The 60,948-nt window shown below is 39.4% G+C and overlaps 2 protein-coding genes across 2 annotated transcripts; one reads left to right on the top strand and one right to left on the bottom strand.

Annotated features, from left to right (window-relative positions):
• Positions 1–20,624: 20,624 nt before the first annotated feature.
• gemin7 (gem (nuclear organelle) associated protein 7) lies at positions 20,625–24,091 on the bottom strand. Its single transcript, XM_036585664.1, has 2 exons — positions 24,045–24,091; positions 20,625–21,209 (listed from the first exon to the last, which is right to left on the bottom strand). The coding sequence occupies exons 1-2, from the start codon at positions 24,072–24,074 to the stop codon at positions 20,796–20,798; spliced, it is 444 nt and encodes a 147-aa protein (XP_036441557.1). The 5' UTR covers positions 24,075–24,091; the 3' UTR covers positions 20,625–20,795.
• A 10,042-nt stretch (positions 24,092–34,133) lies between these two features.
• On the top strand, positions 34,134–60,596 carry LOC118818142 (galaxin-like). The gene is made up of 13 exons (XM_036585292.1): positions 34,134–34,198; positions 34,280–34,324; positions 42,299–42,305; positions 43,707–43,837; positions 49,408–49,542; positions 51,268–51,471; positions 51,866–51,920; positions 55,965–56,032; positions 56,859–56,965; positions 57,135–57,359; positions 58,119–58,447; positions 58,608–58,664; positions 60,238–60,596. The coding sequence occupies exons 1-10, from the start codon at positions 34,174–34,176 to the stop codon at positions 57,324–57,326; spliced, it is 969 nt and encodes a 322-aa protein (XP_036441185.1). The 5' UTR covers positions 34,134–34,173; the 3' UTR covers positions 57,327–57,359; positions 58,119–58,447; positions 58,608–58,664; positions 60,238–60,596.
• Positions 60,597–60,948: the final 352 nt, after the last annotated feature.

Consider the following 60,948-nt stretch of genomic DNA (forward strand, 5'->3'; position numbering starts at 1 on the left):
TGATTCATAACTACATAGATACACTATACTGCCAAAAGTGTTCGCTCGTCTGCCGTCTGCCTTCACACGCATATGAACTTGAGTGACGTAGGGTTTAATATGATGTCGGCCCACCCTTTGCAGCTATAACAGCTTCACATACACTCCTAAGGTTTAGGAGTGTTTATGGGAATTTTTGACCATTCTTTCAGAAGCGCATTTGTGAGGTCAGACACTGATGTTGGACGAGAAGGCCTGGCTCGCAGTCTCTGCTCTAATTCATCCCAAATGTGTTGAGGTCAGGACTTCCACACCAAACTCACTCATCCATGTCTTTATGGACCTTGCTTTGTGCACTGGTGTGCAGTCATGTTAGAACAGGAAGGGGCCGTCCCCAAACTGTTCCCACAAAGTGGGGAGCAGGAAATTGTCCAAAATCTCTTGGTCTGCTGAAGCATTAAGAGTTCCTTTCACTGGAACTAAGGGGCCGAGCCCAACTCCTAAAAAACAACCCCACACCATAATCCCCCCTCCACCAAACTTTACACTTGGCACAATGCAGTCAGACAAGTACCGTTCTCCTGGCAACCGCCAAACCCAGACTCGTCCATCGGATTGTCAGACGGAGAAGCGTGATTGGTCACTCCAGAGAACACGTCTCCACTGCTCAGTCCAGTGGTGGTGCTTTACACCACTGCATTCCACGCTTTGCATTGCGCTTGGTGATGTAAGGCTTGGATGCAGCTGCTCGGCCATGGAAACCCATTCCATGAAGCTCTTTACGCTGTTCTTGAGTTAATCTAAAGGCCACATGAAGTTTGGAGGTCTGTAGCGATTGACTCTGCAGAAAGTTGGCGACCTCTGCGCACTATGCGCCTCAGCGTCCGCTGACCCCGCTCTGTCATTTTATGTGGCCGACCACTTCGTGGCTGAGTTGCTGTCGTTCCCATTCGCTTCCACTTTGTTATAACACCACTGACAGTTGACTGTGGAATATTGAGTAGTGAGGAAATTTCATGACTTGACTGCACAGGTGGCATTTTATCACAGTACCATGCTGGAATTCACTGAGCTCCTGAGAGCGACACATTCTTTCACTAATGTTTGTAGAAGCAGTCTGCAGGCCTAGGTGCTTGGTTTTACACACCTGTGGCCATGGCAGTGATTGGAACACCTGAATTCAATGATTTGGATGGGTAAGTGAATACTTTTGGCAATACAGTATATGTGTATTTGTGCGATCGCTGGTGTAGGTTTTCTATTGATTGCTGTCAAGTTACAACCACATATAAAGGCCACACCAGAACACCATCAGCATGTTTCCTCTTGTGAAATGTTATGTGTGTTGTTAAACTGTTAGTGTTAGCCTTTGTCTTTCCCTGTCTATGATAGGTCCTCCTCCTGGCTGGCCCTAAGAGTGGACTCTTCATGGGAAAGCTGTACAAATCACCCATCAAACTCTGGTCCATCTTTAGAAACTAAGCTGCAAAAATAGCCTATTTTGAATTCATTGTTTTTCTGGGGTCAAAACCAGTGCATTTACATATAACCACCTCTTCCACCCATTCATGCTTAAGTTATAAGGAGTGTTTCAACCTGGAATGCTTTTTGAATGAGCCACAATACAGGGCAGCCAATCAGAACAGAGCTCATTTACACATCAGGCTTAGAGGCTCAGTAACAAAACAATCATGCAAAAATGAATTATGGCGTTTTGGTACACAAACGCACACAAACGCTACGGACCTCAGGGAAAAAATGAAATATAAGAAAAATGCACAACACACCAACCACCAATATGGTAAGTATTTAATATGCCTCTTACACCACCATAGTTTAGCCACTCACTGCTCTACTCTTTCATCCATCCATACCTTCACTCCTCCCCTATCCCTCTGCTCAAATGGCCACCATTCATATTCTTCCTTCCTATCTACTCCTCTCGGGCTTCCCGGACTTCTCGACGGCTCCGTGAAGCACCCCTAAGCCAAGAGAAGACTTCTATTAATCATCAGACAGGACCTTCACAACTCCTCCCTCTCTCTTGCCTGGCTCCCGAGCACAGAGTGACTTGACAGTGTAGAGCAGACAATGTCAGGTTGGCCCCTTCTTAATTTGGGCTGGCGAACGGAAGCTAGCGGCCGCCCCGCGTCCCTCCACGGGCACGGACCGAAGCCGAATCGGATGATTCACCCCGCTTTGCGTGATGAAGGTTGATGACCCCAATTTGTGAGAGGCGGGAGAGAGAGGGGGCGGGTGCATCGACGTCAGCCGCTTGGCTAATGGGCAGATGTCCTTGTCCTGACACGAGTAAATCAAGCATTGTGAGAGGAGACGGAAAAGAACAGAGAGAGAGAGAGAGAGAGAGAGAGAGAGAATGGGCTGAGGAGGGGGAAAGAGACTGAGATGGAGACTAGAGTGTGAGTTGTGGTGAGGGTGGAGTGACTTAAATGATAAGCAATTAAGACTGTCTCCTGTCCCACCCAGCAAACACTCTCTTGTTTTTAGCTCAATTTCTTTGGCATGAGCATGATTTATGACAGTAGGGCTGATTTCAACTAAAAACAAACCAGTTTGTGATGTTGTGTGGCAATTATAAGCACTTAGAGGAAACGTTTGGTGAGAAATCAAATTTAGCAAAGCTTTCTAGCTACCCCAGATGTAGCTGACCAGTGAAGACATATTTGGAGTCTAAATTTTGCTTCTTTAGTTTAGCAGTGGAGCTATGAGGGTAATGCTGCTAACAAACACTGAAAGTCAATAGTCACCCAAATCTTTTCTGTAAATACATGCCCAAAACTCATCCCACTCAAACTGCATCCAGCTCTCGTGCAAACTTGTCAAGTCAAGTCAAGTCAAAGTTTATTTATATAGCACTTTTTACAACAGCTGTTGTCACAAAGCAGCTTTCCAGAAAAATCCAGGTCCGAGCCCCAATAAGCATCGCCAATGGCGACAGTGGCGAGGAAAAACTCCCTAAGAGCAAGAGGAAGAAACACTGAGAGGAACCAAGACTCAAAAGTGGAACCCATCCTCCTCTGGAACACACTGGATAGCAAACAGCATTAGAATAAAATATTAGAATACAGAATGGGAAAAACAGGTCGATGTGGTTTAGCACACAGTACAGATAACTGTGAACTATAAAAATAAACAAAACCTCACTGAGTCTCTTAACTCTTTGGAAGCTATTTTAGACAAGTGTTGTGCCAAATTCCAGCTTCCCCACAGAATGTAACTCCCCCATTGCCTGCATGATGTGCTGGCACACGGATGCGAGATTATCTTTACAATGTCTGCTGTTTCTATTTCTAAACATTGATCTTCATATTGAAAAATCGCTATTAACCCTCTGGGGTCGACAAACGTGCTGGTTCTTTGCAATAATACTGCGCAGAAATACGGTTCAAACTGTTTCTGAATCTGTAGAATCACCCCTTCCATTCCACCAAATCGAGAGATCATGTGAGACTCACATCCAGAGTTATGAGCCAATGAAGACAAGTTCAGATACATGCTATCTGCCTCTCACTGTGTGTAGCTGGTGGATTTGTCTGTCTGTCATCTGCCTCTCGCCTGTAATTGATGGATTGGTGTGTCTGTCTATATTTTGCATTAAACTGACCAATGGACACTCAGGAAATCACTAAGAACTGACCCATCACATCCAAAACACCTAATTTTTCATTCAGTAGGCTCGGATACAAACACGAGTGGTGTGTAAAAAGTTTGCGCCCGCTGAAGTTGCTGCCGCGGCTTTGGAAAATAGCGATGAGAATCGCATTTATTTACTAATTTATTCATACATTTCACTACATTTCTGAATGTAAGACTTTGGTAAATCAATTTCAAACACCAAAACAGTTCATCCACATGAGTAAACCTGCTTTTTCACAAGCGATATTAGGAAATTTCTAAAACTGGATTTCATTTTTTCAGCTTTAGGGCTAAATTATCTTTTTACTCCTGGTCAAAGCGCCTCATTATAGATATATATTATGTGACCATCCTGTTGTATGGAAGTGCCTTTAAAGGTGAATTTAAGAATACATGCAAAAATCTGGAAAATGCCTTCAGACCCCAGAGGGTTAACCGTTATACACAAAAGGCAACGTTACAAATCGCAAATCTTAATCTGTGGCATCCGTATGTGGATCCCTGGCATGTGATGTGCATGAACGTGAAGGGGAGGCAGAATTTGTCGAGTTCAGCTACACAGTGAAGTTTTATACATTTTTACGGCTCTCAGAAAGTCATACTGTGTACTAAACCACATCAGTAACAGTGCAAGACCTTTGTTAAGACCTGAATGTGGTTTGAACACATTGATGAAAGTTTTAAGGATGTTTTTACAGAAAGGATTTGGGTGACTACTGACTTCTAGCGTTAGCAACATTTGCATTGTAGCTCCCGTTTAAAAGTAAAGCAGCACAAACATTTTTTGGGCAGGTCTTTGCATCTGGAGTGAGTGGAAAATTGTTTCAATTTGATTTTCTCCAAACTATTTAAGATCGTCTTCTGTCCCACCGAAAAACAAGCACTATACAGGGAGAAGAGGGAAGGACGCAGGAGAGCAGGACACGGGCTGAGATGATAGGATTCACTTAATTTGTGTTTGTCTGTGTTTTTTGCTTCGAGACATTTTAGTCAATGACGACATGGCAAAGTAAACTCATCTCAGAGCAATCCGTCTCCTCCAGAAGACTCTCGCAATTTATCAGGCAGCCCTTGACACTGCACAGGGCTTGCATTAACTCTCTCATTCACTTTTATAGCAGCGCACAAACTCCGGTGGTATTTAATCCAACCACGTTTGCCGCAGTTGGCAGGCCATCCGTCCTAAACGTGGAGGGGAAAAAAACCCTCTGCCTTCTGTAACAAGTGCATTACGTTCCTGAGGTAATTTCATTCAAGGAAACTGGAATATCTTGGAAGGGCACACCACTGTGTTTTGATATAAAACCCCTCCAGCTATAGTCACCAGGCAAGAATGCTGTTTAACATCACAATGAAAATAAGTCTTGGCATGGTTGGCCAGGTTTTGGGACGTGGGCCCACAACAAATGGATTGAGTTCGAAAAGGAAACCGCTTGATAGATATTGCTTGTCTACTTCCTGTTTTTGTCCAATTAGGGCATTATTACAGAAAGATCTTAATGACCTTCATTGTCTGCCTGTCAGACCTGAACGTTCCTCAGACTCCTTCACAGAGGTCACGAAGATACAGAGCCGGAGTCCTGACTCAACTTTCCCTGTGCTTCATACTTGCCAACGACTAGAGCAAGGCTGCCCAAAGAAGAAATGGTCTAAAACCAAAGATCCCTGCTACCAGCATGTGTTGTGTCTTGGATACTGGTATGAGTGGATCAGACACAGCAGTGCTGCTGGAGTTTTTAAACACTGTGTCCACTCACTGTCCACTCTATTAGACACTCCTACCTTGTCAGTCCACCTTGTAGATGTAAAGTCAGAGACGATAGCTCATCTGCTGCTGCACAGTTTGTGTTGGTCATCTTCTAGTCCTTCGTCAGTGGTCACAGGACGCTGCCCACAGGACGGTGCTGACTGGATATTTTTGGTTGGTGGACTATTCTCAGTCCAGCAGTGACACTGAGGTGTTTAAAAACTCTAGCAGCACTGCTGTGTCTGATCCACTCAGACCAGCACAACACACACTAACACACCACCACCACATCAGTGTTACTGCAGTGCTGAGAATGACCCACCACCCTAATAGTACCTGCTCTGTGAGGGTCCATGGGGGTCCTGACCGCTGAAGAACAGGGTAAAAGGGGGCTAACAAAGTATGCAGAGAAACATAATGGTCATAATGTTATGCCTGATCGGTGTAGCAACTTATTAGATTCTTATTTTCCTTTCAAAATTGCATCTTTTTTTTTTAGCAAAATATGGTGTAAAGTTATAAATGAAACTTTTAAAATCTCAATCTGAATCTAAAGCCGCAGTCTCACTAGGCTTTTGCAGTTTCCTTATGAAATGGATGTGAACAAAGCTGGTCCAGAAGATTGATGATGGAAAAAAAAGTACTACTTTTGGTGGAGTTAGCAAGCTAGCTAACTCCCTAACCATAATCAGTAATCACTGCTAGAAAAAAACAGCACAGACCAGCACGGCTGGTCACCAGCAGAACTAGCATATGCTGTATTTTGAGCACTTGCATGCTGGTCAGCAGCAATGGGCATTGGTACGCCCATCACCAGTTAACAAGCTGGCTAACTTGCCTACCATAAACAGTAAAAACACAAAAGTGAACATAATAATATCATATAATCATATACTCGATACAGCATCATGCTGCACACTGATCTGTAGCAAAAAAATGAAGATAACTGGTGTGGTTGGTGGGGTGACTTGTGTGCAGCTTAAATTAGCCATGGAGCTAACATTGCAGCTAGTAAGCTGGTCAACTCACCTAAAACAAAAAGGCAAAACCACAAAGGTAAAGCAAATAATACAGTGTCACTTCCATTCTTTTATATCTTCATGGTCAGTGATTATAGTGAATGGGAAAACAATGTTTAAAGGGTTGTGCTAAGTTAGTGTTTCCTCTGTTTTGGAAGTTCAGTGCTCTGATGCTCTTCCAAAGCTGAACTCAACGCAGTATTTCGCATCTGAAATTTATTCATGAAATTACTCATTGTGGCAAATTCCACTGAAATGAATGAAATTTCACTCGCAAAAATTGGCTAGCGACCACAAGTGTGACTGGGCCTTGTCTTCTGTCTTTCTATATTAGCCATCAAAGTCAAAGTCAAGTCGAAGTGAACTTTTATTATCATTTAGACTTTACAACAAGTAGAGCACAGCTGAACGAGAAAGTATTAGTCTTGTCGCCCCCAAGACAAAAAACCCACAGACTATTAACATCCAACTTCTAAGTTTAATTTCCTTTCATGAAAGTTAAAAAAGTTTTTTTTTTTGAAGGACAGAAAACTTTAAATGGGCAGCACGGTGGCGCAGTGGGTAGCGCTGTCGCCTCACAGCGAGAATGGCCTGGGTTCGATTCCCGGGTGACCAGGGTCATTTCTGTGTGGAGTTTGCCTGTTCTCCCCGTGTCTGCGTGGGTTTCCTCCCACAGTCCAAAGACATGCAGATGAGCTAATTGGACACGATAAATTGCCCCTAGGTGTGAAAGTGTATGTCTGTTTGTCTGCCCTGTGATGGACTGGCGACCTGTCCAGGGTGTATCCTGCCTTCCGCCCAATGACAGCTGGGATAGGCTCCAGCACCCCACCGTGACCCAGAAGGATAAGTGGTTTAGATATGATGTATGTATGTAAAACTTTAAATAGTCATACAACCACAAACACACAGATTGTGCCATAAATCTCTTTGGGTCTGTTGTTGGGCCAACACTTGACCCACCGATGCTCCACTCACAAAGCCCCCATTTCATCACTACTATTGCTATGTTGAACAAGCTTTACAGAATGATAGTAAAATCCTTTTAAACTTAACAAGAGAATGAACAGTTCGGTTTCTCTTTTTTCTTGAGCTGGGAGTCCAAGAGAGCATAACGACCAGGCCTTTCTACCCATCTCTCAGCACAAGGATGGGCAACACGAGTGTCTGTTAGCCAGTGGTGGACAGTAATGAAGTAAATGTAATTTGTTGCTGTACTTAAGTAGTTTTTTGTGTATCTGTACTTTACTGAAGTTTTTCCATTTTGGGCGACTTTTTACTTTCACTCCACTACATTTCAAAGTCAAATATCTCACTTTTTACTCCACAACATTATGAGAAATCTGTCGCTCCTTTTGGTTTATGTGTGCATAAAACCGTAACGTCAAAACGAAAGAAGCATGAAGCAAAAACACCAATCAGGGCACAGCGCACACTTTGTTTTGAGCTTGTTTTGACCTGTTGGTCATACCGACCCAGTGCAGTCAGTGCAGCAGTGTAAAATATTGGGAGAGTCTATTCAACATAAATGATGAACTAACCTAACTTTGTGTAAATAGACCACAATATAGAAATATGTACACATATGCAGTCGTGACTGACGCGTCTTTTTATACAAACACTTTCATTTTATAGTAAATTTGTTTTGGCTAGTTTATGTTTATGAACAGAGACCTACAGATGCAGTTTAGTAAAGGAAACCTGAGATTAAAGCAAGTTTTTATTAAACTTAAACTTGTAACTAAGTTGAAAATAAATCTTAAACTGAAACTTTGCTTGTTTGTAAAACGTCATTTCAGAGCCACTCAGTTCTACCTGATGGAAACTGTTTGCCTTCAGTGTTTTGTGCTTATGATAATTTTAATAGACATCAGCGTCACTAATTAATGATATTCTATTAAAAGACTGGTTTACCAAGAGAGACACTGGAGTATTTTCACCTAAAATGAGTTAATGAAGCGAGTCTTGTTACAAAAATGATGATAGGACATTAAAATCATAATTAATCTTTTAGTACTTTTACCTTTGATACTTAAGTACATTTGAAGGCAAATACTTTTGTACTTTTACTCAAGTGGAGGTCTAAAGGGAGGAACTTCTACTTTTAATGGAGTAATATTTACCTTGGGTATCTCTACTTTAACTCAAGTACATGGTTTGTGTACTTCATCCAGCACTGCTGCTGGCTGACATAACACAATTAGCTCCTAGTGTTCTCCTTTTTTTGAATAAAAACATTTTTCTTTGTATTTAAAAGAGTTTGTATGTTAAGACAGGTTGTAGATTATATCATACATTTTCTATAAAGTTAAGAGACTTAACCATGTAACTTTCCACACACATACAAAATAGATATGAACTTGAAATTTATAACACACTGTAAATGATGGTATTTTGACAAAAAAACAAAAAGTTTAGCATTTCGCTAACACTTTCTATAAAGCCTGTATTCATAAACCATTACAAATGCGGCTTTGACGCTCTGTAATAAGGCTTTATAAGCATGTTAATAAACTCTTCATAATGCTTGGTAAGGCTCTATAATTAATTCTTTGTTGACATAAACATGTAGTAACACAAATGGCACTATTCATTCTAAGGCCCTTTAAATGGATAACGAGCTGTGCATAATTATGAGCGCCAGCAATATACAGTAACAATTACAAAAACATTGTCAACATAGAAAATGCCATCGCTGAGTGCTTTGTGTTTGATATTTTATCATATTCTTTGTTATAATTGAATTGTATAGCACTATAAACTGTATTTCTGTAGTGTGAGGTGCTTCACCATTGCTTCACCTGTTTTTCCCGTTTTGTATTCTAATATTTTATTCTAATGCTGTTTGCTCTCCAGTGTCGACCAGAGGAGGATGGGTTCCCCTTCTGAGTCTTGGTTCCTCTCAGTGTTTCTTCCTCTTGCTTTTAGGGAGTTTTTCCTTGCCACTGTCGCCATCAGTGACACTCATGGGGGCTCGGAGCCAGATTTTTCTGTAAAGCTGCTTTGTGACAACACCTGTCATAAAAACGCTATATAAATAAACTTTGACCTGACTTGAGCTTAAAAGGCATTATAATGGATGGTGACACTTAGAACATGCTTACAAGTAATCAAATAATTAATTATATCATTATTGCAGCCTTATGAGGCATTATTAAGGTACGTATGCTTACAAAGCTTTGTTACTAGGTTATAAAAAACTATAAACACATTTATAACTATTGATAATTAGGCTGAATTAGATGTTTCCCAATATTTCCTTTCGCCAAAGTCAAGCTTATCCTTCCTAGCAAAAGTAACTACAACAGTAGGCATTTGTGGGCGGATCAAGGACAGGCCAATTGATCTTACACTAAAAAGGATTTTCTAGCTGTGAATTTCCTCTGCCAGTGTAAACTGACTCAGGCCTAAGGTCAACCTGTGTTCTTAAAAACCGGCCTCTAAGGTGTTAATGGCTGCGTAAACCGCACTTTAACACAAACTTTAGCTTTATAATAAGGCCTTGTGTCCGTATTCCCTAACTTCAGAGCGTGCTAATGTCTGACACCACACCCCTCCCTGTCATTTCAGTACATCAAAGAGAAACTCCGAACTGACCAAACCCTTCACCTCCTTGTTCTGTTCCCATTGGCTGAGGCGTGGGAGAGTGAGAGAGCAAACATGTCCCCACCATTAGAGAGAGCTAAACCATGGCTTAGCCATCTCAGCCTCTCATTATCATCATCTTCCTGTGTTTAGTCCCCAAGGGGAACAGAGAATGAACCTCTGCTTTGATGTAGATAAACTGAGATATGGTGCATCTCATGCTAATTACAGTCTCTTCCTGCGTCCAGCTCTTCCGGTCTAGACAGACCCAGCAACCCACCCAATTTATGCCCCTTTGGTCTGATTTAGAATTTCTTTATATCTGTGTCAGACGGCACCACATATGCTATATGGACAAAAGTATTGGGACACCTACATATTATACCTACAGGACATTTTATGAATCCCATTCTAAATCCAGAGGCATTAATATGGAGTTGTTTCCCCTTTGCAGCTCTAACAGTTTCCACTCTTCTGGGAAGCTTTCTACAAGATGTTGGAGAGTATCTGTGGGAATTCGTGTACATTCAGTCAAAAGAGTATTTGTGAGGTCAGACAGTGATGTTGGATGAGAGGGTCTGGCTCACAATCTCCGTTCTAGTTCATCCCAAAGGTGTGTGATGGGGTTGAGGTCAGGGCTCTTTGAGGGCCAGTCAAGTTCTTCCACACCAAACTCACCCAGTCAGGCCTTTATGGAGCTGCTTTGTGCACTGGGGCTCAGTCATGCTGGAACAGGAAAGGTTCCTCCCCAAACTGTTCCCACAAAGTTGGAAGTGTACAACTGTCCAAAATGTCTTGGTGCTGAAGCATTAAGATTTCCCTTCACTGGAACTAAAGGTTCTAGACCAAACCCCTGAAAAACAACCCCATATCATCATCCCTCCTCCACCAAACTCTACAGCTGGCACAGTGCAGTCAGGCAGGTGACGTTCTCCTGGCATTCGCCAAACCCAGACTTGTCCATCAGACTGACAGATAGAGAAGCTGATTCATCACTCCAGAGTACACGTTTCCACTGCTCCAGAGTCCAGTGGCAGCACTTTACTCCACTCCATCTGATGTTTGGCATTGAGCTTGGTGATATAAGGCTTGCATGTAGCTGCTCGGCCATGGAAACCCAGTTTTTGTGCTGTTGATGCCAGAGGAGGTCTGAACTCTGCAGTTATTGATCAGCAGAGTGTTGGTGACTATTAGGCTCTATGCTCCTCAGCACTCAGTGACCCGCTCTGTAACTTTATGTGGTCTGACACTTCCTGGCTGAGTTGCTGTGGTTCCTAAATGGTTCCACTTTTCATTACTACTCACAGTTGATCGTGGAAAATCTAGGAGGGAAGAAATTTCGCAATCTCACTTGCTGCAATGGTGGCATCATTTTACAGCACCATGCTCAAATTCAGTGAGCTCTTTAGACCCATTCTTTCACTAATGTGTGTAAAGGCATGTCAGGCTGCATGGCTAGGTGCTTGATACTATACACCTGTGGCAATGAGACAGAATGAAACACCTGAATTCAGTGGTTAAGAGGTGTGTCCCAAAACTTTTGCCCATATAGAGTATATTGACATCTTCTAGGATTCAAAAGTTTGGAATCACTGTTTTTGATGCAAAAGGATTCTGTTTGTTCCAGGCCATAAAACCTTTTTTGGTGCTATACGTCCCTTTTTACCAAATTAGTTCAAACTGTGGTCCCACAGAGTAAAACAAATATTTAAACAAACAGATTTTACAATAACTATATTATGATTTATTTAAAGCCAATACATTAATAGAGATAGCAATAAGCTAAATATATAAAATCATCATTTACAGGGTACTTTCCATTGAAAGGTTCTGTCCCAAACGCTAAACCCCTAAATGTCACCTTGTAAAAACAATACTTAGTCAAGTCAAGTCAAAGTTTATCTATATAGCACTTTTTACAACAGGTGTTGTCACAAAGCAGCTAATAGAAAAGACCATCTGTGAAAATGCCTCTATTTTGGATTCCTTTATAATTTAAAAGAAGGATTTTCATTACAAATGATATGATCAGCATAATCTTTTGAATGAAAAGTTGAATTTTTGAAATTTTAACATGGATTTCAGAATTTCCTCTCAGGCTGGCAGTAGTCAAGTTGCAAAAGCCTTGAGCGTCACTGGAGGAGATAAGACTAAAAACATCTGACAAATGCCTTAACATGGCCTGTGTCACAAATTTGCTTAAATTTGATCAGTGACCTAGAGGGTCTTCTTCATTTTACTTGTCATAACTTTTCTTTTGTTTTCCATATTTCCAAATTCTGTTGCATATTTTCAAGTGTAAATGAAAAACATCCCTGTTTTCCAATGTGGTCTCAGACTTTGGACCCCACTGTAGAAGTTGGTTGAGCTTAATCTTGATGACCATAAGCAGAGAACACTCGAGACTTGAGAAATGTGGCCTGATGCCTGCAGTGTTTGGTTTGGAGAAGGTGGCTCCAACTCATGGCTCTGTTTACTGCTTTGTACCCATTGTGAGGGCTAGAGGCTGTCTGAGTCACCCTTGGCCCTGCTGCCCCCAGGTTTGTTTTACTTGCTTTTGGGGAATGTTGGAGCCGCTCCAACGATTGTGAAGACACACGAGTTAATGTGGCCCATGAAGCACTCAGGCTCTGGAAACCTATCAAACTCTGCAGAGAAAGAGGTCTTCATTGTTCATCTGCTCTAAACGTATGCAGAACCCAATCAGAGGCATCAGCCCAACCTATTACTAAACCTACCAGCCTCCTTAAATATCATATCATAGCTGGGCCTAAACTCATGTAGGTCCACTTTATGAAGTTGTTAAAGTTTCTTCAATTGTCACTTCTACCATGTGTAGGGACTTTTGTGCTTTGACATATTTGGCAGACAAGGTCTTCATCGAGAATGTGTCTGATTAAGAAATTACCTATTTAATGACTGTGTCTAATTAAGTAATGATCTGACGTAACGATGTAAGTAATGACGGCTATATTTTATCCGCTCTGTAGCTGATTTCTAGGTGTGCATGGCTGCCAGCATTGCCAAATACCTACCATAAATGTGTATCTGTGACATAATCTTCCAGGCGGCCAGAGCCATCATAACCCCATATGGAAGAAGAAAAAAATAGTAATGTGCAAAAGTCAGAGACCACCCTTCATTTATTCAATTTCCAGCGGCTACAAGTTATTCATTGTTCAGATAATTTTGAGGAGATGAGACCAAAGGTAATACACTTACATAAGGAATGGCAAGGGCAAAGGAAAATAAGGGAAAAAAACATAAGTTTCCAAAATTGATTAAAAAATGTAGAGAAAATGGGACGCAAGACCTGGTAGACCACCAAACCTGCCCCTATCAGATAAACAGAGCTTACAGCTTTCGTCTTTGAGAGAGAGAGGAGAAAATCAAGCTCCACTGTTCCTTCAGATCTGAAAACATCCACAGGTGTTTCTGTCCATCCTTCCACTGTGAGAAGACGACTCAACATTGTGCCGTGTGTAGCTGTCAGTTTGCACATTAAACAAAGAAGCTGCTGGTGTTCCCAGAACAATTGACTGTCCACCCCAGAGTCCAGATGTCAATTTTAGAATCTTCATTCTGTTATTTATTTATAACACAAAATGTTTCGGTAATGACGATTTTGGCTAATTTTGAGCATAACTCAAAGAATGCTAGCCCATACATGACTATCAGACAGTTTTGAACAGTTGTACACACATACAATCATAATATTTATCACTAAAAAACAAAAAAGTTTAAGTGCACAAAATCTTTCTTTGTTTCGGTAGTGACAGTCCACACTGATTTTCAGACTTTGGGACACATTTAGTTCAGATCAATGGGATCTAACTGCTCACCACATGGCCATGAGGGACAGGGATGCAGCCTCACTTCCTGCTCTAAAATGCAGGGGAATGGCTAAAATATTGTGAGAAAATGCAACCAACTTCTAAGACTGAACTTTGGAGGAGTAGAAAAATATCCCTGCAGATTTCTTTGAAAAATTGAAAGCATGCATCCAGAAAGTTGTAATAAAGGCAAAGAATGGGCAAACTAAATACTGAATATTTATACATCATTTAAAAATGCGACCTGCGTTTTGCAGAAATTATCTTCACTAAATTTTCACTGCATTAATATAAATTAAACTAGCTCAGGTTATCTGTGCTGGTTTTATCAGTCAGATGGGAAATAAAAACTGTTCATCAAGCTAAAATGCCAGTAACAATTAGTTGCGTCTCTATAGAGCCTTTCAGAACTCACTCAACCAGAAAACAGCCATCCGGTTTAAAGAAGTGATTCCCGAATTTCCTTTGAAACTGTAGGTAGTAAGTTTGCATTTGCTGTGTGTTTTGATCGCTGCCTCACTTTATCTAAGGTCAGTTTGTTTCAGGTATGGACACATCATGAAAGCCATTCTGTGTTTGTTTATCCCCTTAAAATCACAATCTTATTACATACTAATGCATGCTATTCAGTGACTACGGGGACTTCAATACAAACTGGCTGAGCTGTTCTTAGGTTACAGGACCCGCCGGTGGGCCCAGACCATTTAAGGGTTTAAGCTTATGTTTCCCCCTTTTCTTACAAAGTTAAGTTTTTTGTTAGAGGAGCTTTTACAGGGCATAAGTTATGAGATCAAAAAGCTTACACTGCATCACTCTGACTGCAGAATAACAAGGATGTACCGAATTCTATCAGCGAAACGAGAGCCTTTTGTCAGTTGCTGCCAATGGTCCAACCTGCGGAGCTGGTACAGACTGCATGCCTTGGCAGCAGCAGGCTGTGATTAAGTGCCTGTGGTGATGTATTTTTGTAAGTTATCACAGACATGTTCCTGCGCCTGGCAGGAAGAGAGAGAGGGCCACAAACAGGACGGACTGGAATGTGCTTCCTGTTGGCCAGTGGTGCTGGACAGGGCAGATTCCTTGTACCATCGTCCACTTATACACATACACACACACACAAGAATGTTTTTGCACTGGAAATCAGGCGGCTGCAGGCTAACAGTGCAGGAACTGAAATTAAATTAAATACAAAAACCTGAGAGAGAGAGAGAGAGAGAGAGAGAGAGAGAGAGAGAGAGAGAGAGAGAGAGAGGGGAGAGAGAAAGAGAAAGAGTGAGAGAGAGAGAAAGAGAGGGGGGGCGGGGAGAGAGAGAGTATCATTCTCATTATCATCAACTATGCTATTGTTATTATACTTTGGAAATTCTGGGTACATTATGCAGTACAGTCAATAAATAGAGCTGCACTACTGTTCAAAAGTTTGTCATATTAATATCTGATATTTAAAAATAAATTAAACAGTGTGTTTTGAAAGGTTATAAACTAAATAAAGAAATGTTATAAATAGACACCGAAACATAAAACAGTGTTTTTTAACATCTAATTTTGGGAACAAGCAGGTACGACATGGAATAAATTAACAAATAAAAACTTACCATATAGTTTCACTCTGTAGTTCTACAGTTACAGACTGTAGTCCATCTGTTTCTCTGCATACTTTGTTAGCCCCCTTTTACCCTGTTCTTTAGTGGTCAGGACCCCTATTGACCCTCACAGAGCAGGTACTATTTGGGAGGTGGATCATTCTCAGCACTGCAGTGACACTGATGGTGGTGGTGTGTTAATGTGTGTTGCACTGGTACAAGTGGATCAGACACAGCAGTGTTGATCCACCACCCAAATAGTACCTGCTCTGTGGGGGTCTTGTGGGGGTCCTGACCATTGAAGAACAGGGTAACAAAGTATGCAGAGAAACAGATGGACTACAGTCTGTAACTGTAGAACTACAAAGTGCACCTATACAGTAAGTGGAGCTGATAAAATGGACAATGAGCGTAGAAACAAGGAGGTGGTCATAATGTTATGCCTGATCTATATATATATATATATATATATTTAGCGCCTTTCTGAGTTTCAATGTTTCAGTTATTGTCATTACGAACAGGTGCATATCTCCATAGACAAACACTGGCAGTACGACGGGTCATACCGAAAAGCTCAGGGACTTTAAACCTGGGAGCAACAACTCATCCATGAAATGGTAGCATGTTAAAATCTTCTGCTGTATCACTTACTACAAAGTTCCAAACAGCCCCTGGAAGCAACATCAGCACAAGAATTTTGAGTCAGAGGAGCTTCACGGAATGGGTTTCCATGGCCGAACAGCTGCACACAATCAAACAGATCACTATGCAAAATGCCAAGCGTCTGCAGGTGTGGTGCAAAGCACACCACCGGACACTGGAAAGAGACATTTTAGACAATCATATGCTTCCAAAGTTGTGGGAGCAGTTTGGGGAAGAGCCTTTCCTGTTCCAGTATGACTGAGCCCCTGTGCACAAAGCAGCTTCATAAAGACACGGTTTTACCAGTTTGGTGTGGAGGAACTCAACCCCACTGAACGCCTCTGGGACGAATTGGAACGGAGATTGTGAGCCAGCCCCTCTCGTCCAACATCAGTGTCTGACCTCACAAATGCTCTTTTGACTGAATGGGCACAAATTCCGACAGACACACTCCAGCATCTTGTGCAAAGTCTTCCAAGAAGAGTGGAGGCTGTTATAGCCGCCAAAAAGTGTGTGAGTGTGTGTGGGGGGCAACTCCGTATTATTATGTTTTGGAATAGGATGTCCAAAAGATCATATCGTCAGATGTCCAGTAACATTTGGCCATATAGTGTGGGTGTATATATATATATATATACACACACAACTTTGTTTTTGTGATTTCTTTGGTCTATTCATCATAAAATGTATACACAATGTAAAAGACAACAGCTATTGTCAAATTGTCCAAAACTGAAAAATAAACAAAGAGATATGAGGCAACGAGTCCAGTCAAGAAATTTCCTCACTACTAAATATTCCACAGTCAACTGTCAGTGGTGTTATAACAAAGTGGAAGCAATTGGGAACGACAGCAACTCAGCCACGAAGTGGTCGGCCACGTAAAATGACAGAGCGGGGTCAGCGGATGCTGAGGCGCATAGTGCACAGAGGTCACCAACTTTCTGCAGAGTCAATCGCTACAGACCTCCGACTTCATGTGGCCTTCAGATCAGCTCAAGAACAGCGTAGAGAGCTTCATGGAATGGGTTTCCATGGCCGAGCAGCTGCATCCAAGCCTTACATCACCAAGCGCAATGCAAAGCGTTGAATGCAGTGGTGTAAAGCGCCACCACTGGACTGAGCAGTGGAGACATGTCCTCTGGAGTGACCAATCACGCTTCTCCGTCTGGCAATCCAATGGACGAGTCCGGGTTTGGCGGTTGCCAGGAGAACGGTACTTGTCTGACTGCATTGTGCCAAGTGTAAAGTTTGGTGGAGGGGGGATTATGGTGTGGGGCTGTTTTTCAGGAGTTGGGCTCGGCCCCTTAGTTCCAGTGAAAGGAACTCTTAATGCTTCAGCAGACCAAGAGATTTTGGACAATTTCCTGCTCCCCACTTTGTGGGAACAGTTTGGGGACGGCCCCTTCCTGTTCTAACATGACTGCACACCAGTGCACAAAGCAAGGTCCATAAAGACATGGATGAGCGAGTTTGGTGTGGAACAACTTGACTGGCCTGCAGAGTCCTGACCTCAACCCAATAGAACACATTTGGGATGAATTAGAGCGGAGACTGTGAGTCAGGTCTTTCCGTCCAACATCAGTGCAGTCCATACACAAATGCACTTCTGGAAGAATGGTCAAAAATTCCCATAAACACTCCTAAACCTTGTGGAAAGCCTTCCCAGAAGAGTTGAAGCTGTTATAGCTGCAAAGGGTGGGCCGACATCATTTTAAACCCTATGGGATGTCACTCAAGTTCATATGCGTGTGAAGGCAGACGAGCGAACACTTTTGGCAATATAGTGTACATATATATATATACATATATATACATATATATATACACACACACACACACATATACACCAGTTAAAATTTAAGCTAAAATATATGTGTATGTATGTATGGTATGTGTATATATCCATATTTATCTATGTATCTATATTTATGTATATCGCTGCTGTCAGAACAAAACCTCGAATCTCTATTTTGTCATTTTTCAGTTTCTGGCATACTTTGAATACGCCTGTTGCCCTGGACATTGTGTGTAAATGTCTTGATGAATAGACCAAAGGAAATGGCCCAGAATGACTTTTCAGTTTCGTGATACTGACAAATAACAAGGATTTTATCAATGATAATATGTGTTCTATAACAGTGGTATACGTACTGCATCTCTAGCAGAAATGCACAATGTAAAGTCCCCTTTAAGAGAATCCAGAAGAAAACAGTCCATCCAGAGCAAGCTGTGTCAGGTTTGTGATACGTTCTTTTAGAGTAACAGTACTCAAAACATGGAGTAATTAACTTTATTATTGTCAACCTGAAATCAAAAAAGACCTTTTCAACCTTATTAGTTGACGTTCTTGGTCACGTTAAGTATGATTCATCATGTCATTTTAAAGACAAAATTCCTGTTTTCCTATAACCTTTAATCAAAGTGTAGTGACTTTCACCTGCCTGGAAATCATCATACACCAGCAGGAGGGAAAAACAGTTTTAACCAAAATCATTTTACACCTCCACCTTCCTCGACCGCCACCTATTACTGAGCTAAAGTAAGAGCCTCCTTTATACTGCAATTCACCACACAGAAGAAAAACATTTCTGATTCACGTTGACTTTAGCGTAAACTTAAATATAAGGTGATTCAAAAAGATTCATCCGATTTCAAAGCGCCATATTTTTACAGCCGTGAGGCGCCTAGGAACCAATCACAATCCAATTGAAAGAGGGGGTCATAGAGTTTCTGTCAGTGAACCTCCAGCAGCTCAGAGCGTTCGTCGTTGGTACCAACAGCTCCAAAAAAAAAGGTCACCAGCATCACCAGATCTCACGCCGTGTGACATTTTTTTGTGGGGGGACGTTAGGGATTCTGTTTATGTGCCACTCCAACAACACTGGATGATCTCCGAAATCGCACTGAAAGAGCCGCGAGTGCAGCGACACTCGACATGCTCAGTCAAGTATGGGATGAGTTTGACTATGGCGTTGATGTTGTCTGTACAGCTGAAGGAGGTTCATACTGAGACCTTGTACAATTACATAAACTTTATGCTCATTTAAACCATTTACAGTTTACTGCATTGATCTGTGATGATTTACAAGTGAAATCAATCATTTTGAAATTGGATGAATCTTTTTGAATCACCCTGTATTATCCGATACTGGGATACCATGCATGTTTTTAGGGAGCAGAAAACACTGCAGCCGTCTGAATCTGGGCCTTGGCACGTTCCATCGCTTCGATCCGAGACCCCTCAACAAGTGGCTGTGCAAGTTGAGTTAAAAGACTAGTTGGGATACAGTGCATGACTTGGAATATGAAATTATCATTGTGCGTCCTTGTGGGCTTCCTGATTAGATCACGGAGAACCATGATGACGAAAGAGCACTGTGGATGACTCATCCTCTCACAAATGCTCTGGCAGGGTAATTGTGCTTGTACAACAAAGGCACAGCCCTCCAACTCTATCTAATGATATTCCAATAAAAAAGGACTTTGGTAAACAACCTCAAACCTTTTAAGATGATTGAATATCACCGATGCCCCCCCCCCGCCTCCACCAGCATTATCAATGTAGTCGCCGAAAGTATTATATAAGGGGAGCAATTGGGGCCTTCTGAATTGACTTGGTTTAGTGCTGCAGTATTTAGAAAAGAGAAACAACACTGTTATCCCTCTCTGACTTTTTTGGGGGGGGTAAAGCTTCAGAACATCTCAATGTGACTTTATGGTGAAGTACATAATGCAAGTCTTAATGATAAAGTAGGAAAAGACGTTTAACCGCAGGTTGTACAGCTTTGCTAATGACACTGTCTTTTCATAGCCTGGTAATGAAAAATGCATGAGCTCATAGAAATGAAAGGAGAAAAGTGACTCTCTCACATCATTGTATATAAAGCAAGTCCAAAAGAGAACCAATGCTGTACAAATGAACATTTAAAAGTCGCTTGGACCACCTGACAGGTGTCAATGCTAAACACAAACATATCACTGTTGTCAGAAGAAAACCTAGTATCTCCAAAAGGGTAACTTTACAGGAGAAGCAAAAACCCTACTTTACTTTTAATGTAAGTCAATGGAACCAGACTTTTTTCCAAGTCATTTTGGGCCGTTTCTTTTGGTCCATCCATCATAAATCTTTCATACAATGTAAGGGGTAACAGGTAATTTCAAACTATGTCAAAAACTGAAAAACCGACAACAGCAACACATTTCCATATGCTGTAGGTCAATCATATGACTGAGCATCTCAACACGCACAATGAAGAGCCAGAATCCACACAGTAATGCTCAGTACTGAAAACTTTAATCTCGACAAAAATGAAGTATCGACAGTCTCAACAAAAATGAAGTATTAATCCTTTTTTTCCAGGTTTTCTTTGAAAACAATTCTTAAGGCCCAAAACGAAACAGGCAACTGTCTTTAAAGAAGCACACGAGACAGTTTTGATGCTAAAAGTGGAAGTTGAATTTGGGTTTTCCCAGACAATTTTATCTGGCTTCCACCTTCAGGAATTTCCCTGTATTTTTCCTAACCATCTCAGTGGTAGCGCTCCAGACCAGTTACTATTAGGGGGTTTATAAAGAAACCTCACTCAAAAGTAAACCATAGTTCTGCCTCCCTCTTGTGGCGCATATATGAACTGCATGTTGAGTATTTTCACCCATCTCCTCAAATACATCAGATTTTGCCACCTCCTGTTCAATCAGGGGAATAAATAAATGTCTCTTTTATATAAGTTCACAACACCACCCAAATTCACAAGTGAAAAGAATATGAAATCATGTCCTGACACCTGAGCAGGGCCTCCTTCTGCACACCAAGAGGCGTCTGTAGATCAGAAACTTGAAAGTTCAGAACGTCTATGTCCGAAGCTCCGAACTTCGCTTGAACTTGAACCTTCTCGTACAGGTTGAACTGAACCTGCTTGTCCGTCATTGCTATAAGACTGCGTAGAAAACGCTCTCTAAGCTCTGAACGCAACTGTTGTTCCTCTTCGAGGTTTACAAAATCTGCTTCATTCCCTTTTGAAGCTGGAATTGTTGTAGGACACAGCGCGATGTAACGAGGGGAGTTTGGGTCAAATCCACGGCTGTTGGGCTCAGGTCCTCTGGGCAAGCGCAGAACACTCACTGGCGTTTTCATGTTATTCTCACAGCTTCGCTTCTGCAACTACATATGATTGTCAGAGTCAATAGCAGTGGGTCTTCAGTTAACAGTGACAGAGTAAAATCAATGGTCATTAATGCAGCAAAACAAGTACCACACGGTTTCAACTTTGATGGAACACAGTGTTTTTATCCTTTATCAGATACTAATTTATTTTATTTTTTCCAAAACAAAAATCTAGATCCTAATCATTTATCTGTCTCCCATTTTTGACTTTATATTTTACAAATTTTAAGTGGCGATGCACACATCAGCGCTCCGAAAGCATTTTAAAACAGACGTACCATCGTCCACTGCAGTAATTTTTATTGTCCTATATAATAAAGGTATTGTAACCTATACTAGAATCACTGCCTCGGCGAATTCGCCTCTAAAGCTCCTTTCCTAACACCATAAGACACAGAACAGCACACAGCTCAGTTCTAATTCTCAAACTTGGAGCAATAACACATTTGCTACAACCAAGCTGACGACGTAACATTACAGTATTACCTTAACATGACTTTCACTTCTCTCTCATTTCACTGTTAAATGGCTGGAATTCTGTATGAGAGTCTATGTAGTGACATTCCATATAAATAAAATGATGTGGGAACAAGATAATTAAGTCGTAGCCACGACTTAATAAGGTGTAGGAACAAAATAACCATGACTTAAGGTGTGGGAATGAGATAATTAGGCCTTGAACACAGATAAATAAGGCATGATCTTGTTCCCACTAAGTCATGGTCACGCATTAGGATCTTGTTCCCATGTGTTAATCCAGCGTGGCCATGCATTATTTTATTTATATGGGATGTTACCCCTCCATAGGAGTCTCTTCCTCATATCTGTAAATGTTTTTTTTGCTGACAAAACAAAGCTACACCAAATACACAAACACCTATAAAAACGTCATATTGCCCCCCATCTTTCCTGCTATTATATATATTTTAACTGTGATTGACTGATTTTCCACATGTGCACCCTACACGTTTATTTCCAGCTTAAATAACAGAAACGTCTCAATTTGGATAAGTAAAATCCGACCCTTTATTCCACTGTTGTTAGTTTTTTATTTGGATTTATGACTAGTTAGTAAAACTGTTAAACAAAACTAATTCTTGACTTTTCCACAGAAAACCAAGAGTCGACCCATTTTCTGGTTCTTCACTACTGGTTTTGAAATGAAAATCGAATAACCAAAACATACACGGACCCCGTGGTCCTGCTTCAACCCCTCTGGATGAACGTATGCGCCAAACACAGGTCCTCTAATAAAACGAACCCCACCAGGTCTTTCTGAGGGGCTCATGGCTGAAGGGAGTAAAGGGGGTCTCCTCTACAGAAACTCTTCAGAGAGGGGGTCAGCTCGCTATTAACCAGTTTATTATGCTGCTGTAAACGGACGATAGTTTAGAAACTCGTTTACACGACTTGTATGTTCATACGGAGGTCCTAAGGGGTCGTGGTAAAAAAAAGAAAAAAAAAAAGGTTAATGACATAGCGTTCCCTAGCAAAAAATATGCATTCCCTATAATATAATAATTCCCCAAAATATAATAATCAGACAGCGAGCAAACGTAGGACCAGAGGTGCCCAACGACATTGCCTACATCAGAGCTCTGTGTTTAGTATATTTAACGTTAAAAGCTGGTTTCCCAGTTTCTCCAGTCTGTGCTGAGTTTATTCAGCTGTTGTTCTCTGCAGTGTCTGTAAATGTAGCTTTTACTGTACGAGGACCCTCGACCTCAGTCTCTGTTTGAGTCACTAATAACAGAATCCTGTTTGATTCTGTGAAGCTACACTGTGTTTTTATATTTCAATCCAAGATCAACGTAAAATTCAACGAGCTGCTTCATGTCTGAGCTTAAGCAAAGCACAGCTTTTGCAAGCGAATGCAAAACATTTGCATCATAATGCAGAATATTTGCGAGGGAACGCAAAACATGAACTTTTCATTTTCGTTCATACGGAGCCCCTAAGGGGCCGTGGTAAAAAAAAAATAAAGGTAATGACACTGCGTTCCGTCGCAAATAAAATTCGTTCCCTTGCAAATGTTTTGCATTATGATGCAGCGGTTTGCATTCGCTTGCAAAAGCTGTGCTTTGCTTAAGCTCAGACATGAAGCAGCTCGTTGAATTTTACGTTGATCTTGGATTGAAATATAAAAACACAGTGTAGCTTCACAGAATCAAACAGGATTCTGTTATTAGTGACTCAAACAGAGACTGAGGTCGAGGGTCCTCGTACAGTAAAAGCTACAGAGAACAGCTGAATAAACTCAGCACAGACTGGCCAAACTGGGAAACCAGCTTTTAACGTTAAATATACTAAAAACAAAGCTCTGATGTAGGCAGTGTCGTTGGGCACCTCTGGTCCTACGTTTGCTTGCTGTCTGACGAGCATATATTTTGCGAGGGAACGCATTTTATTTGCGAGGGAACGCGATGTCATTAACTTTTCTTTTTTATCCACGGCCCCTTAGGGGCTCCGTAGCTCCGTCCGTTCATGTGGTTTGTAGTCGACGTAAATAAAACAAGGACAGTAACACTGCTGCTGTATTTTAATGGGCTCTCTAATAATAATGAGCACATACGACTAAAACGAGTAATAAACATCTCAAAAAACCGGCTCAGAAAATTCAAAGAGGAGAATCGACTGTAAACACATTAGCTTAGCTAACCAGCTAACCAGCCAACATGAACCTGCCTTTGCAGTTCTTTACGTGACGTATAGCCCGTATATACACAAACACACACATATAACATAAGCATTAAGCACTATTACTTCAGAAAGAGTGAATAAATATGAAGTTATGCGAATTGAAGCCCGTCTAGTTCAGTTTATACCGCTTACTTTATAAACAGCAGTTCGCGTTTCCCGCATCGGTGAGTGGAGAAAAGAAACAGGATATGACATCAGCCTTTGATGATAAAAGTCCTTATGGTCCGCCTTTTCTTTTAAACTCTGATATAATTATGATACGTTGAAGCTCTCGCTTTCTTTTTCACCAACAAATGTCAATGAGCTAATCACTACTATATTAACATGACTCTTCATATAAGTACTTTACTTAAACAAATTACATTACATTACATTTAAAAACTTAAAAAAATCTTTATTTAGCAAGAGATGGTTTGATCATGGGATTCTACTAGTTAGTAAACTGCCTAGCTAATACCAGAGAACTTGTAAAGAGGAGATTTATTGCTCTGCAATGTCTTCCAGGTTTCTCAAATGCTAGAGGGCGCTCCCGAGCGAGCCCAAAATGAATGGGTTGATAGGGAGCATTTGAGCAAAATCATAGTTTATAAATGCTGAAACATTTTCAATTTAGAATACATTCACATAACAGTATAAAACATTTTAACACTGCTGTTATATTTTAGGAGCTTTTAAATTTGAGTTATAGGAGTTTAAAATGGCGCCTCATGTACGTTCATAACGTCAGTGAGCGCGAACAGCCAATGAGCTGCTCCGCTTGCCAACCAATCAGCACTCAGCAGCAGTGATGCCAGCATCCTGCTGCCCAAAACCCGTTTGCTGTAGAATAAAGGAAACATACAGATGAGTTTTTTTTAGTGAAATCCATCCTTCTACTTGCTAAAATTAAAGGAAAGTTCTGGTTCAGTGATTAGAAACTATTTTAACTTTAACTTTTCGTTTTTAGCCATTGAGCTCCATTCACTCCCATTCATTGAGGACTCACTCGCGGGTGCCCTCTGCTGTTCAGCAGTCCTGTTTTTGATACAACAGGGGAAATAGGAAGTGGCCAGACTCCTCATAAACCGGCTCTGCTCATACTGCGGCTTGCTTTCTTTGATATGACTTTATAATACATATAAATTCTGTCACTCCAATAAATTATTCTTATATATATGATGTGATAACAAAAGGCACTGGACGCCTCCTATTATCTGCTCCTAATAGGAGTGAGGTCTGGGTAAGGGCTGTAATACCTTTCAGTCTGAATTAATGTTGATTGACCTTTAGTATGTGGAAACACTACTAAAAAATGTATAGCAGAAATACAGAAATCTCAGAATTGTCCTAGTGAACTGAAACCTTCCCACAATGTACCGTAAAAAACACTGACTGTTCACTATGATACAGAGTCACGTCTCCAGCTCGGCTATCAGAAGGTTTTGAAATGGAAGGTGAAAGCTGTATGTTATCTCCTGCCCCTTCACCTGGAAAAAAAGCCAACCAAAAAAGGCTTTTGTTCTAGCGAGAGTTTATCATTCATTATCAGTTTCTTACCAATGTAAATGTCCTGTTACTTAGCTAACCAGATGCAATTGTTCCTGAATTAACTTTACTTACAGGCTTTCGTGTTAATGTTCTCCACCACCTACACCATAACCATATGCTGTACTTCACAATGTTGCACTTTATTTATTCATTTTATGAACAAACCATGACATTAAAATAGGCTGACCTGCTAAGAGGCTATAGCTAATGTGTTAATTAGGCCCATTTGGAAATATTTTGTTACTGATTTTATGGAAAGGATGTTATATTCAGATGTTAGCTGGCGCTTGGCTTGGTGCTTGTGATGCTAATGGAATTAGCATTTATGCTAGTGGTGTTAATCGGCTGAAGAAACACTCAGTTTTATTGTTGTGACTGACAAGTGGCTGTATTTGGGTCTCAGGGTGAACAAAATGAGGGTGTTTGTGAAATGACTGGAATATTCATTCTAAAAATGACAGTACGGCTAAACACAGCATAGCAGATGAGCTCATTTTATAGTATTCAATGAAAAGCAACCTGGCTACTTTCAAAGTATTCCTCATCAGGCAGCGTATTCATAACTATTTCATGTGATAACTGTAATACATTTCTTTTTCAACACTTTAAAAAATATTTTGACCTAAAATATAAAAAAAATACATTGATGGTGGAAAAAATATACAGGGCATAAGGCAAAATAATTCACAAAGAAATGTAATTTGTTTAGATTTACACCTGTTTTACCATGATTTACATATAAAATCTCAGATGACAAATAGGTTCACTGGTGGTTTTTGAAAGTAAATAAAATTGCTATATTTGTGTTTGCAAAATTAGTCTGGGTTTGTTCAGTTTACAGCTGGGTGCTTGGCCCAGATCTGGCCCACACACCGTAAAGTGAGTAGAAATCACAAATGCGTCCCAAATCTGGCCCAACTACATTGTTGGTCCACAACACTTAAGCCGTCCTGCGTCTGGCCTGCATGCCTGACATCTGTCTTGTCGTCAACAAACACTCTCATATGAAAGCCAAAATCGGCCAAGAACTGTCCGCTTCCTGAGCAACACTGTGACCCCTGGTTCCTATCATGACCACAAATCACGGAATTGGTGAGGAACCAAACCCTCAGGACCAGAGTTTCCCACCCCTGCTTTAAGGCCTACAAGAAAAAAAGAAATGCATTCAATAAGCTGATTATTTATTATTTAGTTATTTTAGATATTGACCAAATACTGAAGTATAATAACATATACGCTCAGACTTTCAGCTTTAATTTGAGGGTGCACAAACATGCAGTAATAATATTTATAATATATATATATATATAAATATATATAAATCAAAACGTAGTAATAATAGAACAGTATATAAGAATAAAAAAGCTATTGAATTTTTAGTGATGAAAAATAAAAGTTGATACAACAATTCCATGATGCAAGTGATTTTACAAATGTAGGCTCTACACTAAAGACAACATTTTTGTATAATAAAATAATTTAAATTAATAAATTAATAAAAAAATAAACATGGCATTTTTTTTTCAAATTCTACTTAATGTAAATATGTTTTAAAATTGCCACAGTTAAGAAGCTATTGGCTTTGGCTGAATGGCAATTTAAGTAAAATTTCACCCAAAACATGTTTCATGTTTTACTGATCGTGGTGTGTTATAATAACAGAAAGGACTACACAGCTCTTCAGTTTGTATTGGTAAGATTTACAGTGAAATAGCTATGGAATATTGGTAAAAATGAATTAAATATGGGGAAAACACTTTAGAACCAAGTAGTGCTGTAGTATGTTGAACTAGAAAGAAGTCCTATATAACATTTGGTTTCACATTAGTAAGCCAAACAGTAAATAAGTTATAGATTTTTTTTGGATAAAAATGAATTTTAAATTCAACACACAATCTCATACGCTAAAGGCTGTAGTCATTTAAAAAATGAAAATCTGTATTACAATTAATTTTAAAATTACAGACTTAATAAAAAAAGAATATATTGAATTTTTGTGGGTGGAATGTTGATTAAAGCTAAACATAGCACTTTTTAAAAATCTTGGATTTAGCAATAATAGGACAGTCTTCAATGCATTTAGTTTCATAATTTTAGGCCCTACAGTACAGAAACTATTGAAGTATTTGTGTTTTGTGAATTAATTAAAATGAAACAATGCTTTATTAAAATTCTGTTTACTGTAGTTTATAGCAAAAATAGGATAGTCTTAAATGCGTCGGGTTTCATAATTTAACTTTAAAATAAATACATAAGCTATTTAAATTGTAGTTGCAAAATTAATTAAAATTGTAGTTAAAGAATGAATTCAAATTAAACAAAATGCCTTATTCAAATTCTGCTTGGTGTTGTTTGATGTAATAACACAACAGTGTTTGTGTCTGGAAAATTAATTCAAATGAAACACAATGCTTCATTCAAATTCTGCTTGCTGTAGTATGTTACAAAAATAGCATAGATTTTATTGTATTTGATTTCATCATTTTTTGCCCTACAGTATAGAAGCTATTGAATTATTTGTGTGTATTTTTAAATGCTTTATTTGAATTTCTGCTTGCTGTAGTATACTGGAAAGATTGTAAAGCATTTGGTTTCATAATACATAAGTAATTGAAGTTGTGTTTAGAAAATTAAAATTATGTTGCAAAAATTAGATTTTTTTGTGCATTTGGTTTCATAAATTCAGGCCCTACAGAACAGAGGGTGTTTAATTTTTAGTGGTTGGAAAAATAATTAAAATGAAACACAAAGCTTTATTCAAAATTCTGTCTGGAGAATTACGTAAAAATAAACAAAATGCTTTATTTAAATTTTGCTTGGTGTAGTATGTTTCAGTAATAGAACAGTCGTTAATGCATTTGTTTTCATCATTTTAGGCCCTCTGGTCTGACAGCACGCATAAGACCAACAGCATATTAGGCAGGTGGTCATAATATTTTGGCTCACTGAAACATACTCAAGTGTACAACAATGTCAATACTGTTTGACTTTCACTCAAGTATATCTTTGGCTCCATACTTTCACTTTTAACTCAGTAAGATTTAGACACAGTTCCCAGACCTTAACTTCAGTACAGCTTTTCTCAACTGTTCTCTGGTGTCTTTTTCAGCTTTATTGTGCACTCAAACTAGCTCTGAAGAGATTCCCTCATTTACCCTTCTAACACCCTGAAGACACTCTCGGGAAGGCCTTGCTTTGTAGCTGATAAGATTAATGAGATGATTTTAACAAAAGGTGGAAAGCTAAAAGCGCTGCATTTTTCAGCAATCACGTCACTAAAGACTGTCCCAGTTTTTTTTCAGTTGTGGACAAGAAATGCATTTTTCTTCCATTTGAATGACTCAGCTGGAGAAGCTTTCCAGACCTACAATCACCCAAAACTTTCACACGCAGCACAAATTGAGAAACCAGAAAAACAGCACAAATAGCTGCGAGTGGGCGAGTGGTGTTACGAAATATACATTTTAATGTAACACTGTTAACTGTAATCATCAATGTGCCCTAAAGACATCTCAAATGACTGTGACTAAGCACTGAAGAGGAGCCTTCGTATAGTAATGTTAGCAACATGTCTCCCACCCAGCTTCACTTTGGGACTGCAGAGCTGTTTTAGCACTTAGGAAAGAACCCACCCTGAAACAGCACCCAAACAGCTCAAAAACTCTAAAATACAAGTGGTAAAGTTTTGTGTTAGCCAAACATATCAATTATGATGCATCCAGCTTCCTCAGCTTTACAGACGTATATTCCATATATGAAGTGTTAAAGCCACATTTATACACATGAATAATATGTGATCATGACGTCATGCCATTAAATCATGACGTGATCATGACGTCATGCCATTAAATAGCACGTGATGATACATTTTCTGTGGTGATCTGTCCATATGATCATGTTTTTCACAAAATGACATGTCTATAAACCATGTGATTATTCACAAATGAAATTTCCCATATGCAAAGGAAATGCACACACCGATCAGGCATAACATTATGACCCTTATTTCTACGTTCATTGTCCATTTTATCAGCTCCACTTACTATATAGGTGCACTTTGTAGTTCTACAGTTACAGACTGTAGTCCATCTGTTTCTCTGATACTTTGTTAGCCCCCTTTTACCCTGTTCTTCAGTGGTCAGGACCCCCATGGACCCTCACAGAGCAGGTACTATTTGGGTGGTGGATCATTCTCAGCACTGCAGTAACACTGATGTGTTGGTGGTGTGTTGGTGGAGTGGAGTGTTACTTAATTATAGAAAATGTATGTTTTGGTAAAGACAATTCTTAATATTACACCTTGAGGGACAGGGATGCAGCCTCACGTCCTGCCCTAAAATGCAGGGGTGTGGCCAAAATAAGACTCAGACTATGGAATAAAACTCTTTGGGCCAGATTACTTAAATGCAGTAAAAAATTTACAGTGATGTTAAGTGCATATACCTTTACGATAACACATTTACTCATTCATAAATAATAATTACTGTGAGTTTTACTTCTCTTTTACATATGGCGGTAGTAATTCATAACACGACACAATCCCACAGAGAGTAATGGCTCACATTAACGACATAAATGTCACTTTTTATGGGAATCGCGCGCCTCTTATGAGCCTCGCCGCACAGGCACCTGCGTAGACACGCCTCCTGAGCTTCTCATGGCTGCTCGGTCGGTAGCAGGATGCTACAATCTTTTCTACACTATTTCCAAACAGTTTTGGTCACACATACAACAAATTACACATGCAAACACAAAGCTGATTAACCAATATGATCAAAAGACACAATTTGATCTGTTTGGACTGAACAGCATGACAAATGGCATCATGTTTAAAACAGCTTCTTCTTCCTGCATCAGGTTGCATGTTTGTCTAATCCCTCCTGCATGCGGAAAGCCGACTTTGCCTGTAATCCAAGTAAGTGAAGACTGATTTCACATGTTGAGATAATAAAAAAAACAGGACAATTAAAAAAGCTAAAACAGCACATGTGAAACTTCATGCTAGTAGAAATGATTACTTTAATTACAATAAATTGGAAGATTCATTCTCATTTCTTCCCGAAGGAGAAATAAAATCGTACATGCAAAAATATAATTCCCTTAATTATTAGATAAGTGGATTTTTTTTATAGCAACAACACCATTTTCTAAGAAACTATGAAAAAGTTAAACGCATCTTTTGCACACAAATGACTGTAATAACCCTTGTAATCAGTCTTCCCTTAAAATTTGCAGCTCTCTTTCTGAGAATGTTGGCTTTCTTTGTTTTTTGTTTCTTTTACCGTGTTTATTTAGTCAGCTTCGCTTGCCATGGGGTCTTTAATATGTATGACCTCAATTACATGTGGATTTTGATTGGCTTTTGCCTAGGACACCTGTGAAAATACCAGAGCGTTAAAAAGACACCGGCACATAAATCTTTGCCACAGTGACTTTTTAAAAAGTTTTTAAAAGAAGTTTTTTTACCGTTACTTTTTACTATCATCATCTCTAATTAATGTTTTGGGCCTGGATGTGGTTCGAGACACATTTTAGGCATGTATTGAAAGAAAAGATTTGGGTGACTATTGACTTCTATAATTAGCAACGTGAGCCTCATAGTTCCAATGTTAAACTAAAGAAGCAAAATGTGGGCACCAAAGACATCTTGGCTGATTGACCACATCCAGAGAAATGTAAATTTGATTATTTTCCCACCAAACCATTATATTACGGAAATATGTAATAGTTGTTGAAGACATCACAATTGTTACATTCATAGTATTTGATTATGTCATTAGGAACGCCACATCTCATTTTGGTATGGTCTGTCTCATCACTGTTGCTGCAGCTACAGCCCTGCAGGTGAAGAACAAGCAAAATAAACCTGAATGAACACAACAAAACATGAAAAGATATGTGTATATTTAGCATGCAGACTCCAGAAAATGGTACAAGGAGAAGATCAGCTAGATTGGTGGACTGAATCTGTGTAACCTGCACATCTCCAGAGTTCAGAACATTCCAGTGCGTGAGATTTCACAAAAACTAATAAATGTGGCTGCTGAAACTGCTAAAGCACTTATATAATATATACCTATTTTTGCGACCTGCTTCTGGTTGGTGCTGACTCTGAGGAGCTCGGGAGGCGTGGCCATGCGAGCGGCCACACGCAGAGACTCAGGTGTGCGCCCTCCTGAAAGAGGAGCTTAAAATATTGTTGTTATTGTTTGTTAAAGATGTGTATATGAGTTAATTATGCTATTTTGTGTCTGATGTCTGGGTTGTTTGTGTGTGTGTGTGTGTGTGTGTGTGTGTGTGTGTGTGTGTGTTGGGGGGGGTCACCATGAGGGTGAAGTGTATGGCTGATGGTGACCTCCCCCCCTGTGTTTGGTATTGCATATGTGCTTTTCTGCCCTGTTGTTTAATAAAGAGCACTTCTCCCAGCAGATTCATGGCCTCAATGTGTCTTACTCTATGCTGACACCACAGTGTACACAAAACTGGCTTCTTATTCCAAACCTGCCCTAAATGGTGCTGCAGTTACACTGAGGTGCCTTAAGCAGAGAATAAATTTTGAAAATGAAGCTGGCAAATGAGAAACCAACATCAGCTCAACTCTGTACATGCATCAGTTTACCTCAGTGAATGCATACTTACTCAAGAAATACAGGGTGATTCAAAAAGATTCATCCGATTTTAAAGCAGCACACTTTCACAACCGTGAGGCGCCTAGGAACCAATGACATCAATTAATCAATCAATGAATCAACCTTTATTTAATCTTGGAGAACACTGAGGGTGACCCTCATTTACAATGCTGCTGAGTTGATACAGAACAAGGGATTGATAATGTTAAGAAGATATCAAATAAATCAGGTAAGTATAAAAAAACGAAACCTTAATAATACAAATACATAAAAATACAATAAAAATATAAAACAATAATTAAAACATAGCTAAAATGTAAAAGATAATCAAATCAAAATAAAATAAAAGGAGAATAAGATCAAAAAGTAAACTAAACATTTATTAAAAAGACTAAATTAATAAAAAAATAATCATAATTAAAATAAGAACACGAATAGTAATAAATAAACACGCAAATAATTAATAAAATAATGAAAATAATGGCATTAATAGTACAAATATAAGTAAAACAGTGTGAGGCAGAGTTGCGGTGGTTAGAGAGTAAAAGTTTAAAATGACTGAATGACCCAGCCAGCTGAGCTGTAGTGTTTCCTGTGGTGAGGGTCCGGCTGTCCGTGTGGGAGCTGTGAGGGAATACCAGTTGTAAGAGGGGGTCATAGAATTTCTGACTGTCAGTCTGGCAGTGAACCTCCAACAGCTCAGAGCGTTCGTCGTTGGTACCATCAGTTCCAAGAAAAAGCTCACCAGCATCACCAGATCTCACGCCGTGTGACTGTTTTTGTGGGGGTACGTTAAGGATCCTGTTTATGTGCCACTCCAACAACACTGGATGATCTCTGAAATTGCACTGAAAGAGCCACGAGTGCAGCTACACCCGACATGCTCAGTCGAGTATGAGATGAATTTGACTATGGTGTTGATGTTGTCTGTACAGCTGGAGGAGGTTCACACTGAGACCTTGTACAACTACATAATAAACTTTATGCTCATTTAAACCATTTACAGTTTAGTGCATTGATCTGTAATGATTTACAAGAGAAATCAATCATTTTGAAATCAGATGAATCTTTTTGAATCACTCTTTACCTTAAACTTTCGCTTGGAAATGTTAAGTGGCACAGCAAAGCTATAATCGGCCACTGGAGCTGCTGGACTGATGAACGCTTCTCGCTGGCTGATCTAATGCTGCATCTCAAACCACACACTTCTATACTAATGAGTGCACTTCTAAATGATACTGTGCTATTTTTACACACTGTTTGGTGTTCTAGTATGCAGTTTGAGACGTGGTATTAGTAACACTGAAATCTGAGCCATTTAGATTTTGGCTTTTATCACTACACAACAAAAATAAATAAATGAAAGCAATACACTGAAATATATTGGTTAATGCATTTTTAAATGAGACAAATTGAGTGTTCAAAAAACAGTGTACTGCCTTTACTTCTGCATCAGTTATGGCTTTATCATGTCGTTACAAACCGCCGCTGCTGACCGAACTTCACGTGCGAGTGTGTGACATCATTGGAATACTATAAATACTTGAATGGTAAAACCAGATCAGATCTGTAGTATGGAATATACACACATATCCTGGCACAATCCAAATCCTTTAGTGCAAAAATGAAATCTCACAGCACTTTGGATTTTCCTTCTAGCTGACTTGTGAATTCCTGTAAATCCTGTAAATCAGAAACTTGCAGTGTAAAATTAGATTTACATAAAGGCCTCGCTAAGATGGTCCCATCTGCCTCCAGCTTACAGAAGAAGAAAAAGAAAGGACCAGCAGACTATTCAGTAGTCTATTCAGTAGTAGTCAGACTATTCAGACCTACTAATTCTCTATACAAATAGACAGCTTTCAGATATAAATACATGAACACTATGGCATAATTTTCACAGAAAATCTGATGACAGATGTATACACACACATGTGCTGTGGTTTCTCTACATCTAAAAATCCAACCCAAAGTGCCTAATATGTCTGTCTTGCAGTTGTCAAGGGGCGTGTTCAGTATTTAAAAGCGAATGTGGGAAGGTCTCCCTTTTGTATTAGTTTTTCGAGCTCTGTTCAAGGTGCTTCCCATTGTGAAAGTAGATAAGGATGCGCTGCTGCATTTTTTATTATGGTATGCAAACATAATGCCTTATCTAGACCAATGATTTCATCTTTTAATCTTGTTTTTAATCCTGGTTTCTCCTTATAACAGCTGGTGGAATTATCATGTGCTTTTGGACTTCTTTTTCTACACAAGGTAAGCAAGCATTTACAAAAATTTTAGATTTGAACTGCTTAGTCAGTCAGTCAGTTGATATAATTGCTACTGTCTGTGGTTTAGTATTGGCAGCTGTTTTTCATGTAATTCAGTCACGGATCCTCGTTCTCTTCACTACATGTGCCTTAGCACCATTTCCTGATTTTTCCTTTACACAGGCATTTGATCTTCTCTGGAGCAGTTTTAAATATAGTAAACAACGATTTAGGATCTGGTTGCTTTCCAAACCCACTTAATAGGGGAATCCCACCAAAATTCAGTCACTGAGATAAACAAAGAAGCCGTTCAGATTGTTTTGACGCGAAATCGTTCTCTGGTTCATATTTCAAAACAATGGCTGTAATGGGAACCGGGGGCTGCAACGTCTAGAGTGCAAATACGTGGTGAATAAGTACTATAAGTGCCTGGTAACCAGAGATCTTTCAATATTCAGCTAAACACAATTCAGAAGTGTTACCCACTTATTCCCATCACTCCAGGTTTTCTCACAACTGAAAAAACCTGTACACTAGTATGAACTGGCTTTCAGTATATATTTACTTTCACCAGAAAGTTCTTACCTTTGCAATTTTGCCAATTTTGCAACACTGCTTTTTACATGCATTTTTTGTTACAGATTACCTCGTTTAGATGACTTTATTATCTTTAAAAGGGAAATTGCATAGATTTTTTTATTTTTTACATTTCTGCATAATTAAATGGTTAAGCTGTAAATACAGTATTCAGATGTAGAATGCAACACTCTAGAGAAAAGTGCAGAACCAGAATTGTTCATAGTGGTGGTGATGGGAACCAGACATCCACCTCTAAAAGCTGCCTCATAGAAAGTTATTACATGTAATGGTTAGGAACACACTGCCTGGTTACACACTCTAATATTTCGTCGGACCACCTTTAGCTTTGATTACGGCACGGATTTGCTGTGGCATCGTTTCCACGAGCTTCTGCAATGTCACAACATTTATTTCTGTCCAGAGTTGCATTAATTCCTCCCCAAGATCTTGTATTGATGATGGGATATTTGGACCACTGTGCACAGTCTTCTCCAGCACATCCCAAAGATTCTCAATGGGGTTCAGGTCTGGACTGGTGGCCAATCCATGCGTGAAAATGATGTCTCATGCTCCCTGAACCACTTTTTCACAATTTGAGCCCGATGAATCCTGGCATTGTCATCTTGGAATATGCCCGTGCCATCAGGGAAGAAAAAATCCATTGATGGAATAACCTGGTCGTTCAGTATATTCAGGTAGTCAGCTGAACTCATTCTTTGGGCACGTAACGTTGCTGAACCTAGACCTGACCAACTGCAGCAACCCCAGATCATAGCACTGCCCCCACAGGCTTGTACGGTAGGCACTTCAGCCGCCTCTCTTCTTACCCTGATGCGCCCATCACTCTGGAACAGGGTAAATCTAGACTCATCAGACCCCATGACCTTCTTCCATTGCTCCAGAGTCCAATCTTTATGCTCCCTAGTAAACTGAAGCCGTTAGCCTTACTGATAAATGGTTTTCTTAAGGCTACACAGCTGTTTAGTCCCAATGCCTTGAGTTCCCTTTGCACTGTGCGTGTGGAAATGCTCTTACTTCCACTATTAAACATATCCCTGAGTTCTACTAGTGTTTTTCTACGATTTGATTTCACCAAACGTTTAAGTGATCGCCGATCACGATCATTCAAGATTTTTTTCCGACCACATTCCTTCCTCGAAGATGATGTTTCCCCACTGTCCCTCCACTTTTTAATAATGCGTTGGACAGTTCTTAACCTGATATTAGCACTAATCTCCTTAGATGTTTTCTCTGCTTGATGCATGCCAATAATTCGACCCTTCTGAAACAGATGAACATCGTTTCCACGACCACAGGATGTGTCTTTCGACATGGTTGTTTAACAAATGAGAAGCTACTCACTGCATCAGTTAGGGTTAAATAACTTGTTGCCAGCTGAAACATAATCACCCATGCAGTAATTATCCAATGGGAGGCTCTTACCTATTTGCTTAGTTAAATCTGGGTCATGACCTTTTTTTTGGCCAGGCAGTGCATATATAGTGACTCTTGCTTTTTATCACCACCAGCAGAAGTGGGTAGGTTTCCCACCAATGAACTGTTTTACATCAAACCACTGACCAACAGTGACTTTGTTATTCAGGGTCAAACCACAAAAATTTTGGAAAATTGGTAAAATTCCCCTTTAATGTGCCAATAGTCCAATCAAACTGCATTAACAACTGCCGCAACAAAAGTTGCATATTGTGAGACATCTGCATTTTTATTTTTAATACAATGCCTAATATTGGATCTAGCATTCAGTTTGTATTTAGTGGTGTATTTTTCCCCAACCCCCTTTTTTCCCTGCCCCCAACTTGCCACTTCCTTTAAGTGGGTTTAAAAAAGAGAAAATCAGTTCTTGAGATAAACAAAGAAGGTGATTCAGTGTTTAGTTGTGAAATGGTTCACTCTAGAGAAACTTATCAGTTCCAATTTCCATACAACTAGAATGATGGTAGTCAGAGTTACAGCTTGCCTACAAAATGGTAATGGGTGATAATTTTTAATGACGTAATGAAATACTATGAAAGTAACATTATGTGATCAACAACTACTACATAGTTCCTTAAAAGAATGGTTTGGTGGGGAAAAAATCAAAATGTACACAATTTTTCACTTCCAGATGTAGTCAAGGCATGGTATCCACAGTTTGCTACGAGGCTAATGCTGCTAACACTAGAATAGTCACCCAAATATTTTCGCGTAAGTACATGCCCAAAACTTCTCTCAAACCATATCTAGGATTGCACAGGCCCAGATGATCAAAAAGTCACTCAAGGCATTAACCGAGATACTGATAAGAAACATATGCATAAAAATCAATTTATAGGGTTGAAATGATTTTATTCAAAATACTGTCTCCCGTTTTCATGTCACTAATGAAACACAAAGGGTCAGATTCATAAAAGTCATAATTAATAGTAGTTGACTTCCAACGAGAGTCAGAAGAGAACAAAATCCAGTCTATGCACTTTTGGAACTTACTGGTGCATTTGACACTGTAGATCACCATTTACTTTTAGACGGACGTGAAAACTAGATTGGACTTACTGGAAATGCCCAAATCGTTTTCATACGTGTCTGACTGATAGACAGTATTTTATAACCCCTGGTTAATTTGTATCTGGAAACCATGGTATTTGCTGTATTGGCAATGATTTAACCTCGGGCCACTCCTCTTTTCATTATATACTGTTTCCTGCCACTCAGCCATTTCATTAGAGAACATGGAGTCAATGTCTGACGGTTATGGATGACACATCACTGTACATTTCTGTAGCACTTAAACAAAATAGGTCATGGTCATAGTTAATGGTTTGTCCAGTACCAAAAAAAAGCTGTTCATCCAAATTTCAATAAATGAGGACAAACTGAAATTCTACTTACTGGATCTACTGTATACAGAGGAAAATTATGAATCATGTACAGAATTTGAATGTGAATTGAGACATGGTGTTATTACACACTGATAGCACAACCAAAACAGTTATTGTGATCAAATTGTATTATTTTTGTTTTTAACAGATATCATGATGTAGCTTACATTCTTCTCTAATGCAATCAAACATGAATAAATACAGTCAAAATTACAGTCAATGAAAGCACAGATATAGTGACTGTCTCACCAACTGAGAAAAGTATAGAAGTATAGGATGAGTTTCAGGGGATTCTTTCTTTATCACTGCAGCAGTCTGCTCAAAGGAAGCAATATAATAATAGATTACTAACCAATGTTGTGATAATCGTATATTTGGATTGAAACAATTATGTATAATATTCTTTTTAGCAGTGGTTAGACAAGCAAATATCAAACATGTTTGAGGTTTTTTTTTCATCTTATAAACACTGCTGAGGTCAGGGCTTCTCACAGGGAGCTGACTCATGCTTTTGTTTAGATTACTGTAAGGCTTTGCTCGGTGGCTTATCCAACAGACCACAGACTGACCACAGGTTGAACTGAACACGGCAGAGAATGTTCTTACTCAAACACTGTGAAATGAATGTATCACTCCAGCACTGGCAGCACTTCATTGGTATACTAATAGAATACTATTTAATGTGTTTTTAAAGCCATTAATGGAGTAACACATTCTTATATTTCAGTCTATTTATGTCAATATGCTGCACAGTAATGTCTAAGATAAGTACAGGACTACTGTGCAGCTTTACTTTTGCTTTTCATTTGATGTTTTCTTATTAAATGTTGAATTTAATTGTTTTAATTTGCTTATTTGTTATTTTCTTATTAAGTGCCACAACGTGTTGTTTAATTAATTTCAGTTGCTTTATTATTTTCAGTAATTTTTAGAATTTGTTTTACATTATTTTCCTTCTTTTTTCTCAATGTTTCACCCACTCTGTTTTCTGTGTTATAATTTTCTCTCTGACTTAGATAGTACAACCCAAAAGTTGGGACGCTGTGCAAAATTTAAATAAAAACAAAATGCAAATATGTGCAAATCATTTACACCCTATATTCAATGAAAATAGTGTAAAGACAACATATCAAATGTTGAAACTGAGAAATATCACTATTTTTTAAAAATATTTTGAATTTGATACCAGCAACGTGTCTTAAAAAACCACTTGTGTTCAAGCTCTAGTAACGAAATTTACTGTTGGCAGGTGTTGAGAGGAGCAAACAAGACAGACTCGCTATTCTGGGTTAGAGAGAATGTGAACAGCTCATGCCCAGCGCTAAATTACTTTATTATTAAAACAAAAACATGACTAGGCAAGCCTGCGTATGCTGGACTGCCTTCGGCTACAAGGCATAAGCCACATGGTATCCAACAACTACTTCCCTCAGTTTCTACGTATTCACTCTTTTGTATTCTCACAAATTGCTGACAAATTTTTGTTTCTCTGTAATCTTCGATCAAAGTATAGTTAATATTGATTGCATCAGTGAAAAGAGAAAAATTATACTAACCAATAATATTTTAGCTATGGAGCCCTGCTGGTGGTATGCTGTATAAGTAAAAATAACGCGTGGCCACTGCGTATTAACACATGGGAATTATTATATTATTAATACATGGGCCATATTAAGTTGTGGCCACATAGTGGGATCTCGTCCCCACACCTCACTAAGTCGTGGCCACAACTTAATTATCGGGTCCCCACGCCTTACTAAGTTGTGGCCACAACTTAATTATCTTGTTCCCACACCTTATTAAGACGTGGCCACGCAGTAGGATCTTGTCCCCACGCCTTTTACTAAATCATGGCCACAACTTATCTTGTCCCCATGCTTTATTAGGTCATGGCCATGCAGCAGGATTTCATCCCTCTGCCTCACTAAGTCGTGGCCACAACTTAATGATCTCGTTCCCACGCCTCATAAAGTCATGGCCACGCAGTAGGATCTCATCCCTCTGCCTTACTAAATCCTGGCCACTACTTAATTATCTTGTTCCTGCACCGTATTAAGTTGTTGCCACACAGTGGGATCTCATCCCCACACCTCACTAAGTCGTGGCCACAACTTAATTATCTCGTCCCCATGCCTTACTAAGTTGTGGCCACAACTTAATTATCCTGTTCCCACGCCTTATTAGATCATGGCAATGCAGCAGGATTTTGTCCCTCTGCCCTACTAAGTCGTGTCCACAACTTAATTATCTGATTCCTATGCCTTATTAACTCATGGCCATGCAGCAGGATTTTGTCATGTCTGATAGTTTTATGACTCAGAACCCATACTTTCAGTTAAACTGGGCCTACACTACACACAATATGACCCTTCTGACAAATTTTCCAAAACTGAAAGTGGTCTGGAGCAATTTTTCAGGTCAGGAGCTCTTAAGCAGTTCATGGTGCGGATGATCTGGTAGCGTGAGAATGGAAATGAGGCAATCTTCAGCCTTCCAGTCAAGCTCCGGAGTGACTGTGATCCCGATACTTTTCAAATATGTTTGTCTTTATGAACAAGCAGAAATGGTCAGAAACGTAACAGAACAAGTAATTCAGGAAGCAGCCAATGAAAGAGCTAGAAGAGAGGAAAGAAGGTGAAAGGATGCGTGCCACGTGTGGAGATGCTTACGAGGAGCTGAGTTCAGGCAAAGAGTCACTTTCTTTACCATTTCAAATCAGCTGGCAATTAGTAGTAAAATATTTCTCTATAGCTCCAACTGTTGCACCTGTGTTTCTCAGCCACACATATTCTTCCCCAGTTTGTGTTCTTGCTATGCTTCTTGTGTTTGCATAAAAGCACAAACAGGTCCAGTTAAGCTCTGTTTGTATCATGTGCTAAGAGCTTTCGGTCCACCTTTATATTGTGTCTCTAATAACTGTGTAGTTACACATGAATAACATATGCAACACTAACTACTGATGATTTAGTCAATGTTACAAATGGATAACAGAAGTACAGCCTGTGTAATTAAACACATGTATCAACTTCAGTTTTGCTTCATGTAATTACACAAGTGTATTTTCTACACAGGAACTTTCCTGTAGTGTAGTGCTAAAGTTACACTTCAAATTAAGTGGGCAGTTCCTGTGTAGTTGCTATGTAGGTACTGTGTAATAATGACATTGCTTTAGGGGTAATATAATGCAACATGTTTAATTAATGTTGTAAAAGTTTCTGCACTGTTACATATACATACAGTTTAAAGCTCTATCTGGTTACAGTGTCACAGCACTTGCAACATAAATGCTAGCTAAACGTTAGTAAAGCTGGCAGATACAGTGTAAATAATGTCTTAATGTAATTTATTACATCCTTTTACTGCTGGAAAAAAAAACAAAACAAACTGCTGTTCCAGTCTGATTACAACTGTAATTAATGTTATTACGCTTGTGTAATTACATGAGAGAGAACAGGCCCTTACAACTATTAAGATACACTTGGCAATGAGATACATGAGGCAAAGCTGAAGTCGATACGCATGTATAATTACATAAGGTGTACTTCTGTAATCCATCTGTAACTAAATCAGTAGTAGTTACATTGCTGCATATGTTGTTCATATGCAACTACATAGTTATTGGAGACAATATAAAGTGGGACCGTGCTTTCTTGTAGCCGAAACTAGTTTTGTGTGTTATAACCCCCTTTTTGTGTTCTCATCTAGTGTGCGGGCCTCACAAAAAAAACGAGAAATTCTGTAAAAGACTGATGTTCAGTGTATGACACTCTCCATTTTTAAAAACCTATAATGGCACACCGTCCAATTTTTGAGTGAGCAAAAGTATAAAAGCAAATAGTCTAAAAGGAAATTAAAGTGAATAACATTTCATTTATGGTCACGTATCCTCTGCTGGTAATAACTGCATCAAACCAGCGATCCATTGACTTTTGGCTTTTTTAGTTTAGTGATGATTTTCCAGGTTTTTCCACAGGTTCTTTCAGTTGTTATTTGCCTTTTTGGGTTTCTTCATTCAGCCTCCTCTTCAGGAGGAGAAATGCATGCTCAATTGGGATAAGGTCTGGCGATTGACTTGGCCAGTCTTCCACGTTTTTCTCCTGATGAAGTCCTTTGTTGTGTTGACCGTGTGTTTTGGGTCCCTGTCTTGCTGCATGATGATGCCCAAGCCATGGCACTCCACCATGCTCAACTGATGACCTTGTATGTGTGTAAACAAAAGGTGCCATGGCCTAAGTTGTTTAACACATCTAGATGTAAATATCACAAAATGAAAACTGAACTTCTGATGGTCTCATGTTCATCTTTTAATCTTGAACCAAAATGTCTTTAATGTATGGAAAAAAGAAAAAATGGCCTTGCTGTTCAAATACTTTCAGATTCTACTGTTTTTCTACCATTTTCTTTTTGGCAATTAACATCCGTAAAAGAACTTCTGTATTAACCATTATTTTGCATTTGTTTTCCATGACTGAACAGTAATCATTTCTTTTTCTTTTTGGTCATTCATTGCTGCAAAGAAGAATCCAGGTAAATGGACTTTTCAAGTTCTTCAAATGTAACTACAGACATTCTGTGAAGCTCAATTTACATCAATATTATACATTTGATGGAGTAAATACAACTAATATGTTGAATGATGCACACAGTTTGGGCACTGCTGGTCAAATTATACATTTTGTTGATTTTTTTAAGTGAAAAGAAGTTAATACAACATCTGCATGGAAGAAGCTTAAATGGACACATTTCTGCAAGGTTTAATGGACAGTCATTATTCATTTGCTGAATTTATCATGTTATAAAAAATAAAACATAAAATGTGGCCTTTGTATGAGTTTAGGCACTCTTTCAGTCAGTACTTAGTAAGACCCCCTTTGACAGAAACCACAGCCTCCAAACTTTTCTTGTAGCCAGTCTTTATCTTGATTTAGAATGTTTTTTCCTTATTTGCCTATTTCAGAAATATTCATAGGTGATTTTGCATGCGCATCATGTTTAAGATCAGATTTGCAAAAATATTCTGGTCATGGGACAGTGAAAGCCATTCAAAAATTACCTTAACCTTTTGTTTCTACAAGGTTGATTTTGAGGTGTGTTTAGGGTCATTATCTTGGTGTAATGTCCATATTTTCTTCAGTTTCTTCACCGACTGTAGGACATTAACTTTCAGGATTTGCTGATATTTAGTGGAATATGTTCTTCTATCCCCATATTCTGTTCCCTTGCCCTGGCTGCCACACAGGCCAAAGCATAACAGATGCACCCTCACATCTAACATTTTTTCTTAATCATAGATTTTTCTTGGTCTTTCATATCTTGTCGACTTTTTTAACAATTCTCCTTAATGTCCATTTAAGGATGTCCACTTAATGTCCTCCTTAATGTCCACTTATCTTGTTTTGGAAGAGTAAGTTATCTTTAGTTTTAGATCCTCAGTCAGCTGCTTAGATGCTTAGATGAGCCAATGGCTCTTAAGCAAAAACACAACACCTTGAGAAGTTTGAAGGGTCACCTAATTTATTATGCTCTGGAATTGACTGCACCTGACTTGGATTAAGGTCTAATGAGTCATTCAAGATTCTAAACCTAGTAAACAAAAAACACTAGTGTATTAAATTCAGCAAATAAATGGTAATTGTGCATTCAGATTTGTAGAAGTGGGACACATTTAGCTTTGTTCCATGCAGATGTTCTAATAACTGTCTGTTCCTAAAGCCTTTGCATGGTTATTTCTTGCCTTTATAGCTCAAAAACGAGTTGACTTCCAGGCATGATACACATATTTTACCAGGGGTGCCCAAACATTCATATATTGTGCGTTTTATGATTGTTTCTATTAAAAAGTGAAATCAGGCTTTTGTGTAAGATAATTCATCATACTTAATAAAAGTGTTCATGAGAATAACCGACAGCTCTTCTTTTTTCTCTCAGCCACTGGTGTGCTGGATTTTTAATTGATCTAACCAAATACACATGCTGCAGTGGAACTATACATAAGACCCCTCATCTGAGCTGCTGTGGAAAATCTGCCTACAATATCTTGGAGAGTTCTTGCTGCATGAGTAAGGCAACATTTATGTCACCATCTTGATTCACTCACTTTGCTGCGTACATGTATTTTATTGCTGCCAAATTTTTAATTGGCTACTTATCACCACTTGATATGTGCCACAAATACAAAAAAAACATCTGTTAGGAACAAGACAAAGCATCTTCTGCCTACAAACAGTCTCATTTTAGGGGCAGCTTAACTCTAGATGTGTGTTAAAGCAGGAAAAATCACCATAGCTGTGCTGGACTCTGGCTCCGTGTCATGCACCCCTGACCTCACACATTCATCCATTTCAATTTAGAAGTGAGAGCCTACAGGGATTTTTAAGACAAGACCAAAACAACAACAGAGAAGAATAGCCAGGCCTCATGTCTATATTCATTCCAATAATGACTAAAAATGAGGTCACAAAAGGTTCCAACTGCAACTCTTGATGGGATGGGCATCGCACTGGACTGAGAATTTCTTCAGGAGTAGTGAGTCACTCTTGCATGGTTGCTTCTAACCTTCATAACAGAACTTGCCCCCCTTTCACCACCAATGCGACAAAGTAATCCAAAAAAACAAAAAAAAACAACAACAAAAAAACAAAAACAAACAAACAAAAAACAAACAAACAAACAAAAAAAAACACACACCCAGAACGCACTTCATAACCTGATTTTAGATCTGTTTTTAGGCACCATGACTCCAGAATAGGTTAAATTCCTGTTATGTGAGCAGGATTAGTTTCCCATAGAGTGGTGGGGGAGGGGTCATTTAACACCGTCTGTAATATTTATGACCGAGCCCCACTCCGTAACTAATCTTGGAATAAATGGCAGAGATGGGAGCGGCTTCTTGATTTAAACACTGCCTTCGGTCAAGATACGAATAGAAAACATGTTAAAACATTTACTTCTGCTGTTACTCCATTCACCCTAACCATCAGTCCTGCTGTCTTAACCCTTAGAAACTTAAAAGGGATTCAGGGATTTTTTTTTGGTATTTTTTGGGTCAATTACAATGAAAAAGAATTTACATGTGACAGTCACACATACCATATGTTGTTATTTTCAGGAGACCCTGGGCTACTCAAATATGCCCTTTTTTAACATGTAAATGCTAACAGAAATGTGATAGCTTTATGAATTTGGGTCATTTCTGATCAAAAATTATAAGTTTTTTAATTATAGGGTCTTGAAATCTTGAAAACAAGTGGAAAAGTAGTTATCTTTTCAGAAATTGTTAGTTTGGAGTGTCTGTGAGCTGAAAGTGCAATAATTTTGATGGTGATTCATTCTTTTGGTTAATATGAGTAAAAATAAACAGCATAAGACGGACAAGTTTTTATTGATTTTCTGTCCTCTTGGATTCAGGCTGAGTGCTAAAACTCATACACAGCAAGACTGGCTTTATTTTTAATTATGAACTGAGTTGCATATCATATATTTTTAATACTCAATCAATGTAAACTGAAAGCCCTTTGTTTATAATATGAAGGCTAAAAGCAGAGATGTAGTATAACAGTAGCGAGTGGATTTGGGTGATTTTGGAGCTGGATCTTTGGCTGATGGACGGTCACAGGTGGATGAAATCACTCTGGATGGTGAATCATAGTCTGATGAGTCATCTGATTATAAAGGCCAAACAGCAGATCAATAATTTCAGGATTTTCCAAGCTGAATTACTCACTGATGCTGACGTCACAGCCCGGTGACGTCATGCTTGCTAGTTAGGGGCGAATGCTGCTGAATGTCCTGATATGCGGATCATGTTTGTATCTTCCATTCTGGAGTACCGTTCTGGAGTTATGAAGGCTAGAAGTGACCTATTGTTTTGCCCGCAAATTGCGGTCTCCAGTTTAAGTGAATGCACTGTGTCATTAGCTTGGGAAGTCACAGCCAGCAATCAACGTCACCCTGTTCTCTTAACCTTCACATGCAATTACAAAACACCCACTTGCTCAGAAATGACCCAATCCTGAACTTAAAGCCTGTAAAACTGCATTACGATTGTTATCATGATTGTTATCATAATCATATATATATATATATATATATACACACACACACACACACACACACACACATACACATTTCTTTTGTCTGCCTATGTAATACAAAATAACATTAATATCAATGATAATTTATCACATCATTATGATATCTGACAGCTTTATCAAACTACATGTTCTAACATGTTGATTCACATGAGCTCAATACAACCTGAGGTTATTCCTACTACTCATTTTATAGAAGGTAAAAGGCACCAGGAACTTGACATGGGAGTTGGTAAAAATTACTGACATGGCACATTCGGATGGGACAAAATCACTAATCCTGTCAGAATAGGATAACTCAGGAACGGGTGGCTTACAGACCTTATACACATATCATAAACAACAGAACTCACTGTCCCTACTTCCCCATTGGGAATTCACTGATGTAATTAGTCAAATTATAATTGAACAAAATACCAACAAAAATTCACAAAATTATTACAGGGTTCTAAGAGCTGCACAGAGAGGTAATAGGCAGCCATACTGGCATTAGAAGACAATTCTAAAAATGTTGTATAGAACTCTTTACTCCAAGTGGTTTAAAATCAAATGACAATCCAAAATATTATTAATAAAATTTCTGCTAATCTTATATTAGTAAAAGAGACGGCACATAAACCATACGCTGCAACACAAGATGGACGGAAACAAATCAATGCAAGAAAGACATAAGACTGGACATACTTGGGGTCTGTTTCACAAAGCAGGATTTCTTTCATAGCCAGCTAACTTTAAGCTTTAAGTTCAGGCTAACCCTGACTTCCCTGTTTCACAATGGTGGGTCACTGCAATACATCACCATGGCAACTTATGCTGCACGCCTAACCTGCTTCAGTTTTCGGATCCAATCAGACCGAGCTTCTGATCGATCAGGGACTGGCGAAGGTGGATGCCTCATGACACTGAAGAGGGTTTGATCACATGAAAAATTGTACAACTCCTCAAGTGTCACGCGATTGGCTGTTCATCATAAACATTACGCATTCATATGCATGTGCACAAGGATTAATCCCAGCCTGAGTATCTAAACCTGGATGAACAGAGAAAGTTGTTAACCATTGTTGTAAAATGAGTTAACCTTGACTTTGTGAAGCTGAAACTTAGACAGGAAGCCTGTCTGTCGGTTGAACTTGCTTTGTGAGACACACCCAAAGTCTGAAATGAAGAGACTAGAAACTGGGTGGAGGGGAAACAGACTACACCCTGATGGGAACACTAAATGGGATTCCTACATTTTTCAAAAATGAAAAAAAAACAAAAAACACCTCACCCTGAGAATCAGGTGGCATATCTTCATGAACGGTGAGTCATTTGCCATTAGAGATTATATCGTTAGCACTTTACAGCTGCACTGCACCCAAACCCACAGAAACATGGCTGTACAGACAGACCCATATATTTCTAAAGAAAATGACGTCCAACATCACTGACACAACCTTGGGGGGGGGGTTTGGTGTGATGTGACCATCAGAGTTCTCTTCAGAGTGGTGGTCATACCAGGGGCCGCGATGCCTACAATGCAAATATATGCCATGTCCGAATCATTATACCCTGCATTCAGAAATCTGGATTGCTAAATATAACAGAATTTGTGATGGTAGTAAACAATTTGACACTATGTCTTAAGGGTTTGCTCAATACCGTAAGCCAGAAGATTCTGTCGCATGACCACTGTAAACGTCATGCCACCAGTCCACTATAACTGCTGAGCTTGACTGCACACAAGAGAAGAGCTTACTTAGATCTGTAACAGGTCTAAAGAGAGCTCTGTGTAGATGCTGCTGGATTTGCCAACCAAACATTGTGCATTATTGGTATCCCCCATCCCCTCGGGTACATCGGTTGTACACTTCTTGTTGCAGAGCACTGTGGGATTGTTTGAGTGCACTGAATCTTCTACATTGTTTTAGGACATCACTACAAAATGGTGGTGTTAAGGGACAGCAGGGAGGCAGACCCAAATGCAGAGGGCAAAACCCGTGAGAAAGGGTCTTAAATTAGTTTATTGAGGCGACGGAGTATGTGTTTAGTGATTGTGCACGTTGGGGTTGAGGTGGCTCAAACATCCGATATACTGGACGGCGGTCCGAGGAGTTACCGCGGCGCCACCGGGAAGCACAGACGAAAATGGGAAAAACACCTCAACAAATGGGAAATAAAAAGGGCGGGAAAAAGACAATCAAAGGCGTGCTCAAACAAAGGCTGAGACAGAAAAGTGAGATAAAAGACAATCAGAAAACATAAAATACTTCCTCTGTAATTATGAGAGGAAGATCAGCTCTATGTTTCGCCTGTTTGCTCTTTGTGGAGCAAACACCTTTTGTATGGCTTGGAACTGTTTGTTGCTCAAGCCTACTTTTGGTTTTTAAGTAGTTTTGGGGCAATTTCTCTCTTTTGTTTTTCCATCCCTCTTTTCTTTTCTTTTTGTTTAAATACCCACCTGGGCTAAGAACCGTACGGTCACTCCTGTACAAAGGTGTGACAAAGCGCTGCTGTTTGCCACAGCCCTAAGTAGAGGAGTCCACAGGTGTGCCAGGTTGGGCCTAATCAGCCCGATGGCTTCTGGGAATTGGAGTTCCCTGAACTTACGGCAGCTTGCCGCCGTCGCTCTCTGCTGGCAACACAGGCTGGGCCCTTACAGGTGGAGCCTCAAAAACGTGAATAGGGCACAGTTTCAGACACAGCTATAGCCACTTTATTCACTATCCAAAACCACCAGTGAAACTATGTGTTTTAGTGGTAATCAAAAGAAATACATTTAAAAGTGATGTTGAGACCATTAATTTTTGGTCTCAAGAGTAGATTTGAGTACTGCAACACTCCCTATCATTAGCAATAACAGCAGAACTAGAAAATAATGATAATACTAATAACTGAATAATAAGGTGATTTTATTTACATATACATGTCAGACATCTAGGTAAATAACACCATTCCATATATTTAATCTACCTGTGCAGATATCTTCATATATTCAAATTCAGTGTAGGTCAATACACTGGTATATATTTAAATGCAGTATAATAAAACAATGTCCTTTCTGAAGCGGGGCTTGAAAGGCAGCTTTGTCAGCTCCACCTTACTTTTGGGATGAGTTGGAGTGGCATCTGTGATCCAGAACTAATCATCCAACATCAGTTCCTGACCTCATGTGGCTAAATGCAATCAAATCTCACAGCAATGTTCAGGCATCTAGTGCAAAGTCTTCCCAGCAGAGCAGAGGCTGTTACTGCAGCAAAGAGGGACAAACTTCCTATTATTACCCTTAGTTTGAGGAGGAATACTGGATGAGCACTTTTGGACGCAGTGTATCTGCTCCCCTAAAATAACCCCTGAACTTCTCAAATAATGAACTTCCTAAAACTCCTTCCCATATTGAAACTATACATTAAAATTAGGGAGTGTAACATGTTAAATGTTGTATGTCTGTGTGCCTGAGGACAGAAGGCAGCCCACCAGTTTTATTTATAGCCTGTTTTGCTTGTTTTGCTAGATACTGAAATGTCTATTGTATGTTTGCTTCTGACTTTTTCCTTCAGATGTGTTAACACTGGGATTGAGTCAGACTGTCTCAAATTGTTGTGGATCAAAGGCCTACAACCCGCTCAATCAGATTTGCTGTGGAGGAACCGTCCTACTCAGAAAGAGCACCCAAACCAAATGCTGTGGATCAGGTAGGCCTACTGTTATCACCCCTCCTTCAGGGGAATGAAAGAGTAGCACTGTCCAAAATCACATACCATAATACTAAACAACATGTCAAAAAACAGTGCACCACCATTAGAAGTGACTATATATATATATATATATACCGATCAGGCATAACATTATGACCACCTCCTTGTTTCTACACTCATTGTCCATTTTATCAGCTCCCCTTACTATATAGGTGCACTTTGTAGCTCTACAGTTACAGACTGTAGTCCATCTGTTTCACTGCATACTTTGTTAGTCCACTTTTACCCTGTTCTTCAGTGGTCAGGACCTCCATGGACCCTCACAGAGCAGGTACTATTTGGGTGCTGCCTTCCCTTTGCAAAGCGTTTGGCCACAATATTGCAACCTTTCCTGGTGTTAATGCCACTTTAATATCGTAATTCTACGACTTTTTTCTTGAAACATTAGGACTTTATTCTCGAAGTCTACTATTTTTATTATTATTAACAGTGGCCCTAAAACACCGTCGTAGCTGTGTTCAAATGAAGTAGAAGAATGAAAAAAAAGGAAGACGCGTGAGAAGCTGACAGATTCAGAAATCAAGGCATAGCATGATTTCAAGTGGAAAGTAAAAGAGAGTTCACTGTTCACTGAGACTAAAAGCTCTGAGACAAAAACAAAGAAACAAGTATTCACTGTTGAATGATTCAATTCAGAGTTCAATATCTATGCAAATGTAAGTCCTGTTAAAATCCTTGCTCCCCTGGGATTTTGCCTCATTTGTTAAATATCTGCTGCTTACAGATGCAGAGTTGACTATCATGGACAATACTTTTACCAGTGGGCGGTTGCTTTAGATGCGCCAGATAAAGCTTAGATTGAAAAGGTATTATTGCAAGTCGTTTTCACGAAAATGTAAGGTAGAGAATGATGTAGAGAAACTCACAGACTTATTTCTTTACAGTGGTGGTGATGGGAACCAGGGGTTACAATGTCTACAACACAAATATAGCCATTTTATTTACTATCCAAAACCACTACTTGACTCCATATGCCTTCTGAGCTTTATAAATAATGTCGATAATGGTACAATATTGGCCAAATTGGAAAAAAAAAATTCTTTGCATACTACTTTGACTACAATGCCCTGCATATGCCTCTCCGAGTATAACTTAATTGATTTAAAAGGACAAACCTCTATCAAAACTGTTGTAAAACAATATCTTGGTATCAGGCGGTGAACGCATAATCATTTCATTTAATAATGTCATATGAGGGAGCTTTTAGAGGCAGTAAACTCCTCAGACGTCTGGTTCCATCACCACTAGTGTGAACAAATGTAACTCTGCTAGTTTCTCTAGCAGAGGGAGTTTACGTCAAACCACTCTGATTGCCTATGTTTTATACTTGCACATCTTTTTTTACTTCTCTACCATCCTCAACTGTACATATTGTAACCACAGCATCACTTACCACGGTTACCTACTGGGCTTTATATGTAAATAATACTGTATTTTGCACTTCTGGTTAGATGCCAACTGCATTCCATTGGCTCTATACTTGAACTCTGCACAATGACAATGAAGTTGAATCTAATGTAATCTAATCTATATCTAATTTATATCTAATCTATATCTTAACCATTTAATTAAGCAGAAATTAAAAAAAAAACTGGTGGCTTTCCTCTTTAACGTGTAAATGCCCTCTCTTGATGGCTTCCATATTCTTGCTTTCTTTGACAGAGTTGTACGAGGAGAGGTCTCATCTGTGTTGCGGTCCTCATGCCAAGAAGGCCCTTCTGCCTAAGAAAACCAGCCATGACTTGTGCTGCGGCACAGTGTCATACAACCCAATCAAGCAATGCTGCTGTTACAAACCACATCTCCAAGTGATCGCAGTGGATCCCATTAACAGCAAGTGCTGCTCGAATCAAGGTCTGCTTACAGGTACAGTTATTAGATCTCACTGTTATTACTGACTAAAGTCTTCTAGTCAATACAGAGTAAATATTAGTTGGTTGTTTTTTGTTTTACCCAGTTGCCTCAGCCTTGACTTGAACTTGAAGGAGTTTTAAGTGGACAAAGAAAGAAAAAACTATGAGTTTAGAGCAGTGCTGTTTCTCCATTCGTCCAGTGAGACAGATGTGCTTTGTATCAGTTTGCGACTACCATGTTTTTTTGCTTATGTCATTATTATGCTTATTTCCCTTCTGACACTTAGGTGACTAAGTGACATCTTATTAACTGAGGTGCTGAATCTGGAGATATAACACCTGATCTAGGTAAAAGTGGAAAGTCTTGAATGCAAGCCAGAGAGGTTTACTCTGTGTTTTTCCTCCAGCTGTAGGTCCTACAAGCCCTCACCCTGAGAATCAGGTGGCATATCTTCATGAACGGTGAGTCATTTGCCATTAGAGATTATATCGTTAGCACTTTACAGCTGCACTGCACCCAAACCCACAGAAACATGGCTGTACAGACAGACCCATATATTTCTAAAGAAAATGATGTCCAACATCACTGACACAACCTTGGGGGGGGGGTGTTTGAACTCATACAAGATAGTTTTGGGCAGAGAAGTAGCTAGAACTTTCAGAATAGGGTGGTCAGGTAAGAGCCAGAGATTTTATTGGGGTGGCACACTGCAAAGAAAAATAAGAAATGAATGCATAAAATTGTGTTACTGTATTAAAACGACATGAAACTGATGCATCGTTTTTTTCCCCGTGCATAAGCAAAACTGTCCATCGTTTCCCCATTTTTGATGGTTAATGCATTCTAGCATCGAATACCCTACTTAAAATTGTAGCTCACAGAGCAGCACTGCTGAAGGACCCAGTGCACATTCCCTCAGTTCACTGAGTAAATTAGCCTCACAGCAAGAAATGCTAATTATTAATTACTGTACAAGTTTACTCTGCATACTTATCTTTTACATATGCTGCTCTCACAGGACATACTACCTCATTGTACGCTCTCCACTCACTCTGTATATATGTATGTTATATTTATACTTGCATATCTATATTTTTAACCACGATATACCATCCTTCTGCATTTCATATGTAAATAATACTGTATTTTGCACTTTTCATTGGCTCTGTACCTGCACTCTGCACAATGACAATCTAATCTAATCTAATCTAATCTAATCTAATGCTTTATAAATGATGGCTGATTGTCTCATTTTCCATAACTGGGGTGGCCAGAAGGGTGGCCATGCTTCTTTACAGGATGGCCCACTCCTTAGCTACGCCTCTGATTTTAGGTGTTTTGGGATGGTTGTTGAAAACAACATACATAGTGGAAGTATTCCATCCATAGCAGCCCAAGCTGAAGCTCAGCTGCTTTGTGGAAGACTTAAGGATAAAACAATAAACTAACAAAAGCAATAGTAAAGTGAAAAGCTACAGTTCCCCTCAAGAACCTCCACTGTAACACGAATACACAAGCTGACCATATTAAACAAAGCATTGCCTGTAACTACGATATCCAGTTGTATTCAAAAGCAACATCTTCGCTATCTTAAAACTGCGTCATGTTCAGGAAATGCACTTTTCTAGTTCTAATTGTGGCCTTTGTTAGCTTCTTCGATGTTGGTCCTCCCACTTGCCGGACCAAATTTGCAGCCCTGCCAGTAATCTTTATTCAACCACATTTATTTTCACCATGTTTTATAATAACAACCTAGCTGAATATAACCTAGCTTAACAGATGGCAGAAAAAAGCATGAAGTTATGGAGAGGAAAACAGAATAAGAGGGGTATGGACATGGAAATGAAGAGAACAGCGAATGTAAGATCTGCTGTCTGCTTATTGTTAATAAAAATAAAAATAGCAGACTTTGAGAATAAAATCATAATAGTTTGAGAATAAAGTCATAATATTTAGAGAATCAAGCCATAATATTCTGAGAATAAAGTCGTAGAATTACGACATTAAAGTGGCATTAACACCAGGAAACCCTCCATTCAAAGAGAGCATGAAGTTTCACAGACAGTAGAATGATGATCAGAATGATCCACAGAGAGACAGGAGTGAGTGGAACTCCGGCGCCAGTACAGCAACCGAGACCCCAACGCATTATGGCAGCCCCCTACAGTTACAGTACAGCCCACTTTATCCTCCAAATATTACGACTTTATTCTCAAAATATTATGACTTTATTCTCTACATCAAATATTTTCATTTTTATTAACAGTGGCCCTAAAACGCTGTCGACTTCATTCTAAATATATTATCTCTAGTCTCTTAGTCAGGGACGTTTATGCAGACAAAGGATCTTACTTTCACTTCTTTGTTTATTTTCATGTCTCTATTACACAATGTCTACAATGCAACATTCTCTGTTCTGAATCTGCTGTGGTGAATCATACAATTTATGCCCCAGGTCATTGTTCACATCCAGCAGCTTTATCACGAAAAAAAAAAAAAAGTGTGGGAAGTATAAACTGCTTCAGTATGACTAATACTGATACTTACAGCTGTAGGAGAAAAGGGTGATGGACAAGCAGAAACTAGAAACAGCGTTACCAATAAGAAGACACTTACAGTTTATGTTTGGTTTGTGTGGGTAAATGAATGGGCAAGAGTTCCTGTAAGAGATGATGTTATCTTGTCTTGGCTACAAGTTGATGCAGCATTCAAGTGCTCTATGCCATGTGATGACATGACAATTATTTCAGTTGGGACCCTGCAGGGACTCCACATAGACGATTGGTTGCCAAAAGTAGGATAAGGAAGCACAGGCCCAGGTATTAACTTTGGGCTGTTACATGCATGTACTGTGCAGTGGTGGACAAAGTACACAAACCATGTACTTGAGTTAAAGTAGAGATACCCAAGGTGAAATATTACTCCAGTAAAAGTAGAAGTTCCTCCCTTTAGACCTCCACTTGAGTAAAAGTACAAAAGTATTTGCCTTCACATGTACTTAAGTATCGAAATTTAAAGTACTAAAAGATTAATTATGGCTCTAATGTCCTATTATCATTTTTGCAACAAGACTCGGCTTATTAATTCATTTTAGGTGAAAATAGCAAGCAAGCAAAGTTTATTTAAATAGTGCTTTTTACAACAGGTGCTGTCACGAAGCAGCTTTACAAAACAAAACAAAATCAGCATTACAGAAAGAAATCCGGGTCCGAGCCCCCATAAGCATCTCCAGTGGCGACAGTGGCAAGGAAAAACTCCCTAAGAGACAGGAAGAAACCTTGAGAGGAACCAAGACTCAGAAAGGGAACCCATCCTCCTCTGGTCGACACCGGATAGTAAGCATTGTTAGTATAAAGTATTATAGTACAAAAAACAGGGAAAACAGGTGGAGCAAATGATTAATTTAATTAGTTTAGTTTATGCAGCAGCAGCATCAGTGTGGTCAGGATGTGAGGGTGAGCTTGCATGGCGTTGCACAGCATGAAGCTAAATGGTGGTCAAGCCGGTCCAGAGGGCTGGCAGCAGTGGCACCCAATCTAGGCAGAAGAGGCAGCAGCATCAGACGCACAGGATGGGTAGCTGTTCAACTCGGCAAAGAAAAGAAAGAAAAGGAAAAACACACAGAGTCAGTTCTGTAATTGTACTCCAGTGTCACTCTTGGTAAACCAGTCTTTTAATAGAATGTCATTAATTAGTGACGCTGATGTCTATTAAAATTATCATCAGAACAAAACACTGAAGGCAAACAGTTTCCATCAGGTAGAACTGAGTGGCTCTGAAATAACTTTTTACAAACAAGCAAAGTTTCAGTTTAAGATTTATTTAATTTAGTTACAAGTTTAAGTTTAATAAAAACTTTAAACTCAGGTTCACAAATGAGTTTTCCTTTACTAAACTGCATCTGTAGGTCTCTGTTCATAAACATAAACTTAACATAAACATAATAATAAATTTACCATAAAATGAAATAGTGTTTGTGTAAATTCAGAAACAAACGCATCAGTCACAACTGCATATGTGTACATATTTCTATATTGTGGTCTATTTACACAAAGTTAGGTTAGTCCATCATTTATGTTGAATAGACTCTCCCAAGATTTTACACTGCTGCACTGACGTTGAACCGTGTGCTGCACTGGGTTGGAATGACCAACAGGTCAAAACAAGCTCAAAATAAAGCGAGCGACAGATTTCTCATAATGTAGTGGAGTAAAAAGTGAGATAATTTGACTTTGAAATGTAGTGGAGTGAAAGTAAAAAAGTCACCCAAAATGGAAATACTTCGGTAAAGTACCGATACACGAAAAACTACTAAAGTACAGTAACGAATTACATTTACTTTGTTACTGTCCACCACTGGTACTGTGATGTGTACCACTGAGCGCAGAGCTAGTGGCAGTTATAGTAATGGAATAAACTCTCAAAGAGCTTTTCCTGACACCAAAAGAAGTTTCCTTACAGGGAGCTGCCTCTCTTCTTACACTGTGTGTTTGTATTTTTAAAAGGCTAATTGGGAAGCGTTCTGCAGACCACAGAGAACAACAGAGGCAGGTCAGAGGAAAGAAAACTCCAGGTACAGCTTTGGGCCTCACAATTCGTTATTAAAAGCTAGCAGTGCTCTTTTTGAATGAACTCAAAAATGCTTTAACAGTGTGAAATTTAATGTCAACCAGTGTAGTAAAGCGCTCTGTAAAACTTTCTCTTCCAATTCGTTCCACCTTCATTTTATCCAACCTGCCTCATCGTGTCATTGTGAAGTCATGTTGTCATTCTGCTGTCAGCATCATGCCTGTATCAGAAACTTGGGGTCAAAGCTGGTTTTAGAAAAATGAAACTGATAGGCTGTACACGTGTTTACCTGAATGTCACCAGATCCCGTAAACGACGAGGTCACTGAGGAGCCGGAAATACAAATACTGAGGCATGCAAGCTAAGCTGCTGTGCACTGAATTGATGTCATAACACTGGCAACCTCAACAAAATACTCCACACAATAGTATTATTTCTATTTTGGTTGCTAAACTACCTTGTAATTAAGAGGATCTAGTGACACTTGAGAGGCAATTGTACACAGGACAAAACGTATCAGGTATGGAACATTTTTGTTTACCACAGCATGACAGCAGCGATTTTTAAAAACACCTTTTTCCTATAAATAAAACTGCTTAGACCTGGAGTTTCTAATATAGGCATGATGCCAACTTCAGATGTCTATTATGCATTAATTCACTCAGAAACTCACATGCCTATTGTGTTAAAAATGACCCAGTTGTATTTCTTGTCTGAGTCTTTTGGGAATACTCATCCTTTCTTTGTTTCTTAGCAATCCACATTCTTAGTCCACTCTCTTCCTCTGCATCTCTTTCCCACCTGCTTGTTCTATCTGTACCTAACTACAGGCTTAGATCCCTTTAATGGTCAGTTCTGTGGACAGCAGTTGTACGATCCTCACAAGTTAACCTGTTGTTCAGGGAAGTTGTTTCCAAACAATGCAGGCCTAACGCAAGTAAGTTTCACTACGTTTTTGTTCTTGATGGACTGTAGTGTGAAACTGAGCACATGGAGATCTTTAAAAACAAGACACTCGTTTTTCCCCCCAGTTATTTTTCAGATGATCCATAGGTTTCTTGTTTTTTTTCCTGCCATTGGTTTACTAAGGTGCGTCTGCTTTGCAGTGTTGCGGTGCAAAATCATACGAACTGTCAGAAGAGGGCGTGCTGTGCTGTGATGGACAGCTGTATCACGACCAGCCGGCAGACTCCACGTGTGCTGGGAACATAGCGTATTCTCTGCACAATTACACCATCTGCCAGAAAGTAGCACACCTACCCTGCAGGCCAGCAGTGCTGCGGAACAAAGACCTTTGACCCCAACGAGGAGATCTGCTGCAATGGGCACAGGTACAGGACATCAACCTTGTTCAAACCGTCTTCTATTTACTGTCTTTCTTTCCCCCTTTTCAGTGACATTTTTCAGCATCTCAAAGAAGGAAAGTGGGTGGGGAGTCATACTGGCAGCCAGGAAGGCATCCAAGGGGGGGAGGGGTGGGGTTGGAGGTTTTGTTGTTCGACCTACCCCAAAAAACCAAAGACCCAAAGCATCTCCAAAAAATTGTTATTTAAACCATGCTGCACCTTTCACGTAAGTGCATAGTCATTAGCACTTACTTCTGTGGTCGAAATAGCCTAAGGATAACTTGGTTAAATATGTTAATATCCTAATAACCTAAGTGATATTGTTAAAGTATCAAAAGTGAATGCATTCAGAGTCACTGCCTTCAGTTTCACCAGTGTTTACAAGCATTATTTAGATTATGTGTTAATGAAGGCAGCACGATTCCTACAGAACAACACAAAAGAAAACTTAAGCAGAGCACATTGTTGGAAAACAAGGAGAAAAGTTGTTTTTCTCAGCTCTAATTTTCTTGTTCTGTTCATTTTATTATCTATTTACAGGTAGTTATCACATAGTGCAACTAGTTGCAGCTAATGAATTAACTATGTTAGCGCTTACATTATTAGAAGAAAATTTACAGTAGCACTAAACCAACCTAAACCCAGGTATCAGATACCAGACCTAAGCACAACTTGCCTGAATGCATAGCATGTTTTCTATTTGTGGCTTAGATGTTTCATAATGTATTTATCCTCTGTACAAAGACATAAAAGGTCAGCGGCGGACGTGACCTGCTGTGGGATTTACACGTATAGTGCTAGCGCTTATAGACACAAGTGCTGCTCTGGTCAACTCCATGACGTGTCATTCCTGAAGAACAAAGAAGAGGCTGGGTGCTGTGGTCCTCTCTTGCTGACAGACAGGAGAAACCAGCAGTGCTGCCACTCAGCACAAAAAACTCTGGCCTATATGACTCAGCCTGGCCATTCGTGCTGCGGGCACTGGTACTACAACACATCCATATGGAGCTGCTGTGCTGGACGACTCGTTCCCACACCAATAAACAGAACAGGCACACGAGCAGGAGCGGAAGGTACTGCAAATTCACTCCTGAGCAAACCTATGAAGCCCATCTCAGTCTTACTCTTGAGAACCATTATGTTTGTTTCTGATTTGTTAAAAGTGCATTATTTTGATAAAAAAAACATTAAGGGTGACCTCGTTTCATAGCATAGTCTTTTATCTCCCTCCAGAGTTCACACTTCGACCCTGGATGGATTACAACTTATCTGCCATCTGCAGCATGACCGGTAACTACTTTTCAGTTTTGACAGAAAGATAATGAATATACTCCAAAAATGAATTAATCCAAAAATTACCATAAATTACTCTAAACGCAAGGAGTGGGGAAAAAATCTCATAAATGCATCGCGATGCGGACGTGGACGATTCTGAATCGATTCACAAATGTTAAACATAGATTTTCTAAATTTTAATTGATAACGTAATGTTGATGGAATGCAAAAAGCAGAACTTGGAAGTGGGTAAGTGCAGCGCCCGGGCAGTCTGTGGTGGCAAATAACAAAAACACAACTGAATGAGCGAGAAATCCGCCCGGCACCCTCTGCATTAAAAGCTAGGTTAGGTCAGGAGTCACAGCACAAATGATAAGAAGAGCCATTTTGTCCTTTCAACAAAAATCAAACCACCTTGGGAGCCACAACATTTAATGTCCAGTATGTCTCAGTATGTGATAACGTCATAGTATAGGCTAAACAATATAAACTAAAACACAGACTTACTTTGCTCTGCTTTAAGCTTCAGCTATAGCCGCTTTCCTCCATCTCCGCCAGGAAACTTTTCCTCAGAAGTAGAGCAGCATACTGTAAAATGTCTCAGCGTTCGACTGTTTTACGAGGCTGAAGTTGCTTCTTACTCTCCAGCTTCTTGTTTGAATTTTCCCATTCCACCTTAAATTCCGCCTGAGGCACCAAATGAAAATGCAGTACCATTTAAGGTGGAACGGAAAAATTTGAAAGAGAAGCGACTTCGTCTTCGCAACTTTTTAGTGTTTGACAGTCACTCATTGCAGGTTTAATGTTCCAGGAAACCAACTGCAGTACTTATAAATGCGAATAAGTCCATTCATCTCCAAATGTTCATCTTAAATCTCTCTTTGCCTTTTCTTTTGCAACTTGCTTGGCGAGACTGCGCTGCTATGTGACCTGCAGTCTGCACGCCAGTTCATTACAGTTCAGTGCAGTCATTGAGAACTAGGGCTTTCGCGCTATGTTGCACACGTCCCATCTCAAAGATATTTTACTGACACGGCGACCCCCCCACTCTCTACAACAAGACCAAAACCGAAGTTACAATATATATATATATATATATATATATATATATATATATATATATATATATATATATATATATAACAGGCGGTATGGCTGTAATGTGCTGTGTGGACATCTATTGCTACTGGATCTTATTTCACCGTAACAGCACATTTTATCGCAGATGAGTGGCAGCAGCGTCTCATGTGCTCCAAATAAGAGCAGTGAATGAGAGCCTTAGAGTTCACTTGCTGCATCACTTCCATTTGTTTTATTAATAAAAGATATTGGAAGTAAATTCATTATGGATCATTACAAATACTTTGCTTTAAAAGTACCAAGTCCTCACACAGTGAGAAAAAAAAATCCTGTATAGAAAAAAAGATGCATCGATAATCGTCTTATAATCGTAACTGAATCGAATCGTGAGGTGCCTAGAAATTCCCACCCCTACTAAACGCAGAAGTGAAACAGTGGTTTTGTAAATGGTTAGTTTTGCATTTGTGTGATTTTGGATCCCTTCAGATTTGAGCGTCTGTGTTTTCAGTGATGTTGGGAACAGTGAAGAGCTCAGCAGTGAAGGGGAATCAGCGCTTCGTAGTCTTAGCGAATGCTATGAAGATCCAAGGGAAGAGATGCATCGTAACAGCTCAGGAAGACTCCTTTCTAGTTGGTCCACTGGAACACTGCAGCACTCCTGACCTGAAGCAAAACAGAACTTATCTCTGGAGAAAAATCAGTGGATGTCACTACAAGCCCCTCTCAGATGTTCCTGACTTCACAACTGCCCTTCATGCCATCATAACCTTTTGTCAAAGCATGACCAGAGGTTGACAGAGCATAGCTACTTCTGCTGAAGCAAAACTAAATGTACCATTTTGAAAAAACTACTTCAGTAGAAGTACAATGGTACCAGTTGATGTTGTCTGTACAGCTGGAGGAGGTTCATACTGAGCACTTGTACAATTACATAATAAACTTTATGCTCATTTAAACCATTTACAGTTTACTGCATTGATCTGTAATGATTTACAAGAGAAATCCATCATTTTGAAATCAGATAAATCTTTTTGAATCACCCTGTATAATTACGTACTACCCATCTCTGCCAATGATAGCAGGCCTGTTTGTAGAGGAGCTCTATATGACTCTTCACCCTCACCCCACCTTCAAATAAAGACTATGACAATGTAGAAGAACAGATGTTTTGACTATAAACTTTGAGTTGTGTGAATCCAAAATGGACAATTTCATTCAT

Source organism: Colossoma macropomum, unplaced genomic scaffold (assembly GCF_904425465.1).
Source record: "Colossoma macropomum unplaced genomic scaffold, Colossoma_macropomum, whole genome shotgun sequence".
Taxonomy (NCBI): domain Eukaryota; kingdom Metazoa; phylum Chordata; class Actinopteri; order Characiformes; family Serrasalmidae; genus Colossoma; species Colossoma macropomum.

Bases quoted from the DNA above. Each gene is read 5' to 3' on its own strand.
- gemin7 (XM_036585664.1), bottom strand. From the start codon at position 24,074: ATGCGGGAAACGCGAACTGCTGTTTATAAA. The intron at 21,210-24,044 runs GTAAGCGGTATA...AATCATATGTAG, and splicing joins CGCGAACTGCTGTTTATAAA to TTGCAGAAGCGAAGCTGTGA.
- LOC118818142 (XM_036585292.1), top strand. From the start codon at position 34,174: ATGCGCTGCTGCATTTTTTATTATG. The intron at 51,921-55,964 runs GTGAGTCATTTG...TATTTTTAAAAG, and splicing joins GTGGCATATCTTCATGAACG to GCTAATTGGGAAGCGTTCTG. The intron at 56,966-57,134 runs GTAAGTTTCACT...TCTGCTTTGCAG, and splicing joins ACAATGCAGGCCTAACGCAA to TGTTGCGGTGCAAAATCATA.